Raw genomic sequence first — 72089 nt, 5'->3', positions numbered from 1 at the left:
TTAGACTAACAAAGATAGGATAAATGATAGAGTATTTTTCTTAATTTGCCAAATGTAAATGGAGTAAATATTGTAACTATAATTCTTGTTTGATAACTGTTTTGTTGTATATCATCTTGATGTATTAAAGTTAAATTCTTCCTTTTTATTTAGACAAAAAAGGGGAGGTGATGTGAAATTTCCCTCTATATGCTAGAATGTCATTGGTTAATAAAGAAGCTGCTTTGGGCCTATTGGAGCACAGAATAGGGCAAGGCAGGAATTCCAAGCAGATAGAGAAAAAAGATGGTAGAATCAGGGAGAAACCATGTAGCTGCCACAGGAAATAGATGCCAGATACCAGATGGAATCTTACCCCTAGGCCACAACCACATGGTGATACACAAATTCATAGAAATGGGTTAATTTAAGGTATAAGAACTAGCTAGAAATATGCATAAGCTAATAGGCCAAACAGTGTTGCAATTAATATAGTTTCAGTGTGGTTCTTTCAGGTCTGGGTGGCCAGGAAGTGAACAAGCAACCTCTGACAACAATCATGCCTGAACCCTCCCACTTTGGGAAATTCTTTTCTTGCCCTTCCTTAATAAATCTATGTTTGCTTTGTTTGAAACAGACAATAAAACAAATAATAATGTTAGAAACAGTCCAAGAAGATGAGTGAACAAGGTTGATTACCTGTAACTTCAGTACTTAGAATTAGGAGGACAGTGAGCTCAAGGCCAAACAGGGCTATGTGGTAAGATCTTGTCTCAATAAAAGGGGGAGGGGTGATTCTGCAGCCCTCTTGCCTGCTGGCTTGCAGTGAATATGGGGCTGGGCAGCATGGTTGTACTAATGAGACCACATTATGAACTAGGAAGAACACAAGGGCAGAATGAGAGCTGGATTGTAGCCCCACATCCATTCCTCTTTCACCTGGTATCAGTTTTATGTTGCTGTAACAGAATACCACTGAGTGAGTAGTTTATAAAGAAAAAATGTATTTTGTTCAAGTTTTGGAGTTTGGGAAGACCTAAGAACACTATGCCAGTTCTGGCGAGGATGCTTGCCCTATGTGATTCCATGGTGGAAGAGTATGAAGGCAGGAGGAAACAAGACAAGACAAAACTAGGTTTTCAAAATGAGACTAGATTGTTTGTACAAAATGATGGGTTGGCTTTATTGTGACATTTTCATACTCGTGTGAAGGGTCTTTGATAATTCCCACCCCCTTTTGTCTCTTCTCCAACCCTGGTATCTTAGAGTCCTACTGCCTCTACCTTTATGCCATTTTTAAAAACTACATTTGCATAATAAAAATTCAGTCTTTGTCTGTATGAGTCTGGTTTATTTTGTTTACTATGATGGTCTCCATCCATTTTCCTGGAAATACTAAAATTAGTTCTGTGTGTGTGTGTGTGTGTGTGTGTGTGTGTGTGTGTGTGTGTGAGAGAGAGAGAGAGAGAGAGAGAGAGAGAGAGAGAGATTCTGGTTTGCCACATCACTGACTGCCATGTTCATGGTTTTCCAAGCTTCACTTAGACCTGTCACATCCCACAGTCCTCCTACAGAAACATCAAAGCTCTGTCTCTGGAAGGCTTCAGTATCTTAGAAGAGGTAGGTAGACCCTGATTTTCTCTCACTATGTATACACGCTCAACGGGATTCTCTTATTGAGCCTTAAAAGCAAAAACAAAAACAAAACAAAGCAAAAAATGTATCTCTGATTAAATCCTAAATCCATACCTTATGTCTTATCAATGTATCAATGTTAGCTTATTTGTGCCTCTCGGAAGTGCCAAGAGATAATACTTTTGTGGGCATGCCGAGGATTGAACATAGGGCCTCACATGTGCCAAGTAAGTACCCAACCACTAAGGTATTCTAAACTATATCTGGGAGATAAAGTTTATTATTTATTATTTTTATTTTTTTGAGATAAGGCCTTGCTATGTAGCTTTGGCTGGTCTGGAACTCACTTTGTAAACCAGTCTGCTTCAGACTTTCAGCAGTCCCTCTCCCATCTCAGCCTACTGAGCCTTGTGATTATAGCCAGGTCCAGTCACACCTAGCTTGAAATCTACAATTAATTTTTAGCAGATGCTAGGGAGAGTATGTAGCTTGTTGAACCTTGGTTTATTTATCATTTTTGCCTCTATCAAATACCACATCACTTGGTCTGGAGAGATGATCTGGAGTAAACATGCTTGCTGCTCTTTCAGAGGATTGAGGATCATTCCCCATCATCTGTATCAGGTATCACAGAAGCCTGTAACTCCCCCTTCCCGGGATCTGATGCCCTCTTCTGGTCCCAGAAGGAGTGGTAATGTCTTTTTCTGAAAATTTTAATCATTTTAAGAACGCTAATTTCACATTTTTTGCTTTTCTGATTAAAACATGTAGCTAAATAAATTCACTTCAAGCAGCACTTTTCTTGTGACTACAACCTTACTGTGCTGCACTTGCACTACTGTAGTCTGAGATCCTTGCTTCTGTGATCTGTGAGATCCTTGCTTCCGTGATCTGTGAGATCCTTGCTTCTGTGATCTGTGAGATCCTTGCTTCTGTGATCTGTGAGATCCTTGCTTCTGTGATCTGGGAGATCATTGCTTCTGTGATCTGTGAGATCCTTGCTTCTGTGATCTGTGAGATCCTTGCTTCTGTGATCTGTGAGATCCTTGCTTCTGTGATCTGTGAGATCCTTGCTTCTGTGATCTGTGAGATCCTTGCTTCTGTGATCTGTGAGATCCTTGCTTCTGTGATCTGTGAGATCCTTGCTTCTTCTGTGATCTGTGAGATCCTTGCTTCTGTGATCTGTGAGATCCTTGCTTCTGTGATCTGTGAGATCCTTGCTTCTTCTGTGATCTGTGAGATCCTTGCTTCTTCTGTGGTCTGTGAGATCCTTGCTTCTTCTGTGATCTGTGAGATCCTTGCTTCTTCTGTGATCTGTGAGATCCTTGCTTCTGTGATCTGTGAGATCCTTGCTTCTTCTGTGATCTGTGAGATCCTTGCTTCTTCTGTGGTCTGTGAGATCCTTGCTTCTTCTGTGATCTGTGAGATCCTTGCTTCTGTGATCTGTGAGATCCTTGCTTCTTCTGTGATCTGTGAGATCCTTGCTTCTTCTGTGGTCTGTGAGATCCTTGCTTCTTCTGTGATCTGTGAGATCCTTGCTTCTGTGATCTGTGAGATCCTTGCTTCTGTGATCTGTGAGATCCTTGCTTCTGTGATCTGTGAGATCCTTGCTTCTGTGATCTGTGAGATCCTTGCTTCTGTGATCTGTGAGATCCTTGCTTCTTCTGTGATCTGTGAGATCCTTGCTTCTGTGATCTGTGAGATCCTTGCTTCTGTGATCTGTGAGATCCTTGCTTCTTCTGTGATCTGTGAGATCCTTGCTTCTTCTGTGGTCTGTGAGATCCTTGCTTCTTCTGTGATCTGTGAGATCCTTGCTTCTTCTGTGATCTGTGAGATCCTTGCTTCTGTGATCTGTGAGATCCTTGCTTCTTCTGTGATCTGTGAGATCCTTGCTTCTTCTGTGGTCTGTGAGATCCTTGCTTCTTCTGTGATCTGTGAGATCCTTGCTTCTGTGATCTGTGAGATCCTTGCTTCTTCTGTGATCTGTGAGATCCTTGCTTCTTCTGTGGTCTGTGAGATCCTTGCTTCTTCTGTGATCTGTGAGATCCTTGCTTCTGTGATCTGTGAGATCCTTGCTTCTGTGATCTGTGAGATCCTTGCTTCTGTGATCTGTGAGATCCTTGCTTCTTCTGTGATCTGTGAGATCCTTGCTTCTTCTGTGATCTGTGAGATCCTTGCTTCTGTGATCTGGGAGATCCTTGCTTCTTCTGTGATCTGTGAGATCCTTGCTTCTGTGATCTATGAGATCCTTGCTTCTTCGTGGGGAAGGTCGAGGATGAGTAGGGGAGGGCAAATAATTTGATCAAAATAAATTGTGTGAGAAAAAATTTAAAGCCAATAAATAAACAGATACTAAAAAGGAAATTGTGTTCCACTTGTGATGATTCGGATTTTTTAAAATTTTATTTGAAAATGTGTGTTTGCGTGCATGTATGGATGTCTACCACATGGCTTATGCCCACGGTGACTGGAAGGGGCATCAGGACTCCTGGACCTGGAGCTACATATGATTGTGAGCTGCCTTGTGCACACCATCTCTCTAGCCCTACTTTGATTTTTGAGGCAGGGTCTCATTCTATAGACCGCCCTGTCTCAGTATCCAAAGAGTTGGGATTCTAAGTGTGATTATAAATCCACTGATTCAGGTGACTTTGTTTTCCATTCCTGGGAATGAACCCAGAACCCGTATACATGCCCCATCACTCAGTACAAGTTTTTAGTATTGAGAGTTTGGAGCTGAATTATGAATACACATGCAGAAAACTAGTGTGGGAAGTCCTACTGTATATGTGTTGCTTCTATTAGTTTATGAATAATGCTGATTTGGTCAGTGGCTGAGCAGAACAGGGCAAGGCGGAAGTTCCAAGCAGGTAAAGTAGGAGAGAGTAGACAGAGTTAGAGAGACCCCTGTAGCCCTGCCAGAGACAGACGCCAGATGGAACTTTACCTGGTAAGCCACAGCCACATGGCTATACACAGATTAATAGCAATGGTTTTACTTAAGCTATAAGAGTTAGTCAGAAATATGACTAAGCCATTGGCCAAAGAATATTGCAAATAACACAGATTTCTGTGTGATTATTTTGTGTCAGAGTGACAGGAAACAAATGAGTGGCCTTCACCAACAGAAAACTAACACACACACACACACACACAAACAGAGAGAGAGAGAGAGAGAGAGAGAGAGAGAGAGAGAGAGAGAGAGAGAGAGACTTGTAACCTGCGGGAAGAGAATTGCACTAAAAAGAAATATAACCCTACTACCCTAAATAGCTTGGCTGTAAAGAAAATTTGTGTAGTCTAAGAACGTAAACACTAAGTATTCATTTAACCAAATGCCCCTTTGGGGAGAAGGGAAGAAGAGAAGTTTGTGGTAGAGAAGGAAGGAAAGTTAACTCTTGTCTTTCCAGGAGGGAAAGCAGGGAGCGAGGAGTCACCGTCCTGAGGGTCTCGGCTGGAAGGTGAGCATGGCTTCAGCATGTTGTTCTGGAATGACAGTGAGGATGGCTGTGATGGGAGCACCTGAGGGATTCATTTCCCTGCAGCCATAGCAAACGAGTGGGAACTGAATGGCAACCACTGTGGAGGGGACACAGGCCGAGCACATGGACCAGACTGGGCTGACTCAGAGGAGATGGGCTCAAGTTCCATGCCAGCAGGGGTCAGTCCAACTCCATGCCAGCTGGAGCAGAGTGCAGCCCCAAGTCAAAGCAGCTGACACCATCCTGAGGTGGCAGTGGCCTGGTTCCGTGAAACCTGTGACATAGCAGTGCTGACAGACATGAAGTGACTTGGGAAGCAGGTTTCAGGTTCCCAGAAGCTCGGGAGATGCTGGGTTGACGGACATAAACCAGATTTCTCCAGTGCAGGACATATCAGAGCTTCCCATATGAGGGTGGTCATGGTCACTGTAAGATAGTTAGGGGAGATGATGCGGTGTTGATCATGACCATGAGACTCCATGGGAACAGAACACTGGACCAGAGAATTGACAGCACTTTCTAGATGAGGGATGCAGCACAAGTGGCTGGCGTTGGCAGGAGAAGGATCTGGGTTTTGTTTTGCTTTGCATTGTTGCTAAGCAAGCGCTTTGCCAACCATTGAGCTGCAGCCCCGGACCTGGCTCTTGTATTTTGATGCCTTCACCACCAATCACAATGCTCTATCCAGCTGGTTGGGTCTAATTCAGGCTTCGAGGCCGAGAGATAAATGATTTGGAGTTTGAGACAAGATGAGGAAAAGAATATAGAATGACAAACAGTGAAATCTATAGACATTCAGCAAGGAGGTAGGATCCAGGGACCTCAGAGAACGCTCACAGGCCGACACAAAGATCACAACTACACTAGCCTTTGGCCAGCCTGGGAATGGTGGGGACAGCTGTAGAAGGAACTGTGTGAGATGCAGGGTGACTGCCTGTCTTGGTCTCGCTCTCCTCAGGGGCTCACACTTCAGTTTCCAGGTTCTAGGGCCTCTGGTGGGGTTCCTGGACTGGACACTTCTCCATCCAGCTGAGGAAGTCCCACTTGCCTGAATCAAGGACAGACTCCTTGAGACGTTAACACGAAGGCTGGCAAGATGGCTCAGTGTGGGTAAAGTCTGTCCCAGAAGAAGGAGGATCCTAAGCATGGATCCCCAGCACACATAGGGGAAAGCAGCCATGCTTAACTGAAGCTGTACATGTTCTTAACAGCCGAGCATCTCAGCAGCCCGACACAGGGACCTTCCCATTCTTTTCTTCTGCTGTCTAATGTTCCCTTCTCTGAGGTGCTACCTTTCCAACCATAGTTCTAGCAACTTCCGTCCTTGCCCTGCAAACCCAACATGCTTTCATTCCATTTTACTGAAATGCAATATCTATTGACCCACGTGGGTAAGTCAGCGGAGACCCTAGTGGGGGAGTGAGAATGGAAAGAGACAAGAGACACAACCAAGGGAGAAAACAAATGGAGATTCGGATCAAGTCTCATTTAGACAAGGGAATAAGCAAGGTACACATAGGGTAAGGGAAATGAGGAAGCTCTTCTTGTGTACATGGGTAACTAGGCAACTTACTAGGCAACCTAACCATGGTTTAACTGTCAGGCAGAAACTCCCTAACTGCAACATGCAGAAAAGTCAGAAGGTTCAGAACACAGGAACAATGGAGCAATAACTCCTTGCAGGGTTAGTATTTGACAGATCAGAACAGCAGGAGGAGCCAAGCGCAATAGGGTGGCCGAAACTGATCCAGGGAGCAGTAAGTCTCCCGCTCTGACCTTAATCCATGGTAAAAATCTTATCCTCATCTGCTATATTTTCCCCCAATCTCAGGTTCCTAGTCCTGCACAAGAGCACAAGATCCTTGCCCATTGGTTGTTTGGGGGGTATATTCACTGAATAGAAATAGAGAAGCCACCCAGGTACTGTCTGAGAAACACAAAGTAGGCAAGGGAGTCACTTGATCATGGGCAGACTCTGTTACTTGAATAAGAAGATGGACCTCTTCCAGCATAAGGTCCCGTGTTTTGGAAGCACTACCTACACCGTGTGACATTTTGCCAACAGGAGGCAGTCTGCCAGGATAAGCTGACTGTCACCCAGATTTCCCTTGAGAGCTGCCTTCACCTTCACCTCATCGCTGGCCTCATCCACTTCTTCTGAGAGGGAGGGTGTCGAGTCAGTGTCGGAAACCTTCAAGGTCCGCAGGAGCCTCTCCAGATTATCTTCGAGTGTTGGGTTTCAGTTCTTGAAGTAGGCACTTAGTTTGACAAATAACTCTCACCTGCCTGTGTTGCACACTGCGCTTCTGAGCCAACTGTGAGTACCTGGTAGGGCACCAGGAACTCCTCAGTCTTGCTGGTGTCTGTACTTCAGGGCTGCACAACAGGAATGGGAGCCTCCTGCCTGGGCATGACTCTTGGTGCCCACAGAAGTGATGGTGAAGGTGGCTCCCTTGGGCCAGAGCACCATAAAATCTCTGGGAGATGGGTGGCCCTCTTGGTCTCATCATTGCCAGCTTTCATGATCAGTGTGGCCTGTGGATCTTCAGATACGGTTATTTTGGGAGCCCCCCAGCTGGGGGCACTTAGAGGAGCCAGGGCCAGGGAAGAACACTCTCTCAGTTAGGGATTCTCTCCTCCAGACTTAGGGCTCTTCCTGGTCCTCTGGTGGCTGGATCAGGGAATCACGGACCCTCTCCCCGTACAGCTGTTCTACGTTTCCCCCTCAGAGGAAGACAGTGATGCTGGATACAGGTCCTGTTCTGTGGGCTGAGTGAAGGCCAAATAACCGCATGAGCTGCAATGGGAAAGCCCAGCGCAGTGAGGGGTTTGCTGTGCCCATCCTCCCAGGAGCACATGCCAAGCACTGGATCAACCATTCTGAGAAAGCTGAGAGCCAGGGATGCACAAGTCTTGGAGGGTCTCATGGGCAGAGCAATTCCAGCCTCGTCCGACTAGGCTCTAGTTCTGTGTCTGTGGTGCCTCAGATCCACCTCCTATACCCATGGCTTCAGGGGGGTCTCGCTTTCATTGCCTAGTTCTTTGGAAGATAGAATAAGACCATCATCCTCGGGGTTCATGGGATAGTGAGGGCTGGGCAGTACCGTGAACAGAAGCTCTGCAGGGGAACAGGTCTGTGCCTGGGCACTGACTATGGTCAGTCTTTCCTTGGATGTCTGTCAGTCTGGCATCCCAAAGTGGCATCCCACCTTCCCTCCCCCACTTACTAACTGCCTAAGACATGGAAACAGCCAATGACTGGAAGAGCGTGTGGCTTTCACAGTGGGCAACCTGTACCCAGAACCCAAGAGCCCACAGGGTGTTGGGAAAAGGCTCAGACTCTAGAGATTTTTGAACTCAGGTCTTGGAAGAACCAGTATCCTTGGATCTCACTGTTCTTCTGTCCCCCACTCCCACCTTGCCTTAAAGACTTCAGATGCTAAAAATACCCTGGCCACCTGCTGCCCAGGGAGACACTGGCTTTTAACTCCAGAATCCCAACCAGATCTGGTTCAATGTGACTGAGGGTACAAACACAGTGGTTTAAATTCACTTCTTCCCAGCCAGGCTTTCCCTACCACCTAGCAGTAGGCTGGGGGCAGGGAGGGCAATGCCCACAGCCAGCAGGACCAGCTTGAACTTTCTGGAGCCCAGGTGCCAGCTGGGTGTGGGCAATCTGGGAGAGGACTACTGGGGAAGAAGGCTCCAAAGAAAGTAGTGGATGAGGCCACAAGAGGCAACTGTTGTACTGTATTAGAATAAAGTCAGCACAACCAAAAGTTACCACCGTACTGTCTTGTTAACCTGTGGCCAGCAGATGTCACTATTAACAAGAAACACAAGGATCTGTGGTGAGATCCCTGGGCAGAAAGTGGATTAATGGAGACAGCTCTGGCTTGCCCTAGGCACTCAGGGGCACATGGGAGAAAACTGCTAAGTGCTTCCAGTTCTAATAAAATCCCACTCAACAAAAACACAACCAAGAGATGTCAAAGGTCAATTCACTTGCAGTCTTAACACAGGGCCACAGACAAGAAATGAGGAGCAAACGAAGAAATTTTAATGGAAAAGGCTTAAGCAAAAGGCTTCATCAACAAAGACACTTGTGGGAGCTTGACACAGGATGTGCAGATTATATTTGAAAATGTGAGGATCCCTGAGAATGTTCTAGGAAAGCAAAGTATTATAACTAACTGCTGTCAGGCCAGCTGTTATGGCGCTCGCCTTTGATCCCAGCACACCAGAAGCAGAGACAGCCAGATCCTTCCTTTAGTTTGAGTCTAGCCTGGTCTACAGAGAGAGAGTTCCAGGACAGTCGGCTACACAGAGAAACCCTTGTCTCAAACAACAACAAAAGTACAAGGAACTGCTGTCACTCAACTGCATGGTCCAATCAGTAAAATATAAAAGACAGAACAGTATATAAGCAACAAGCCAAGTGATGAAATTAAGGGCTGTTCATGTATAATGAGGACCCATGTGGTTTGAATGAGAATGCCCCCCCCCACCCCCCGGCCCCGGCTTGTACATTTGAATGCTTGGTCTCCGAAGGTAGAACTGTTTGGGAGGAGGAGGTGGATGCCGTTTGTGAGGATACTTGAGGTTGTCCTCTAATCTACACGGGCATGCACACACACCCACCTTACAGTGTGATGGCAGTGTGCTGTGGATTATTTTATCTGGGCAAAGACGTGTTACATTTGTTTCTGCAGCAGAGTGTGACTTTAACTGTGTAAAGGTGTGTTACACTGGTTTCTGATGCCTTTGTTACGGATATAAAGATGTGTTCCGTTTGGTTATCCTGCATTTGCTTAATTATGTCAAGACGTGTTGCATTTGTTTCACCTTGCCTGCCTAAGGCACCTGATTGGTCTAATAAAAAGCCGAGTGGCCAATAGCTGGGCAAAAGAAGGATAAGCAAGGCTGGTGGGCAGATGGAATAAAGAGGAGGAGGAATCTAGGCTCCAGAGGAGAGAAGAAAAAAGAGAACGAGGAGAAATAGGGGAATATGCCTAGGCCAGAAGCTAGGCAGCTGCCAGCCAGCTAGACAGAGATAGCAGGAAAGTAAGGTATCCAGAAATACAGAAGGGAATCCCACATCACAGAAGGAAAGGTAAAAAGCCCCAAAGGCAAAAACGTAGATAAAGAAAAACTTTATCTTTATTTGCCACCTCCTGGGCCTGGAGCTGTCGGCTCTTAAATCTCATGCTCAGTTCTGTGTCACAAGAAGCTACTCAGACTCCACACTGGGCAGGACGTGCCCTTTGCCTGTGAAGGGCGGGCGTCCTCCATCTTTGCAACCTCCAGCAGGACCTTGGACTCTCCTTGGACTCAGAGTGTGTCCTTGGACAGTAGGCGTCCATTTTGCATTTGTTTTTCCTATTGATTTGAATGGGAACTCAGTGTGCAAATAATTTCACATCGTGGGCCCTTGCTTGAAATCTTCCCGCCCATGCTTTGTCACAGGGATATTCGAGGTCACTGGGGTGTTTGTTTGTTACAGTTACCTTTTGTGTTCTTTTCTGAATCCTTCTTATTGGAGGGATTTCCTTTGTTTTTGGTTTTTTTTATCCCCCCACAGAGTTAAAAGCCTGAGGCTGGGTAATCTATCAACAACATTTCTTGTGGTCCTGGTGGCTGAGAAAGAGCTCCCAATAAGTCTTTCTTTTATGTGGTTCTCATCTATACACCTAGCCCTGAACTAATTCATACATGTAATGTACTCTGGGGTCTCAGAATCCTCTAAGGTTGTGTCCTCAACAGCCTAACTTCCTCCCACTAGAACCACCTCCTAATGGTTCCCACCACCCATTCCTCTATGATCAAACCCTGAACACTCGGGTCTTTGAGGAACAGTCAAGGTCCAAACTGTAGCCCAGGGTTGATGTTTATAGACACGATATTATCCCTGTGTCTGAGGGAGCAACAATGGAAGGAACAGCAGCATTTTTCACCCAGAGCAGGGAAGATGTAGAATAAATGATGGCAGAGTCCATTGTGGACACACAGGGTGTAGATTGGGCTGAACTGTTGGGTGGAGATGGGAGTGGGCAGCTTGGTGTTACGGCCAGAAGTCTTAAGAACACAGATATGCAATTCATAAAATGATAGTGAAATGGGGGGTTCTGTTTGTTTGATAGATGCTGGGATTAGCAAATGTGAGTTGTATCTCAGAAACACAGCAGAAATTGTGTCAAATAATTATAGCAAGAGAATTGTTTTTATTGTGCTCAGCCTTTACAGTTTAATGTTACTTCTTTAACTCAAGGTTGGTGAAACACCTTGTCTATCAAACTTTAGATTCTCACCAGACACTGAGTCTGCCTCTTCATAATACACACAGTAAACATTTCCTACCTCCATCCAGTAAGCAACAGGACGTCACCTCCACCTTGGGCTCACTTTCTACATCTAATAAAAACGTTTAGATGGTCCATACCTGTACTTGGGAGGCAGAGGCAGGAAGACTGCTAGGAATTTGAGAGCCAGCCTGGACTTCATGATGACACCCTATCTAAAATGCAAAAGCAAAGACAAAAGTAGTTAACTACTGGAAACAGTCTTAATGATTGTGTGTGTAGAGGTTCTCCTTCGTCTGGGATGCTTATTCTACTTAAAGGGGAGCAGGGCTACAAATAACCAGAGTCCAGAGTTTGAAAAATACAGACTATTCAATGGGTAGAAAAATATAACATTACTCCTTAAATATGCAGTTAAGGGTTTTAAATTTAGGCAGCAGAGGAAAGCGTTCAACTCCTCTTAGTTTGAAACCAAGGAAATTTAGTTTAGAGAAATTGAAAAATCTTTCTCCAATCATGAGAAGCACAATTTATGAACTATTTTCATATTTTTCACCTTACTTCTAGCTCATATACATACATTCTGTATATTCTTCTTAAGGACCTCTCTGCCCACTTCATTTAACTAGTGAAGCAGTAATAAAATGATAAAAATAATATCTGTGCAAATGACTATGATTACTGATAGAACAATACGAACGACACATTTGAAATACAGATTATGCATATCTATAGCTTCCTTCTTTTTGAGTTATTATGTAGTTCTGATGATAAGCTTGAAGGATGATCTAATACAGCATAGTGCATAAAACCTCACACAGATGATTCTTTGAAAATATTCTATTTCCAAAAAAGAATAGGATCTGTCTCTTTGTGTTAATTTTAATTTTTATAAATTACATGTACTTTATTAAAAATTTGTGTGTGTGGCATACGCATTTTATGTAACCTGTCTGCATCCTTGTATATGGGTGTGTATGCACATGTGCACATGTGTGTCTGGAAACCAGAGGCCAACCTCAGGTATTTACCCCAATCACTCTCAACCTGATTTTTGAGGCAGGGTCTCTCACTAAACCCAAGGCTCACTGATTTGGACAGACGAGCTGGCCAATGCACTCCAAATCGTCCTTTCTCCACCTCCCCAGTGCTAGGACCAGAACTGTGCCATCATGCTCAGATTTGCTCAGAGGGATCTTAGGTTACTGGTTTCCATTCATTATGCTTGACATGCTAACATTTCTTGACATTATATTTATTATTTATTCAGTGAGTGTGTATGTGTGTGTTTACAAGCACATTCTTGTCATGGCAGGTGTGGGGGGTCAGAGGACAACTCGCAGGAGTAAGTTCCTTCCCTCTATGTGGATCCCAGGGATCAAACCCTGGCCATGGAATTGTCTGCGAGCCCTTTCTGGACAGCGCCCCCCCCCTCCCCCCCCCCCCCCCCCCCCCCGTCCACTTAGCTGCGCACCTGAACGTGAGGCCTTCCTTCCTCTGGATTCAGACGGGTTAGTAGCACTCATGTGTGGCAGTCTGCACTCACAGGAAGAATGGCAGTTGTCTAGGATGCTGTACCCTATCAGGAACCTATCAGGAAGGATGTTGAGTACCAGCTCTGAAACTTACCAGAGGCTCTGGTACAGCTTCCTTTGTATGATGCTGGGGTCCAAAGCTAAGTTTTGGAGCTAAGCTCCTAATATGGTATGTAAATGGGTTCTTTATTAAAAACAGAACTCACAGATCACAACGAGGAAACAGGAATGGAAAGAAATATCCGGGCCGGTGTGGCGAGGGGGGAGCGAGAGGGCGGGCCTTTTGGTTCCCAAAGCCACGCCCAACCTCTCAAAGACCATTGGCTGAAGGAGGTTCTCCATCAGGGGCAGGCGCAGGTGGATGAAATGAAATAGCCAGGGTACATGGCTTTACGGAGAAGCTGGGGCAACGTGATCTACACAGCATCTCCTTTTAGGGAGTGTGGGGCACATAGACGAAAAGGCACGAAGCCCCCTTCGCCCCCCCCCCCCCCCCCACACACGTGAGAAGTCATCTGGAAACGGATTGAATATTTAGATTGGATCGTTTTAACCGAGGGTGGTTTGTAAAGAAAGAGAAAGAGTAAAGGAGCCTGTGGGATAGCTCTGTAGATAGTGCTTGCTGTACAAGCCTGACTACCTGAAGTTAATCCCAAACCGGAAGCAAAGGTGAACTCGAGAACTGCCTGCTGAAAGTTGTCTCTAGCTTCCCCACGGGCATCTGGCCGGGCACATTCCCCTTCACCACATGCCTGTCACACGTGCATCATAATAAATACTATAATAAAATACTATAATAAAAACGGAGTCAGGAAGTCTCACAGGCACCCCCGAGGAAGGAACTAAAATGCCTGCCGCTGGGCAGGAGAGTCTGGCCCAGCAGGAGGAGGGGAAGCGCGCTGCGCTGCTTTCAGCCGGTTTCAATTAGGCTAAAGTTTAATTTAGGTCCAGTTCCCGGCAGGGCTGTTCAGGACTGAGACACACCAATTTAAACCCCAGCGTGGGGACGGGCGTGGTTTCATATTTGTTGCATTCTCTTTTCTCGGGACACCGATTACTGTAAATGAACAATTAAATTAGAAAAAGGGATTAGCCAGTGTTTCCAAATTAAGTATTAGGGCCACGCTATTTAATGGGGGAAGATAGAAGAACTATCTGTTCCCTTAAGTAGCCTTAAGTAATGAAGAAGCATTGAGTTTATATTTCTGTCCCCCCCTCATCTCCTACTTCAGTGGGCTATTTCCCTTACGTACAACAAAAAGACATGAAAAAACAGAAGCTGGAATGCAGTAATTTCATTTCCTAATTTAACTGTCAGGTCCAGGAAGGTAACGTTTGGGAATTCATCAAACTGATCCTGGAAGAGAGATCAAGCTTTGTACCATTGCCAACACATGTCTGTTGGGTTCACATCCCATCAATTCAGCTACAGGGAGATGGGCTTTCTGGGACACAGCTTTTGTTCCCACCTTCAGATTGCAGACTGTTGAGATCTCTGGGCCAACATTACCCTGTCTATACACGTCACATTCTGTCAATACAATTCCAGAAAAGGCAACAGAATTGGGTTTATCTTTTTCATTTCATTGAAACTATATCTGTTTCACTTAACTGCAGGGCAGGACAGCAACCCGTGTGGGACAGCCTGACATGGTTGCTATCTAAATGGTGCTCCGGTAAATTAGAGAAATTCCCAAGGTAACAAAACGCTGCTGATTCGAATTGTGTTTGTGTGTATAGTCTGCAAACATGTGAGAACTAAGGGGTTTTAAATGTTCTTATAACCATAATGATCTAGGTGTTTCTTTAAAAAGAATGGATTTACTACCCTCTTGCTCTCTGAGTGGTATTTTGATAGTTTCATGGAGGCCAACCTTTTGGTAAACACAAGAGTTTGCTTCTCTCTCCCAGAGTCAGCTGTGGAGTTCTGAGCCTTTGCTCGGTGGATCACCATGGTGAGCTTTTTTTCTTAAGGAGAGAGTTTATCTCATAGATGACAATGGTGAGTCAGAACCCTCTCTGTGTGCCACACAAGTTAGAATCTGTGTGTGGCATCTGCTAACCATTGAGTCTGATGTTTTATCCTGCAGCACAGTCATTAAAAGTAACAGGAATGCAGGTTCAGGGAGTTCAAAATGCCTGCAGTCAGCTGTGGGATTTTCAAAGTTCCCAAGTGATCTCACACCTGTGGAGGGCGTGTCTCTCAGTCAGTCACACCATTTAGAGCAGAGGTTCTCAGTTTTCCTAATGATGCCACCTCTTATGTTGTGATGAGCCCCAACCTAAATTATCTTTGCTACTTCATAAGTTTAAACTTGTTACTGTCATGAATCGTAATATAAATAATCTGTGTTTTCCAATGGTCTTAGGTGACCCCTGTGAAAGGGTCATCCAACCTCCCAAAGAAGTCTAAACCCTCAGGTTGAGAACCACTAATTTAGAGGTATATTGTAAAAAGGAAACTCCCAAGCCTGGCTGCGCATCTTGGTAAACTCTCCCATCTCACGGCTTCAGCATGAGTGTGCCTTTTTGGAGTAACAGTGTGCAGTATTGCTGACAGTTCATTACAGCATGGATCATCCTCACAGCCTGCCACAAACACACAGGCTTATCTCCTTTTAGAAACATCAAGACAGGACACTGAGCCCGGGTGCACTATGGAATCCGCCTAGCAATATCACTTGAGGAGTGGTTGTTTCTCTGATAAACTGAGATCACACTAATGTTTGTAACCATCAGGATGTCTTTCCAATAGGATTTTAAAATCAGCATCTTCCTATTGGAGCCTGCGAATCCATAAACATCAAACTTCAGAAGTAACGGAACATGACTGGGAGACGATGTTGAGCCTGAGATGACAGTGGCCACCAGGGCTCTGGGGACCTTGGTTTCTTTCCAAGACCCCAAAGCAAACAAACCTCTTGGACCTTTGCACTTAGCACAGACTCTCTGCTTCCCCCAAATCACCTGCTGGCTCCTGTGTAAAATCCACGCACAGAGAACAGATTCACCCCTATTCTCTCACGGGACACAGCACTCTGAGTCTTGTCTCAGAGCGCATGAAAGACAGCAGTCTTACAGGCAAAGCAATTCCAGTCTAAGCCTCTCTGCTGGACTGTGCCCAGTCCTCTGAGGTCTCAGCAGAGTAGGCTGCGCAGCATGGGAGCGGGGTTAGGGGGGGACTCGAAGTGGTGGGAGGTCTTGGGGAAGACTAAAGCCAGGCTGGGACCCTTACCTTAGTGGATGGTTAGGAGGCTGGAGAAGAGGGCTGTCTGTACTGGGTGGTGGATGGTGGCAGTTCTTTTTTGATGCTGTTGTGCTTCGGGGGTCTGGGGTTCAAACAACCCCAGATTCCGCTGTATTCCAGACACAGACTTTTTCTTGCTCCAGACCAACCTGAATCTTGACTGGATCCTCCTTACCCAATAACTCTGCTCCAGGTGGGGCTGTCCCCGACACAGGGTTGCACATCCAGCAGGTTCTAGGAGCAGCTGCCCCAGGATGGGGGAGTCAGGGGTCACTGGGAACCCAGCCCGCAGCACAAGGCGGTCACGTGACCCATCATTCCTTTCCTAACCTCTACTCTCCTCTAAGTCCCTGCACTGCACAAGACCCTGCCTGTGTCCCCGACAATTCCTCTACCTGTCCACTCCTAGGCACCAACGCTGCACTTGGCACTTGCAGAGGTCCCCAGCGCTCCCCCGAAGCGAACAGCCCAAGTGCCTCCTCCAGGTCCACCACCGCCCTTCTCTCCAGCAACTCTGAACTCCTACTTTGGCCAGGAACTCCAGCACCAGAGAACCTCTATGCCGGTCCTACCCGCCGCCCCCCCCCCCCCCCCCTTCCCGCGCCCCGCATGGGTTCCCAGGCTGTAGCTGACTCTCCTCCCTGAGTCGCGCTGCCTGGCTCCTCATCTGATAGTGTGGTAACTTCAGGGGGCATGACTCTTAGCTTAGGTCCCCTTGGCGGCTCAACTGACGACTTGCAGAGCCATCTCGGCCGCGTGCAATGATCCGCTGCACGAACCTCAGCTCTTCTGGGTCTCAAGGGGCCCAGGAGCCCGAGCATCTTCTTTTGCAGTCTTTCCCCAATCGGGTCTCTCCAGAACTCCACATCCCTCATCAGCACAGCATAGTTTAAGCTCCTTCAGAGAGGTCGATCTTCAGCAAGGTCAGGTGACCGGCCACCAGGGGACGCCCTCGGGCTTGAGAGGCGACGGTGGCGAAGGCTTGGCTGCTTATCCAGTAGTTGGAAGAAGTGGTTTTATTGTAATTTTTTTTCAAGGCAGGGTGGGATGCTGAGAGTTGTGATTGGTGCTGAGTGTGTTGTGTATTTACCCAAGGCATACACATTTTCGGGGCACTGCGGGAGAGCTTCCTGCTGTTAGCTGTTTCCTATGGCTAGCCCGGGTATGGGGAGATGTTCCCTGGATGTGCTGAAGACGCTGATCTTCCCAGTTCCCGAAAGGGGTGTGCTAGTGAGCTTTATGATTTCAAATAAGAAAAATGCTGTCTAGAGCAAACAGGTAATAAAGCTTCTGGAGGCATTTGAAATGTTTCTCTTGTAATAAAATGGAAACATCTACGGTTTGCAACCCAGATGTTTATAATTTTTAGATCACAGTTTAAGATACCCAGTCAGTTTGCTGGAAGACTGCTCCACTATTACAACTGCACCGAACACGTCATCATTTGCCACAAAGGACATCACCATCAATGGTGAGGGATCTGAATTCCACAAGGGTTTGCTTGCTGAGTCACCTCCCTGTGGGTGGCTCTGAGGCAGGGTGAGCTGTGTGAAAATTCACCTTTTACCCCAGTGTCATGTCCATGATAATGAACTCATCCCACAAAACATCTTAAATCCACTCATATGTACCCATCACCTATTGGAGGTTCTTACTTCTCAACACATAAATTTTGGGGATACAGTTAAACCGCATCAGGCCCTATCCTTTGTGACTTTGTTTATCTTCATAATCTTTTCAAAGGATCCAACTCCAAAGTCAAATGGGTACTCAAGACTCCTTCAACACAAACTGATCAAGTCATTCAAGGGCTTTGCCTTACTCAGCCCAAACCACTATGCCCATGCTTCATCCTGTCTTTGGGGGTGAGCAAACTGGCTCTCTTCCTGGATTTAGAACCCCAGGGGTCCTCCTATAACCTATTAATAGTTTCCCCCTCACTTTTACACAGCCCTTGGATGCTTAGTCACACACCCCTTCTCCATGGCACCTCGCTCCCTGCTTGACCATCACAACCCCAGCCCCAACCTGTTCAACACCTCTACTTCCCATTGTCACCATCATTTCCAATGCCGGACCACACATCTTACCTACGCACCATCTGTCCCTGGGCTCCGTGCTGCCTGAGGTTATTTGTTCCATTCAGGGTTGGTCTTCGTCATCTCAATGCGTGCTTTTCCAGTGAGATGACAGGAACTCAAGACTGTCTTCAAAGGTGAGCTGCCGATGGGACATTAACTGCTTCACCCTGCACCTGGTCTGAGCCAACAAGTGACTTCTACTTTCTCCACTAGGAAACTAACTCACTGTCCTCACACGTCTTTCTGGCTGCTGACTTTGCATTGTTCCTCAGAATCCATTATTATTTCTTGTCTCTTTCTTGTGTGCTTAGAACACGCTGAAGTCAGCGCATTCAAATTCATAAATTTAGACCTCAAGGGCCTTTTCTGTGAAAGACCAAGGTTTATTGAAATAGCAGAATAATAACAATATTGCACATGGTTCGAAACTTCGCTTTCAAGAGAAACTGGCAGAGTGTCTGCCATGGGGACACCAGGACTGCAGAGTTTCAACGCTTACCACAATCGCACATGACATTGGCGTCTAAGTAAGTCTTAAGTCTTCTGATGGTGTCCTTCCTCTCAGAAGCCCACACTTCAACAAAAATCTACACATTTTCCTTCCAAATAGACCGCTAATGTACAACTGTTCAGAATTTTACATGACCACATGCTTGTCCTCTCCAGGGTGCTAACATTCCCTGTCTGGACACTCCTCTTACCTCTCACACTTGTCCACTCGAACACAGGGACCAGGAAGGGACAGACCTGTATGTGATATGATCTAGCAGCCTCTGCAGTAAATCTGTAGATGACATTCCTCAAGAGGACGACTCAAAGGTCCTCAGTAATTCTCCAAAATGAGTGGAATAGTGTTACTGAGCATATGGACTCCCGTGTTCAAACCCCAGCACCCTCCTTTAGTGGCTACAAATAAATGACACCGTGTTTCTCTGCAAAACACAGTGACAATTGTGTTGATTAGTTTTTGTCAACTCGACACACCAGAGAGACATCTAAGAGCAGGGAACCTCTGTTGAGAAAATGCCTTTTAGGATCAGTTTGTAGGCAGGTCTGTGGGGCCTTTTCTTGATTGATGATTTGTAGCCTGCATGTAATAGACATTCCTACTCTGTCCTGCTGTGTGAACCGTGTTCTGGCGTCTGTCTCTGGCAGTGTCTACATGGTGTCTCCTTCACCCGCCTTCTTTCTCCCAGCATTCAGTTTAGTTTTCACCACCTCGCTCTGTTCCTCTATAGCTCCTATAGCTCTGCTATAGGCCCCAAACATTTTTTTTATTAATCAATGGTATTCACAGACTATAGAAGGGAATCCCATATCACAGCTCCATGTCTGCCTGCACGCTGTCATGCTTCCCGTTATGATGGTAATGGATGGAACCTCTGAAACTGTAAGCCACTCCCTCAGTTAAATGTTTTCTTTGTAAGAGTTGCTGTGGTCATGGTGTCTTAAAACTTTATTTTTAATTCTGCATGTGTGTCTGTGTGGGTTTGTCCTCAGAGGCCAGAAGAGGGCACCAGCTCCTTTGGAGCTGGAGTCAGGCAGTTGTGAGTGCCCAGTGTGGATGCTGGTAACTGAACTCAGGTCTTCTGGAAAGGCATAACTGCTGAGCCACCTCTCCAGCCCTCAGTCTGCCCTTGATTGTATGTCTATACCTGCCTTCTAAATAATTCTCCAAATCCCTCCTACCCTATAGAGCTATCAAGTAGTTTTGCCATCTTCTTTACACTCAGTATAAATTGACCAGCACTTTGTCAACTGATATTGGCTTCCCAGTGTGTTCTATACCAGTGTAGTTAAGTCAGAGAGTCAGGCGCCAGCATCTCTTAGTGCTTTCAGGTTTGGCATCTGTAATTCTGCATTATCCACTGTGTCTTTTTTCCCCTTTTTTCTTTATTTTATTATTTTACTCTGCCTTTATTTTATCTTCATTTATTTATTAAGCATCTGTGTGTATGGTATATGCAATTCTATGTGTGTTTCAAGTTCTCATTCTTTTATGATTTTTGTTTTTAATTAATTTATTTAATGTGTGTGTATGTGGAGGGCAGAGGAAAGTTTTCAGGAAGTAGTCTGCCCCTTCCACCTTGTGGTTTCCTAGTAATCAAATTCCGGTTGTCAGAGGTTGGAAGGATGGCTCAGTGGTTAAGAGCACTTGCTGTTCTTACAGAGGACCTGAGTTCAATTCCCAGCACTCATACTGGGCAGTTCACAATTGCCTGTAACTCCAGTTTCAGGGTACACAGCACCCTCTTTTGGGTCTAAATACATGTGTATACACACACACATATGCACACACACACACATTCTCTTTCTTTTTTAAAAAATACTAGTAACAATTAAAGAGGGAATAACAATGGTCTCTAAAGTAGAAGACCCTCTTCTCAAACTGGGGAAAGACGTCCTGACCATGGGTCTGGAAGATTCTTGAATATAACTGCTGTCCAGTTACTACTGGCAGGGTGGGGTGATGGACACTGTCCATTTGGGGTTCACCCTGGAGTTCAGCCTGCGTCATCTGAGGCCTTCAGCACTCAGTCTTCAGCTGGCAGGTGTGCGGGTGTCTTCAGGAGGCAGAGGTGGGCTATCGCAAGCTCAAGGCTAGCCTGGGTGGAATGGCAGAAACTTCTCTCTAGTAAGACTAAGTAAACATTCAAAAATCACAAAATGGGATTTTGAAGACAGGGTCTCATGGAGGTCTACCCACTTCTGCCTCCTAAGTGCTGGGATTAAAGGCATGGGCCACTATGTCCAGGCACGAATATGCTTTGTTATATAAGATCTATTTGTTTTTATGTGCACGAATGTTTCTCCTGAATGTATATGTATATATGTGCACCACATGCATGCCTGCTACCCACAGAAGCCAGAAGCAGGAGGGCTTCAGATCACCTAGAACTGCAGTTACGGGGGTGGCAGCCTCCAGATGGGTGCTGGAACGGAACCTGGGCCCTCTACAGTAGTAGTAGGTGCCCTCAGTCACTGTGCTCTCTCCAGCCTCTCAGAATGTGTTCTAAGAAATATTTCCTTATAACTTCCCACATCTAAATTACACTTGAAACTTTATATTCGGAGTAACTGCAATGCTTTCATAAGATTGTTAATTTTTAAAATTAAATTTGTGTGTGTGTGTGTGTGTGTGTGTGTGTGTGAACATCCCATGGGAGGTCAGTGTTCTTCTCTACCCTGTGGGTCCTTGGGGTGGAACACAGCTTGTGAGACTTGGCAGCAGGAGCCTTTACCCACTGAGCCATCCTGCCTGCCTTTTTTCATGCACGTGTATCTTACTTTTGTTCCTGTTGCTGTGATAAAATGACAGAAGCCACCTGAAGGAGAAGGGTTTGCCCAGCTCACAGCTCAGGAGCAGTCCCTCATAACCCAGAAGTCACTGTGGTGGGAGTTTGCGGGAGCTGGACCCTTGACAACCACAGTCGGGAACAGAGAGCCATGGACACACACATACGATGCTCAGCTTGCTCCCTCAGCCCTCACACAGTCCAGGATTCCCCGCCCAGGGAGTGATGCCACCAACAGTGGGCAGGATTCCCGCCTCCATTAGTGATAGCAAAGCAGCCCCAACCCAAGATGCCCATCTCCCATGTGATCCTAGGTTGTGATAAGTAACAGTCAACACTACTGTGCCAGGCTCTCTTTTGGGCCACCCATGGAGACTTCTTATTAGTTATGAATATTCGGCCTTATTTTAGATCTTATTTTAATCTGTTTTTCTTTATCTACGTTTTTGCCTTTGGGGCTTTTTACCTTTCCTTCTGTGATGTGGGATTCCCTTCTGTATTTCTGGATACCTTACTTTCCTGCTATCTCTGTCTAGCTGGCTGGCAGCTGCCTAGCTTCTGGCCTAGGCATATTCCCCTATTTCTCCTCGTTCTCTTTTTTCTTCTCTCCTCTGGAGCCTAGATTCCTCCTCCTCTTTATTCCATCTGCCCACCAGCCTTGCTTATCCTTCTATTGCCCAGCTATTGGCCACTCGGCTTTTTATTAGACCAATCAGGTGCCTTAGGCAGGCAAGGTGAAACAAATGCAACACGTCTTGACATAATTAAGCAAATGCAGGATAACCAAACGGAACACATCTTTATATCCGTAACAAAGGCATCAGAAACCAGTGTAACACACCTTTACACAGTTAAAGTCACACTCTGCTGCAGAAACAAATGTAACACGTCTTTGCCCAGATAAAATAATCCACAGCACACTGCCATCACACTGTAAGGTGGGTGTGTGTGCATGCCCGTGTAGATTAGAGGACAACCTCAAGTATCCTCACAAACGGCATCCACCTCCTCCTCCCAAACAGTTCTACCTTCGGAGACCAAGCATTCAAATGTACAAGCCGGGGCCGGGGGGTGGGGGGGGGCATTCTCATTCAAACCACATGGGTCCTCATTATACATGAACAGCCCTTAATTTCATCACTTGGCTTGTTGCTTATATACTGTTCTGTCTTTTATATTTTACTGATTGGACCATGCAGTTGAGTGACAGCAGTTCCTTGTACTTTTGTTGTTGTTTGAGACAAGGGTTTCTCTGTGTAGCCGACTGTCCTGGAACTCTCTCTCTGTAGACCAGGCTAGACTCAAACTAAAGGAAGGATCTGGCTGTCTCTGCTTCTGGTGTGCTGGGATCAAAGGCGAGCGCCATAACAGCTGGCCTGACAGCAGTTAGTTATAATACTTTGCTTTCCTAGAACATTCTCAGGGATCCTCACATTTTCAAATATAATCTGCACATCCTGTGTCAAGCCCCCACAAGTGTCTTTGTTGATGAAGCCTTTTGCTTAAGCCTTTTCCATTAAAATTTCTTCGTTTGCTCCTCATTTCTTGTCTGTGGCCCTGTGTTAAGACTGAAAGTGAATTGACCTTTGACATCTCTTGGTTGTGTTTTTGTTGAGTGGGATTTCATTAGAACTGGAAGCACTTAGCAGTTTTCTCCCATGTGCCCCTGAGTGCCTAGGGCAAGCCAGAGCTGTCTCCATTAATCCACTTCCTGCCCAGGGATCTCACCACAGATCCTTGTGTTTCTTGTTAATAGTGACATCTGCTGGCCACAGGTTAACAAGACAGTACGGTGGTAACTTGTGGTTGTGCTGACTTTATTCTAATACAGTACAACAGTTGCCTCTTGTGGCCTCATCCACTACTTTCTTTGGAGCCTTTTTCCCCAGTAGTCCTCTCCCAGATTGCCCACACCCAGCTGGCACCTGGGCTCCAGAAAGTTCAAGCTGGTCCTGCTGGCTGTGGGCATTGCCCTCCCTGCCCCCAGCCTACTGCTAGGTGGTAGGGAAAGCCTGGCTGGGAAGAAGTGAATTTAAACCACTGTGTTTGTACCCTCAGTCACATTGAACCAGATCTGGTTGGGATTCTGGAGTTAAAAGCCAGTGTCTCCCTGGGCAGCAGGTGGCCAGGGTATTTTTAGCATCTGAAGTCTTTAAGGCAAGGTGGGAGTGGGGGACAGAAGAACAGTGAGATCCAAGGATACTGGTTCTTCCAAGACCTGAGTTCAAAAATCTCTAGAGTCTGAGCCTTTTCCCAACACCCTGTGGGCTCTTGGGTTCTGGGTACAGGTTGCCCACTGTGAAAGCCACACGCTCTTCCAGTCATTGGCTGTTTCCATGTCTTAGGCAGTTAGTAAGTGGGGGAGGGAAGGTGGGATGCCACTTTGGGATGCCAGACTGACAGACATCCAAGGAAAGACTGACCATAGTCAGTGCCCAGGCACAGACCTGTTCCCCTGCAGAGCTTCTGTTCACGGTACTGCCCAGCCCTCACTATCCCATGAACCCCGAGGATGATGGTCTTATTCTATCTTCCAAAGAACTAGGCAATGAAAGCGAGACCCCCCTGAAGCCATGGGTATAGGAGGTGGATCTGAGGCACCACAGACACAGAACTAGAGCCTAGTCGGACGAGGCTGGAATTGCTCTGCCCATGAGACCCTCCAAGACTTGTGCATCCCTGGCTCTCAGCTTTCTCAGAATGGTTGATCCAGTGCTTGGCATGTGCTCCTGGGAGGATGGGCACAGCAAACCCCTCACTGCGCTGGGCTTTCCCATTGCAGCTCATGCGGTTATTTGGCCTTCACTCAGCCCACAGAATAGGACCTGTATCCAGCATCACTGTCTTCCTCTGAGGGGGAAACGTAGAACAGCTGTACGGGGAGAGGGTCCGTGATTCCCTGATCCAGCCACCAGAGGACCAGGAAGAGCCCTAAGTCTGGAGGAGAGAATCCCTAACTGAGAGAGTGTTCTTCCCTGGCCCTGGCTCCTCTAAGTGCCCCCAGCTGGGGGGCTCCCAAAATAACCATATCTGAAGATCCACAGGCCACACTGATCATGAAAGCTGGCAATGATGAGACCAAGAGGGCCACCCATCTCCCAGAGATTTTATGGTGCTCTGGCCCAAGGGAGCCACCTTCACCATCACTTCTGTGGGCACCAAGAGTCATGCCCAGGCAGGAGGCTCCCATTCCTGTTGTGCAGCCCTGAAGTACAGACACCAGCAAGACTGAGGAGTTCCTGGTGCCCTACCAGGTACTCACAGTTGGCTCAGAAGCGCAGTGTGCAACACAGGCAGGTGAGAGTTATTTGTCAAACTAAGTGCCTACTTCAAGAACTGAAACCCAACACTCGAAGATAATCTGGAGAGGCTCCTGCGGACCTTGAAGGTTTCCGACACTGACTCGACACCCTCCCTCTCAGAAGAAGTGGATGAGGCCAGCGATGAGGTGAAGGTGAAAGCAGCTCTCAAGGGAAATCTGGGTGACAGTCAGCTTATCCTGGCAGACTGCCTCCTGTTGGCAAAATGTCACATGGTGTAGGTAGTGCTTCCAAAACACGGGACCTTATGCTGGAAGAGGTCCATCTTCTTATTCAAGTAACAGAGTCCGCCCATGATCAAGTGACTCCCTTGCCTACTTTGTGTTTCTCAGACAGTACCTGGGTGGCTTCTCTATTTCTACTCAGTGAATATACCCCCCAAACAACCAATGGGCAAGGATCTTGTGCTCTTGTGCAGGACTAGGAATCTGAGATTGGGGGAAAATATAGCAGATGAGGATAAGATTTTTACCATGGATTAAGGTCAGAGTGGGAGACTTACTGCTCCCTGGATCAGTTTCGGCCACCCTGTTGCGCTTGGCTCCTCCTGTTGTTCTGATCTGTCCAATATTAACCCTGCAAGGAGTTATTGCTCCATTGTTCCTGTGTTCTGAACCTTCTGACTTTTCTGCATGTTGCAGTTAGGGAGTTTCTGCCTGACAGTTAAACCATGGTTAGGTTGTCTATTAAGTTGCCTAGTTACCCATGTACACAAGAAGAGCTTCCTCATTTCCCTTACCCTATGTGTACCTTGCTTATTCCCTTGTCTAAATGAGACTTGATCCGAATCTCCATTTGTTTTCTCCCTTGGTTGTGTCTCTTGTCTCTTTCCATTCTCACTCCCCCACTAGGGTCTCCGCTGACTTACCCACGTGGGTCAATAGATATTGCATTTCAGTAAAATGGAATGAAAGCATGTTGGGTTTGCAGGGCAAGGACGGAAGTTGCTAGAACTATGGTTGGAAAGGTAGCACCTCAGAGAAGGGAACATTAGACAGCAGAAGAAAAGAATGGGAAGGTCCCTGTGTCGGGCTGCTGAGATGCTCGGCTGTTAAGAACATGTACAGCTTCAGTTAAGCATGGCTGCTTTCCCCTATGTGTGCTGGGGATCCATGCTTAGGATCCTCCTTCTTCTGGGACAGACTTTACCCACTGAGCCATCCTGCCAGCTTTCGTGTTAACGTCTCAAGGAGTCTGTCCTTGATTCAGGCGAGTGGCACTTCCTCAGCTGAATGGAGAAGTGTCCAGTGCAGGAACCCCACCAGAGGCCCTAGAACCTGGAAACTGAAGTGTGAGCCCCCGAGGAGAGCGAGAGCAAGACAGGCAGTCACCCTGCATCTCACACAGTTCCTTCTACAGCTGTCCCCATCATCCCCAGACTGGCCAAGGGCTAGTGTAGTTGTGATCTTTGTGTCGGCCTGTGAGCGTTCACTGAGGTCCCTGGATCCTACCTCCTTGCTGAATGTCCATAGATTTCACTGTTTGTCATTCTATATTCTTTCCCTCATCTTGTCTCAAACCCCAAATCATTTATCTCTCGGCCTCGAAGCCTGAATTAGACCCAACCAGCTGGATAGAGCATTGTGATTGGTGGTGAAGACATCAAAATACAAGAGCCAGATCCGGGGCTGCAGCTCAATGGTTGACAAAGCACTTGCTTAGCAACAATGCAAAGCAAAACAAAACCCAGATACTTCTCCTGCCAACGCCAGCCACTTGTGCTGCATCCCTCATCTAGAAAGTGCTGTCAATTCTCTGGTCCAGTGTTCTGTTCCCATGGAGTCTCATGGTCATGATCAACACCGCATCATCTCCCCTAACTATCTTACCGGGACCGGGACCATCCTCATATGGAACGCTCTGATATGTCCTGCACTGGAGAAGTCTGGTTTATGTCCGTCAACCCAGCATCTCCCGAGCTTCTGGGAACCTGAAACCTGCTTCCCAAGTCACTTCATGTCTGTCAGCACTGCTATGTCATGGGTTTCACGGAACCAGGCCACTGCCACCTCAGGATGGTGTCAGCTGCTTTGACTTGGGGCTGCACTCTGCTCCAGCTGGCATGGAGTTGGACTGACCCCTGCTGGCATGGAACTTGAGCCCATCTCCTCCTGAGCCAGCCCAGTCTGGTCCATGTGCTCGGCCTGTGTCCCCTCCACAGTGGCTGCCATTCAGTTCCCACTCGTTTGCTATGGCTGCAGGGAAATGAATCCCTCAGGTGCTCCCATCACAGCCATCCTCACTGTCATTCCAGAACGACATGCTGAAGCCATGCTCATCTTCCAGCCGAGACCCTCAGGACGGTGACTCCTTGCTCCCTGCTTTCCCTCCTGGAAAGACAAGAGTTAACTTTCCTTCCTTCTCTACCACAAACTTCCCTCCTTCCCTTCTCCCCAAAGGGGCATTTGGTTAAATGAATACTTAGTGTTTACGTTCTTAGACTACATAAATTTTGTTTACAGCCAAGCTATTTAGGGTAGTAGGGTTATATTTCTTTTTAGTGCAATTCTCTTCCCGCAGGTTACAAGTCTCTCTCTCTCTCTCTCTCTCTCTCTCTCTCTCTCTTTCTCTCTCTCTCTCTCTCTCTCTCTGTGTGTGTGTGTGTGTGTTAGTTTTCTGTTGGTGAAGGCCACTCATTTGTTTCCTGTCACTCTGACACAAAATAATCACACAGAAATCTGTGTTATTTGCAATATTCTTTGGCCAATGGCTTAGTCATATTTCTGACTAACTCTTATAGCTTAAGTAAAACCATTGCTATTAATCTGTGTATAGCCATGTGGCTGTGGCTTACCAGGTAAAGTTCCATCTGGCGTCTGTCTCTGGCAGGGCTACAGGGGTCTCTCTAACTCTGTCTACTCTCTCCTACTTTACCTGCTTGGAACTTCCGCCTTGCCCTATTCTGCTCAGCCACTGACCAAATCAGCATTGTTCATAAACTAATAGAAGCAACACATATACAGAAGGACTTCCCACACTAGTTTTCTGCATGTGTATTCATAATTCAGCTCCAAACTCTCAATACTAAAAACTTGTACTGAGTGATGGGGCATGTATACGGGTTCTGGGTTCATTCCCAGGAATGGAAAACAAAGTCACCTGAATCAGTGGATTTATAATCACACTTAGAATCCCAACTCTTTGGATACTGAGACAGGGCGGTCTATAGAATGAGACCCTGCCTCAAAAATCAAAGTAGGGCTAGAGAGATGGTGTGCACAAGGCAGCTCACAATCATATGTAGCTCCAGGTCCAGGAGTCCTGATGCCCCTTCCAGTCACCGTGGGCATAAGCCATGTGGTAGACATCCATACATGCACGCAAACACACATTTTCAAATAAAATTTTAAAAAATCCGAATCATCACAAGTGGAACACAATTTCCTTTTTAGTATCTGTTTATTTATTGGCTTTAAATTTTTTCTCACACAATTTATTTTGATCAAATTATTTGTCCTCCCCTACTCATCCTCGACCTTCCCCACGAAGAAGCAAGGATCTCATAGATCACAGAAGCAAGGATCTCACAGATCACAGAAGCAAGGATCTCACAGACGACAGAAGCAAGTATCTCACAGATCACAGAAGCAAGGATCTCACAGATCACAGAAGCAAGGATCTCACAGATCACAGAAGCAAGGATCTCACAGATCACAGAAGCAAGGATCTCACAGATCACAGAAGCAAGGATCTCACAGATCACAGAAGCAAGGATCTCACAGATCACAGAAGCAAGGATCTCACAGATCACAGAAGAAGCAAGGATCTCACAGATCACAGAAGCAAGGATCTCACAGATCACAGAAGAAGCAAGGATCTCACAGATCACAGAAGCAAGGATCTCACAGATCACAGAAGAAGCAAGGATCTCACAGATCACAGAAGCAAGGATCTCACAGATCACAGAAGCAAGGATCTCACAGATCACGGAAGCAAGGATCTCACAGATCACAGAAGCAAGGATCTCAGACTACAGTAGTGCAAGTGCAGCACAGTAAGGTTGTAGTCACAAGAAAAGTGCTGCTTGAAGTGAATTTATTTAGCTACATGTTTTAATCAGAAAAGCAAAAAATGTGAAATTAGCGTTCTTAAAATGATTAAAATTTTCAGAAAAAGACATTACCACTCCTTCTGGGACCAGAAGAGGGCATCAGATCCCGGGAAGGGGGAGTTACAGGCTTCTGTGATACCTGATACAGATGATGGGGAATGATCCTCAATCCTCTGAAAGAGCAGCAAGCATGTTTACTCCAGATCATCTCTCCAGACCAAGTGATGTGGTATTTGATAGAGGCAAAAATGATAAATAAACCAAGGTTCAACAAGCTACATACTCTCCCTAGCATCTGCTAAAAATTAATTGTAGATTTCAAGCTAGGTGTGACTGGACCTGGCTATAATCACAAGGCTCAGTAGGCTGAGATGGGAGAGGGACTGCTGAAAGTCTGAAGCAGACTGGTTTACAAAGTCTACCAGCCAAAGCTACATAGCAAGGCCTTATCTCAAAAAAATAAAAATAATAAATAATAAACTTTATCTCCCAGACATAGTTTAGAATAGCTTAGTGGTTGGGTACTTACTTGGCACATGTGAGGCCCTATGTTCAATCCTCGGCATGCCCACAAAAGTATTATCTCTTGGCACTTCCGAGAGGCACAAATAAGCTAACATTGATACATTGATAAGACATAAGGTATGGATTCAGGATTTAATCAGAGATACATTTTTTGCTTTGTTTTGTTTTTGTTTTTGCTTTTAAGGCTCAATAAGAGAATCCCATTGAGCATGTATACATAGTGAGAGAAAATCAGGGTCTACCTACCTCTTCTAAGATACTGAAGCCTTCCAGAGACAGAGCTTTGGTGTTTCTGTAGGAGGACTGTGGGATGTGACAGGTCTAAGTGAAGCTTGGAAAACCATGAACATGGCAGTCAGTGATGTGACAAACCAGAATATCTCTCTCTCTCTCTCTCTCTCTCTCTCTCTCTTTGTCTCTCTCTCTCTCTCTCTCTCTCACACACACACACACACACACACACAGAACTAATTTTAGTATTTCCAGGAAAATGGATGGAGACCATCATAGTAAACAAAATAAACCAGACTCATACAGACAAAGACTGAATTTTTATTATGCAAATGTAGTTTTTAAAAATGGCATAAAGGTAGAGGCAGTAGGACTCTAAGATACCAGGGTTGGAGAAGAGACAAAAGGGGGTGGGAATTATCAAAGACCCTTCACACGAGTATGAAAATGTCACAATAAAGCCAACCCATCATTTTGTACAAACAATCTAGTCTCATTTTGAAAACCTAGTTTTGTCTTGTCTTGTTTCCTCCTGCCTTCATACTCTTCCACCATGGAATCACATAGGGCAAGCATCCTCGCCAGAACTGGCATAGTGTTCTTAGGTCTTCCCAAACTCCAAAACTTGAACAAAATACATTTTTTCTCTATAAACTACTCACTCAGTGGTATTCTGTTACAGCAACATAAAACTGATACCAGGTGAAAGAGGAATGGATGTGGGGCTACAATCCAGCTCTCATTCTGCCCTTGTGTTCTTCCTAGTTCATAATGTGGTCTCATTAGTACAACCATGCTGCCCAGCCCCATATTCACTGCAAGCCAGCAGGCAAGAGGGCTGCAGAATCACCCCTCCCCCTTTTATTGAGACAAGATCTTACCACATAGCCCTGTTTGGCCTTGAGCTCACTGTCCTCCTAATTCTAAGTACTGAAGTTACAGGTAATCAACCTTGTTCACTCATCTTCTTGGACTGTTTCTAACATTATTATTTGTTTTATTGTCTGTTTCAAACAAAGCAAACATAGATTTATTAAGGAAGGGCAAGAAAAGAATTTCCCAAAGTGGGAGGGTTCAGGCATGATTGTTGTCAGAGGTTGCTTGTTCACTTCCTGGCCACCCAGACCTGAAAGAACCACACTGAAACTATATTAATTGCAACACTGTTTGGCCTATTAGCTTATGCATATTTCTAGCTAGTTCTTATACCTTAAATTAACCCATTTCTATGAATTTGTGTATCACCATGTGGTTGTGGCCTAGGGGTAAGATTCCATCTGGTATCTGGCATCTATTTCCTGTGGCAGCTACATGGTTTCTCCCTGATTCTACCATCTTTTTTCTCTATCTGCTTGGAATTCCTGCCTTGCCCTATTCTGTGCTCCAATAGGCCCAAAGCAGCTTCTTTATTAACCAATGACATTCTAGCATATAGAGGGAAATTTCACATCACCTCCCCTTTTTTGTCTAAATAAAAAGGAAGAATTTAACTTTAATACATCAAGATGATATACAACAAAACAGTTATCAAACAAGAATTATAGTTACAATATTTACTCCATTTACATTTGGCAAATTAAGAAAAATACTCTATCATTTATCCTATCTTTGTTAGTCTAAAGTTTTATATCTAATCTATCTTATACCATAACTAAGGAAAACTGTGTAACAATTCTTCTATTCCATCAAAGACTCCAGAAGGATATAATATTACCTAAGCTAACAGGAAATACATTGTAAACAAATTCCAAAACTCTAGAATTAACAGAGACATCTCACTGCCTGGAAAGTCACCCAAAGTTCTTCTGTAACATTCTCCTAGGCATCCACCTTCAGTCTACAGGCCAATAGTATCTGGCAGACTTTTCCATGAAGCAGGAAATTTCAAAGATAGTTCTCCCTATATTGGCAGTTTGTCAGTCACTTTCTTCTGTACCCTGCAGAATGTCTGGCAGACTCTTTCATGAAGCAAAAACCTTCTTTAGGCAATGTTAGCAGTCATTTCTCTGTGGGTCCTGAATGTCCAGTTCATATGTCATAACATCAATCTGTCCAGGCAAAAGCGTTTTTTTTTTTTTGTCCAAATGTCTAACACGCGGAATAAGGAGTCTCTGATGCCCATCATCCTCTTGAAGTAGATTGGTGCTGCCAGGAGCAGGTATGTCTTATTGTCATGAAAAGTCCTAAGTTCTTAAAACATTTTAAATGTCATATTCTGTTAGTCTTTGAAAGGTTTGAAGAATACCTTTCTGAAATATGTCTCTGTACATCTAGAAAATCTAACTAGCATGACCACAAGCTTGACTGTTATAGATAATTATCTATTAACCTGTATTTCTTAATTATACATTACATTTTTAAATGAGCTGCACAAATGCAATACCTTAATCAAGAGCAGAAGTATACATATAACAAAATTGATGTTAAATTTGTATCAATAGATCAAGATTCATGCCAATGCAAAGTATTCATCTCTATATCATTTCCCCCTTTAAATGTAAACAAACATTTATAAACAATCATTTAGGAAATTTGGGCATAGTTCTCTCCAAACTGCTTCTTGCTTTTTGTTGGGTGAAATAATTTTAGGAATTCAGAGACCTTTCAGGGGGTCTTGTTCCATCAAACCACATTAGTCTGGAAGCAATCCACAGGTTCTCATCCTCTGTGGAAACAAAAGCAGAACCTCTTTTCCAAACAACATATCCTTAGACCCAAATTTTGAAGTCAAGATACGTTTAAAGTATATATGTTGGTTTAGCTTAGCAACCTGTTCAATTAAATGTCTCTATGTACTTAGCTCATTCACAGCTGAAAAATTCAAAGAAAACACAATATACATAATTCAGACTCTCTGTGTATTTTCCATCTTTAAGTGGCTTTTTTTTACTTTATTACTTTTTTACAAGTTTAATATTCATTTTATTATCTTTACTTCTTTAATCTTTGACTGTACTCTGTCTCTTTAAAGACTATACTTTTTTTAAACCATTTACTTCTTTTTATAACTATTTCTTCTCTTTCCCAAGCCTACATGCATTTATCCAACACCATGATCCATTTAGAGGTCTTTTTCACCTGGATTTGTCTTTATTCCATGTGTATCTATAATTATTTTTTGACCAGGAATGTTTTTCTTTTAATGCTAAGTGGGCATGGCTAGAACTAACTTCAGGGTCCTGCCTGTTGACCTCACTCAGCCCAACATGGCAGAGGCATGTTTGCTGCCTCTGAGAGTCATGCATGCTTCCCAAGCTCCAGGGTCACAGCAGGTTTATGTCACCATTAAGCAACTAGCAGCACAAACCAGGAAGCTGCCAGGTTTTTTTTTATGCTGAGTCAGTAAGCCTACTCTTAAAGGAGCCATAACACTCCTGCTCACCACCAGCAAACAGAGCCTATCTGGAAAAAAAATGCAGCTGAACTTTTTTTTTTTTTTTTTTTGCATTAAGAATTCCTTTCCAAGCTCTCTCGGCTTGTATGTGGATTTAGCTGGCACGTTGGTTTACCAATCTGTTGTCAGAGGCTTCTTGTTCATTTCCTGGCTTCCAGACCTGAAATAACCACACTGAAACTATATTAATTGCAACATTGTTTGGCCTATTAGCTTATGCATATTTCTAGCTAGTTTTTATATCTTAATTTAAATGTTTCTATTAATCTGTGTATCACCACGAGGTTGTAGCCTATGGGTAAGGTTCCATCTGGTGTCCAGCATCTGTCTCCTGTGGCAGCTACATGGCTTCTCCCTGACTCTGCCTTCTTTTTTCCTCTATTTGGAATTCCCACCTTACCATATTCTGTGCTGCAGTAGGCCCAAAGCAAATTCTTTAGTAACAAATGTCATTCACAGCATACAGAGGGGAATCCCACATCACATGATCATGATGCGATACCAGGAACATCCCTCTAAGACACAGCTTCATGTACACATGTGCACATACATATGCATACACACACACACACACACACACACACACACACACACACACACACATAGCTATACACACTGTTAGCACAGGCCAAAGGCCAAGGCTTTGGAAGACAGCATTGCCTTGTGCAACGAAAAGCTAACATGGAACACGGTGGAGGGTAAATGTAGCAATAGTGTTTTGATCTCACGCCACTCCTGCTTTCTTCTCGCCAAGAGTAGCACTATTTTATTCAGATACTGAGAGACAGGAGCAATGCCCTGGCCAGTGAGATAAACAGGTGACAATGGCTGTAAGACACTGGGGAGGAAATGTGTGAACACAAACACAGATGGGAGAAGACAGCCGTCATTCTTTCTTTGGGCTTTTAGTTCTACTTGGAGGTGGATAATTGTTTTGTGTAAGGACCCACCATCCATATAATCATAAATAGAAATGTGGAAAGATGCATTCCTTTGGGAGCCTGGGCTGAAGGCCAACCTGTAGTGTACCACGACATTGCAATGAGCCCCACACATACCACAAGGTGTGCTGTGACTTCAAGTGTCAGTCCTGAAGGAGAAAGGAGGGAGTGAAACACTTAACTCCGAGGAGTCAAGGAACAGCAGCTGATAGAGGGGTAACCATGACAACCATGATAGACCGCATTCTCCTCTCTCTCTCTCTCTCTCTCTCTCTCTCTCTCTCTGTCTCTCTCTCTCTCTCTTTCTCTCTCTGCCTGCCACCGTCCCACAGTGGTCTGGGACAGTACTTTCAGCCACTGCCTCCTGTCATCGCTAAAGAACTCAGCCATGGGTGTCACTAAGAAGTCTAACCTATAACAAAGAGAGGGAGGAAGAGATAAGCATCCTGTAAATCTAAAGCAGAATTGGTACTTCAGCATCCTATATGTCAAGGCTCTTAGGCAACAGGGAGTGTTCATTTCTTCTGTCCCAGAAGCCACAACCCTGTAATCTATCTGATGAAATAACTTGCTAATTTAACACTTTCCTTTGGAGGGCAGGGGGATATTTTGGGTTGGTTTGGTTTTTGCTCTTTGTAGATTTCAGTAATAAACCACATTGTTGCATGGACTTTTCTTATGGAAATTCACAAATGTCTATCCATCTCAGGGTATCAACAAAGACCAAGTAATAATTCCATCCAAGTATGGGTCAGTGAACCAAGGAGTTTGTGGGTTTTATTTTCTTTCTTACAGTCATATTCATAAGGAATTACCACAGGAGGGTGAGCAACCCCAAAAGAACATCATCACCAAATCTTACCTCAGCTGGTGTGAATACTTCCCCATGGTGGCATTGAGAGAGTGCCCCCTTTAACCAGCCCTCTATACTCAGTATACTCTGTCTTTGCTCCGGTCCCAGAAAGGGGCAGTAGAAATCGGGAGACTCTAGAAACAGTGGCTAGAATCGCATATCAATGTCTAACGGTTCTCCCCACCACCTAGCACCTGTCAACAGATCCCATTTTGAGAAAGGCCTGTAGGTGACCACAACTGTTTGGAATTAGAATGTAACCCCTACTGTGCCCAGAGGACAGTAGCTCATAGTATCCTCGACAGTATAATTATGAAGACATTACACTATTTCTGCTGGAGATTGGAGTAAGATCATGTAATTTTCAATACAATCTTAAATGAAAACAATCAGAACCCACGAGTGTATATACACTCTGATTACATAGCTATAATTAGCCTGGGCTGTCATTGGCAAACATTGTTAATATGCACCCAGCTGAACACAGGGAAGGAAAGTGTTGTGGATTCATGAAGCTGCTTAGACAGGAAGTGAGAGAAATAAAAGACCGTGAAAGCTATAAAGGGCATCACTCCCGTTCACCAAGATCATCAAAATGGCCCAGGCAGCCAAGAGCAGAGCTGAATGTGGCCAGAGCCGCGGAGGTGTAAGCGACCATCCTATCCACGCAGCACCCTGGAGCAGTGGTGTGAGATCCCGTACCAGGACAGGTCCAGCAATTTGAGGAGCACTGGAGAACTGGCCCTGACGGAACGCAGCACAGCGTCCAGGTGCCGCTGCCAGGATAAATATTCCTTCTAGTATGTTCGCTACAGATACGCAGCTTCAGGGAAAGCCGTGCTTGTGGCCAGTACTAGAAAGCAAGGACAGCCAGATCTCTGCCTTCCTAGGGAGAGGGAGGCTGTGGAGAACAATAACGCAGCCACTTCCGGTGAGAACAGCCGGCTAGGAAACCTGCAAGAGGGTGCTCACAAATACACTTACAAGCGTGTGAAGAAGGGGCCTTTGAGAGGGTGCAACAGAACCCGTATGCCCCCTATACATAGATGATTACTTTTTTAAAAAAGCATGTGAAAATAAATACATAGGTATTATTACATTCTCTAAACAGAAGAAAAATTTCTTTCCCTTTTCTGTCTACTGTGCCCTGTGACTGGCATAGACCTTTCTACATTCATACATCAATGTTCTTTACTTTTGAAACAAAGTCTCCAGCTCAGTAACCCAGCACATACTCATTATGGAGCCAAGGAAAACTCTGGACTTTTTTCTAATTTTCCTGCCTCCACCTCCTAAATAGTGAGTAACGATTTGTTACCCATCAGGTTATAAATGACATTTTTTTCATGAAGTTTGCATTATCTGGCTTCTCTGTCACCACACTCACACAGACACCCACGTCCCCTCCTGGCCTACAGGTTATGGGCAGAAATAAGCATGCTCCACACAGGAATAAGCCCACGTTCTGAGCCCACTCGCTCAGTACAGGTCATCTCAGAGGACTTCTGGTTCAGGGCCTCCTCTTGCCCCCCACCTCTTCAGACCACTTACTCATGGGTGTCTTCCTCCAGCTGTGTTCCTCGCTACAGCTGAACCCCAAAACATAGGAAGGCCCCTCATTTTTCTGTAGCATTGTAGCGGCATAAATGAACGGCAGACAGAAATTATAATAAAATATTCAGCTTTAATTAGGAAAAGACTTACAGAACCGAAGTTCCCGAGGAGAACAGGAAAGCAGAAGGGAAGTGGGGGGGAGCACACCAGCAATATTTATTAGTAAAAAATATCCTCAGGGGACGCGGCCTTACAAGCAAGATGATTGGCTGGGGCTTCCCCTACAGAGCACATTTCCAATGGCCATTTTGAAGATGTAGGAATGAAACTGTAAATAGCAGTGTGTTGCCCAAACCCCTTCCTTGGGAGAGACAAAAATTGTCCCCTCCCCCTCAGGTCCCAGGGATAAACCACAGAGCCATTCCTGCAGAGATCACTGGGAACCAGTTGGTGTATCAGGCCAATGGGGGTGGCTTACAGGCAGGATCATAGGTAACCTTAACCAGACACTTTAGAAGGTCTGCACCCAAGAGGGATGGCAGCTTCTGCATGGCTGTGTAGTTGGAGTCTCCTTCCTTTATCCCCACCTACCTCCTCTAGTCCCTCCCCCAAGACCCCAAGACAACATGCAATTAGGGAAGAATTGCACAGCCTTAGCTAGGGTAGCTTTACCCTCTCTGCCCCCTCCTCCCACGAGGAAAGATATACAGCCAACAGGCCCAATTGCAAAGAGCTTTTGAGTCAGGCTCCGCCCAACTCCTGTTCTACACAGGACTACTCACCCATAGGATCTTGAGATAAAGTCAACATAAGGACTAAATAAAAGGAAGGTAGCATGACAAAATGGAAGAGAAGTCCACATATAAAGTGCTCAGGCACATAGGCAATGGCACCTGACAATGACCACAGAGAGGTGGAGCCCAGGGAGAGGCAAAGCATCCTCCGCAGCATCACCCTCACCAATGGCTAACGTTGCTTTTCTGTAGGTCTGGTCCTCGGGACACTAGATCAAGAGCAGCTAGCTATAAAGTGAGACCACCACAGTCCTTCCTCCCATAGTGTCACTGCATAAACAGTTATTTAGATTTTCCTTGACATATGTGTGTGTGTGTGTGTGTGTGTGTATGTGTGTGAGTATACACCACACACATACACACACACACTTTTGGAGAGTTTTTTGTTTAGAATCACACTGCACATTTTAATACACATATGGTTCTGTCTGACTAAACAGAGGGATTCTCTGACATCTAATGTTCTTTATTTGGTACTAACAAAGCACTGCAATGTGGGTTCATGCACCCAAGTCAGTGAGCTCCTAAGGAAAGGCTGAGATTCAAGTATACAGAAATACAAGGACCTTGGGGGTTCAGTGAGAGACCTTGTCTTAGGAAATAAGGCAGTGAGTAACTGAAGAGGATGCCTGACATTGACCTATGACCTCCACATGCCTGCACATGTTTGTGCGTGTGGATATACCCACACATACATACTTGTATTCCACACACACACATGCACACATGCACACACCCAATATAAGAGGACTACAAAACTATTTTGAAACCACTTAGGCTACAAAGAAAAATCAAAAGAGTTGTACTATTCCAAGATAAAACAGTTGCTGGGCAGACATCTTTGTATAACCATTGTGTGCATGTGAGTGTGCGTGTATGTGTGTGTGCACATGTGTGTGTGTGTGCGTGCGCGTGTTTGTGTGTGTAAGGTTGTGGTTCTAATCTTTTATGAATATTCTTATCAGTTATGTATGCATGAGATCCCCTTCTTTATTTACTTATTTATTATTCATTAATTCATTTTTCCTCCTTTTTTTGTTAGGGCTTGACAAGTGACTCCATTTTGATTGCTACAAGCTTCACCGTTTTGCAAATCTAAGACTCTCCAGTCACCAGAAAAGTACCGATGCACGTGCCCCTGTGTTCAGAATTCCCACGGAGGTCCGTCACAGGAGTCAAGGCAAAGAGCCACAGAAAGCAGCAACGCTTGCGCTTGCGCAATCCCCCACAGACCTTGGGACTCAGCTGCCAAAAATGAGAACTGGTGCTGGTCTGGGCTCCACCAACCACTGGAGAACTACCATGTCTCTGAGGCACATCCCCACTATGGGAGGATGTCCGCCCTAACCACTTGAGAGAGGAAGCAGAAGAGGGACAAATTGCAACAGTTACCACACTTCCTTCAGGCCTCACTCTTGGGACTGGCGACCAGCAGAGAGCAGCTTGATGGCGGAGGAGTGCCTTGGCGGAGGGACACCTGCCACAGACCAGGCTCACCACAGAGGTAACTCCGGTGCCTGCTCTCCTGCCCGTGGCAGGAGTGAAAAAGGGCCCTTGATGCAGACTCCTAGGAGTGCTGTCTTCTCCCTCTTCCCTCCCCCAAGTTCTTCCTAAACTGTAGACAGTCCGTAGGCTTTAAAGACTAGGGTTTCTAGAGACCTTCTAGATGGTGTAGAAAACGTCCTGGCTCAGACTCAAATCCGCCTGCATCAGCAGAGGTTGTCAATAGAAATTAGAGAGGCCAGTGTGCTGGGCCTGGGAGGAGTTCCAAAAAGTCAGCACTCGGTGACCCGGCTTCTCTACTCTGTCTGGAATGCAGTGTGCTGCCTCTTCTGGGTCTAGGGAGGAACCCAGAAGGGCCAGAGGCCTCAGACGGTGCAAACTGAAAACAGTTTCTGCCTCCTCCACTGACCAGGGTCTGGCGGCAGCTTCCTCTCTAACTACCTAGGAAGGACACCTGATTTCTGTATCTTCAGACAGTCCTTCACCCGCGCCAGAGATCAGAGACTCATACTTCCTCACTTCCTGGACCTTTCAAAGGCCCGGCCTGGGTCTGAACGCCTTCCCTGAAACGACTTCTTTCGTTCTAGGGTAGACGCTCAGCGTGTCTGCATGGGTTCGCCTTTCTTCAGGAAGACAGAATAGCCTATGCGCGCCCCAGGCTTTCTGCAGTTGGATTTATTAGAGGCCACCATGGGCTCTGTGAATTCCAGAGGTCACAAGGCAGAAGCCCAGGTGGTAATGATGGGCCTCGACTCTGCTGGCAAGACCATGATCCTGTACAAACTGAAAGGCAATCCTCTGGTGGAGACCTCACCCACTGTGGGCTTCAATGTGGAGCCCCTTGAATCTCCTGGACGTGTGTCACTGATTCTCTGGGACATCGGGGGACAGCCGCAGCTCAAGGCTACCTGGAAGGACTACCTGGAAGGCATTGACATCCTTGTGTATGTGCTAGACAGCACCAATGAAGCCCGCTTGCCTGAGGCAGTGGCTGAGCTCCAGGAAGTCCTGGAAGACCCCAACATGGCCGGCGTCCCTTTCTTGGTACTGGCCAACAAGCAGGAGGCGCCTGATGCTCTTCCATTGCTTGAAATCAGAAACAGGCTAGGCCTGGAAAGGTTTCAAGACCATTGCTGGGAGCTCCGGGCCTGCAGTGCTCTCACGGGCCAGGGGCTACAGGAAGCCCTGCAGAGCCTGCGGCACTTGCTGAGATCCTGCTGAAATGCCTTAGCCTGGGACTGCTGGAGCAGGACAGGGGTCAGGGCCAGCCAGACCCCCTGAGCAGGGGGAACAGTTTATCCTTGCTTCTATGAGCAGGAAAGGCCAAGTGATCCTTGAGAAACTACAGCTCAGTTTACTACACGCGAAATCCTTCTACTCCTGGGCGGGATGTTTTCTTCTCAGGACTTACTCCTATCAGCACTATACTGAAAATCAACCGGTGCTTTTTTTTGAATAATCATAGCCAGTGGGAACATAAAAAACCTCAAAATGCCTCAGGTAACAGCTCAGTACCAAGTGCGAAGGTGACAGTTGGTGACAATACCTGAGAACCAAGCTCACAAATGAAAAGAGGTTTCAAAAGTGCATCTGAGTGTCACCTGGACCTAGGTGTCACTGTCACCAGGAGGGGCTTCAGCTCCCACAGTGCTGCAGGTGTCCCCAGGGCCCTGGGGCCTTCCAGGATTCACCCTTCTCTCCAACTCTGATGAGCCCTTCTCTGCCCTACATCCTATGTTGTGAAAAAATAAAATGACCCCACTTGTACTCCCTTTTTCTTCTCTGTAGCGTATGTCTTTCCTTAAAGCTGAGACGATGGGGGCTGGAAGATGGCTTAGCAGGTAATGGCGCCTGCTGCTGAGCCCAATGGCCTGGGTTTGGTCACCAAAATCCACAGGGTGGAAAGAGAAAACTGATTCCTACACATTGTCCTTTGTCCTCCACACATGTGCTGTGGCATGTAGCTATATATAGATATACACATATGTGTGTATGTATGTATATATACACACATGTGTATATGTATGTATTTATATATGTTATATATAGGCAAGCATGTGTCTCCCACCCTCCAAATAAGTGAATATTTTTTTAAAGATTTATTTATTTGCTATGTATTCAGTGTTCATGTATCCCTGCAGGCCAGAAGGGGGCACCAAATCTCATTACAGATGGTTGTGAGCACATGTGGTTGCTGGGAATTGAACTCAGGACCTTTAGAAGAGCAGGCAAAGCTCTTAACCACTGAGCCATCTCTCCAGCCCAAGCAAATATTTTTTAATTATTTTTTTAACTATCTTTTCTCATTTTACATACCAATCCCAATTCCCACTCCCTCCCCTCATCCTCCTCCCTCCACCTTGCCCCCCACCCCACCCCCATCCACCCAGAGAAGATAAGGTTTTCCATGAGAAGCCACCAAAGTCTAGCACATTGATGAGCAAATATTCCTAACAATGTTTTCAATCATATCAAGCTTGGGATGCAGCTCAGTGCCTCGAATGCATGTACAGGGTTTCAGACTCAATCTGTAGCACTGGATGGGGGTGCAGCAGGTGTAGAGATCAGGGGTGGATCAGGGGTGCAGGAAGACTGTGGGGTCTCTCTGTAACCCCAGTGTTTGGGAGTCAGGCATATGAGGAGAACTGTGAGCTGCAGGGCAGCAGGGCTGCCATGTGAATCAAGAATAACAACAGAAAAGATCAGATCTCAGTTCTCATGAAAGGCACATAGCAAGAGTGCTTTGTTTGTGGCAAAAACAAAAACAAATACTCCCCTTGCCTGGTGGCCACACAACACTGGGAAGAGGGGCAGTCTACAGAGAAAGACCCTGAGAAAAGAGGGTCAGGGTACATAAATCAAGAAAGAGAGAAGGAAGGATCAAAGGAATGTAGGAAGGAAGGGAAAGAGAGAAAGTGGGGGAAGAAGGCAGAGGAAGGAGGGAAAGGAGCCAAGAAACAAAACTCAGCCAGGGAACCACTGCTACCTGTGGACCAGGAGTTCTGGGTGATCAATCTGAAGATCCTGGCAACAGCAGCCATTCTCTCCAACTCTCTCTCTACAGCCCAGGGATGGGGGGGACAGATGTGCTGTGGTATGTATTACAGACACGTTTGTAGTCCACGTTGTGAGACGGAACCTTTGTGTGTGTGTTATTAACAGCTAAGCATCCACACATTAGAAATGGGTTTCTTGTTCTGAGTTAACCCCTCCCTGCGCTGGAGGAGTATGAGCTATAAACAAGCAAAAAACAACAAGACTCAGCATCCTGGGAGTGCCTGGGTCAAGGCATCTACAGAATGAGGGGTGAGCACAAGGGATGGTGAGGGATATGGAAAGTCTCAGGCTGTCCTCCAGATCATGTTCCTTGAGTCCCAGTCTCCTGATTTCTGGGATTACAGACCTGGGACCCCATGTTTGGAAAGACATTTCTATTTTAATGTCTATGACTTCTTGAGATTTGTGGGGAGGGACCGCTGATAGGCCAAGCTGGAAGTTGACAAAAGACCGAGGAAGTGTGGATGCAAGGTACCAGGGGGAGGAAGGGAACTGCACCAAGTGATAATGAATCTGGGTTATCTTGCCTCTAACAAGCACCCGTGGAGCATGGAGCTGCCACTTCCCTGGGTGTGTAGACAGCAAAGACCCAACCGATGGAGACACACATAACTGACAGGCTGGCCCTGAGCATCCCTTCAGCCTGGCCCCTCTCCAGCTCACAGTTTTGATGAGTCTCTCCACTGGTCACTGGCCTCCTGGGATACAAAGCAGGAAAAATAAAGCTTTAGAGAAAAATCAGGCTGGGGTGGGATAAGTCAGTACAACTGTAAAGTTAATCGGGGCGTGCTGGTGCGTGCCCGAGCAGCCAGAGGAGCAGCTGTGATCTTCAAGGGGGAAGCCTTGTGTCCCTGACTGTGTCCTACATTCCAGAGTAGCTCCTCTCAGGGACAACAGAGACAGCTCAACACTGCCACCCCCAGCCCAAGGTCTTCTCCCCCCCCCACTTGGACCCACCACACAGTAAAGCTGGACTATACCACAGACAAGAATTTTAGGATGAGGCAAGGAAAGCTTTTAAGATTGAAGAGAGATTTCAGTATGTAGAAGGAATGGGAGGGGTGGGGAAGGGAGGAAGGAAGGGAGAGGGAAGGTAGAGAGATTATAGTACCCATCAAAGCTATAGGTGTGGGTTTCTTGAGAAAGATACTCACACGTTACAATAACTGTATATGTGACCCTCTGGCTAAGTTATGTTCTTCAAATGATATAATGCACATGTTTTAAAAATTAAGCAAGCCTTAGGATGTAAACAGGCATGAGCACACTATGCCAGCAACATAGAGATGTTTAGGTCTTTCTTCAGGGTCAGACTTTGAATGAAAATGAGGACATGGCCAAGGCCAGGTATGGTTGAAGGGAAGGTTTTATTGTGGACACGAGGGAGAGAACAGCTGATGGAATCTGGAAGAGTCCAGACTGAACAGGGCCAGCAGAATATACCAAGTCATGGGGGAGGGAGGAGTGGGAGAGAAGAGAGAGAGAAGAGTAGAGATAGCAAGCAGGCCCTGAGGATCAAGGAGTGGAGCCAAGACAGCCTGGGGCCAAAATGGCTGTTAGGTTGGAAAGAGAAGCTGGGGAAAGGAAACAAAGTTTGCTCAAGTGCTGGAGAAGTTTAGGGTAGGGCACCAGGTGGTGGTGGTGATGGGGGTGGAGTTGAGGAGTGCTGAGAGCAGCCAGGACTCTGTAAGGGGTACTTGAGATGCTGAGAGCACCTGGGGCCAGAGACTGCTTTGATATGTTAAATGGGCATCTCAGTCTTTCTTCCTGAGTTTCTTTGAGACCTAACTGGGTTCACAAACTGCATTGATTTCCTTGGTTACAATCTACCCCTTCCTTACTCCAGACTTCACAACCTACCCCTTCCTTACTCCAGGCTTCCCTTCTGAGCTATTAGAAAACACAGATTTTTCTTTTCCAATTTTATGGTGTTTGTTTGGTTGGTTTCTGTTTGTTTGGAATTGAGGAGGGTGCTCAGGGCCTTGTACTTGCTAAACTCTACCCTTGAGCTGAACCTCAACTCACACACCACATGTGAATTATGCTCTGTATGTTTATAGGTTTCAGAGTGATTGCAGAGGGAGTGAGGGTTTCAAGGATGCCTAACTGGAGACAGAGGCAGCTACAGCCACCCAGCTGGAGAGTTCCTGAAAGGGCAGAGTGGGGCTGCAGGGTCACAGGGTCACAGGGTCACAGAGTAGAGCTATAGAAGCAGGGGGCAGGACTTCAGCTCTGCAGAGGGAGGTGAGGTCTGGGTGAGTGGGCAGATGGACAGACAATGAGCAGTGGAGACAAGCTGAGCTAGAGCCCCAGAGACAGTGGGGGGGGGGGTTCTCTACCGTTCTGTCCCTTGATGCACACAGCAAGTGGTCATTTGACAGGTTCAAGGGACCATCACCATCAGACCATAGCACACCCTCATGGTGGGATGTGCACCCTTGCTCGGTCAGGTGTGTTCCGGAAATCCTTTGTTCTGGTATTTCTGGTATGCCATATGTGCCTGTGCTCCTAAATGACTTTGGTAAATTTACAGAGATTCTTTTTTAGCTCCTAGACTAAGTTATTTCTCAGCCTGTGCCTCACAAGTGGTACCTATGCGCATGGTACCACACAGAGTCTTCCTTCATCCACATTATCGCTCTACATGGAGCCAGGCACCGTGGCAAAATGGAGTCACTCGGGGCAAAGCTGAACATAAAAATCACGGTTACATGCAATATGCAGTCACTTCGTGTAGGATGCAACCCGGTCTTTCTATAAGGTTTAAACATTCAGGAAAAAGCCACTTTACCCTTTTTTTCTGGTTAATGAATGGCAGTGTGAAAAATACTGATCTCACTCAAAAGGGATACAAGATGATTTTTTCTGAAGCCAAAAATGAGTGACCATGGCCTAGGAACACAGATTGAGGACACCACAAAGTCCATGTTCCAGTGTGGTAGCAGTTTGAAGTTTTTATAAGAACAGTTGCAAGTCAAGGCACTTTTCTTTTTTATTTATTTATTAAAGATTTCTGCCTCCTCCCCGCCACCGCCTCCCATTTCCCTCCCCTTCCCCCAATCAAGTCCCCCTCCCTCATCAGCCCAAAGAGCAATCAGGGTTCCCTGCCCTGTGGGAACTCCAAGGACCACCCACCTCCTTCCAGGTCTAGTAAGGTGAGCATCCAAACTGCCTAGGCTCCCACAAAGCCAGTACGTGCAGCAGGATCAGAAACCCCATTGCCATTGTTCTTGAGTTCTCAGTAGTCCTCATTGTCCTTTCAAATATATTGGTGGACCCATCAGGAAGTTGGGTCAGAGCACAGCCATGGGCTTTAGGTGTTGACAGTATTTCTATCCTTTTGACTTGTGGAAAGAAGCAGTCTCTCCCGGTTAGTTTTCTGTTCAACTTGACACAAGCTAGAGTCAACTGGGAAGAGGAACCTCAAGTGAGAAGATGTCTCCACCAGATTGTCTGTGGGCATTTTCTTCATCAGTGACTGGTGTGGGGGGAGCCAGCCCACTGAGGGCAGTTCCACCAGGGCAGGTTAACCTGAGCTGTGTAAGAAAGATGGCTGAGCAAGCTACAGGAAGTGTTGTGAGGAGTGGCAGGCCACTTCCGCCACCCGGCTAGCTTTACCGGAAATAATTACACGGAAACTGTATTCTTTTAAACACTGCCTGGCCCATTAGTTACAGCCTCTTATTGGCTAGCTCTTACATATTGATCTAACCCATTTCTAATAATCTGTGTAACACCACAAGGTGGCTTACAGGAAAGATCTTAACCTGCGTCTGTCTGGAGTGGGAGAATCATGGCGACTGACTGACTAGGCTTCTTTCTCCCAGCATTCTGTTCTGTCTACTCTGCCTACCTAATTTTCTGTCCTATTAAAGGGCCAAGGCAGTTTCTTTATTTAACCAATGAAATTAACACAAAACAAAAGACTCTTCCCCCATCAAGGAAGTGAGGCAGTAAGTGGCCTCCTTCATGGTCTCTGCTTCAGCCCCTACCTCAAATTATTGCCTTGGCTCAACAGACTTGTAACCCATAAACTCTTTCCTCCCGAAGTTGCTTTTGGTCATGGTTTTTATCACAGTAACAGCAAACTGTGATAAAGGCAAGGTTTGCTTGTACATTCTAAAGGATTTATGACAGCAGATATTGGCTCAGATACAGAGGAGGGCAATGAATGTCTCTTTAGGAGGGTAAAATACCCCAAGATCATCAGGCCCTGGAACTGCAACATTCCAAGGTCTCCACATGACAACAGTTCTATTCAGCCAATTAGTCTTTGTAGACACAGCTTCTTTTTGGTTTTTTCAAGACAAGGATTCTCTGTAGCTTTGGAGCCTGTCCTGGAAATAGCTCTTGTAGACCAGGCTGGCCTCGAACTCACAGAGATCGGCCCCCCCACACCTCTCCCCCACCCCCGCCCACCTCCGCCTCTGCTGGGATTAAAGGAATACACCACCACCACCCAGCAACACAGCTTCTTTCAGTGAGTCTTGGTCATAGCGCCCCTGCTGGCTTGGCATTGTGACATTATGAGGCACATCAAAAAATCTGGGGATGAGAGTTGTATGTTAATCGCATAAAACTCGAGGTTACAAACATTTTAGCCCTGTGGAAGCAGAGGGTTTGTTTTGTTTTGTTTTAAACAGAGTCTCATGTAGCATCAAACTTGATGCACAGCCGACATTCGTCATTGTTAGCATCTTTGTCTGGGGTATCGTTAGGGAACGGCACATTGTCTCTGAAGGAAATTTTTGGTTTATCAGTTGAGTCGAAGTTTCTAGACTCTCAGTCAGCCTGAAAGGCAAACCAGATCTTTGCATTCTCAGACCCTCTTAATTCCCTTATTCTTTCTGTCTTCCTTCCATGACCCAGGCACAAGAACGAGCACACCACAACCCCCTCCTGTTAGACAGGGTGGGGTCAAATCCTCCAGAGCAGTCAGATGGTATTTGTTGGAGAGAGTCTGCTGGCTGTTTGCTCAGTCACAGCTGGGTCACAAGGTTCTTACACAAGTGTGTGGCCTCAACCTGGGCCTGGTTTCCTTTGAGGCAGGGATGACTAAACAGCTTTGGGAAGACCTCAGGGTCACTCCCCTGCAGGTCCACCTCTGGCCCTTTGTGATGGACATGTAGATAACCAAATCCAATTCTGAGGCTGCAGGACAAACACACGGTTATTAATGCTAAAACTAATGTGGGGTAGTGTGGGGTGTCTTCAGGGAAGCCAAAGAGAGGAGGCTATTGAGTTATTAGCCTAAGTAGTGACGTGTATACACACATTTGATTGTATGGGCTCCCCAAACCTCAACAGGCAGGCAACAGGGGAATTAAAAGAAGGGAAAGAAAAGAAGAATGGAAGAAAAAAATGAAACAAAATTTCATAAAAGCCAAAAAGCAGAAGAGAGACTCACAGGTTTGAGATGAACATTGAAACCATGGCATGTGGAAACAGTTCACAGGACAGAGTCAACACTGTGTTGGTCTGTGCAGCTTGGCAGGTTTCCTCTCCAGCACTCACCAGTCTGAGGGAGGCAGCATCAACCCCTCTAATGTGCCCAGACTTAAGAAGTTTCTACTCTGGTTTAGAGGCAGGGCACAGGACACAGAGTGGGTCACACACATCATTTGCGCTTCAGAGCATGTCTCCAGAGTCCACACTTTCACGTGACACAGGACTTAGGCTCTAAAATCAGGAGGTCTCAGGACATGCCACAGGAAGGACCAAAGTGCGATCAAAACCAGAGGCAGTGGAGAGTGTAGGGGGAGAATGACCTCAGCCCGACCTCTCACCTCACTCCAGCAGCAGCTGCCCCAGTTCTGAGCAGAATGTTATTATTTCTTCTCTGGTGGCCATGCCCGATGAGCACAGGGGAGACACATAAGAAACTGGAGATTGAGAGGAAGTTCGTGAACTGAGCAGAGGCTGCGGGGACCTCTCTGACTTAGCTCTCATGTGTGACAGAAAGCACATGTGCCCCACACCAGGACTGAGATGCTGACCAGCAGAAGGTCAGCACTGTCCTCAGATGACAAGCCCTGGCCACATCCACAGAGTTCACACCATGCTTTCTTTCCGCTTTTCCACTTTCATTTTTTCATACAGAGAGATATGTAAATATCAAAATGACAGCAAGGTTCTCTATAGCAATGACACTGAGCTCCAGAGGATGGTATAGAAGGCCTGAAAAATTCTAGGGACAGTGTAAGCAGTAAGCCTATATTGTAATCGATTCTGAGTCAACGCTCGTCAATAATTGAGTGACTAAGTCCATAAAGGGAAGGGACAGCTCCACCGTACAAGAGAATTTCAGTTCATAAGTGTAAAAGTACGGAGAGGAACAGAAAAATCACCCTAGAATATTCTAGCAATCACGGCTGCAGGTTAGCTTCATCATTGGATGCTTAAATTATGTGGTGAGAATTTGAGACTAGCCTGGGCTACATTAGGCCTATGTGAAAAATAAACAAACAAGTAAAATCAAATGTTTAAGGGGAGCCCACATGACATGACCACTCAGACACAGTTTATAGCCAGTTGGAAATCTTTATTCCAACTGTCTGGAACTATACCCAGGTATTCAGGACCCAAGTATAATGTCAAGTGTTCAGGGTAAAAGATTTTAAAAGGCAAGACCATACCCTGGTATCTCGCCCTGTAGCTGCAATAGTTTAACAGATACTAAGATAAACAGTTACTTGAAGGGGCAGTCTGGACAAGCAAGCAGGTTAACAGAAGCTAAGTTAGCTGGGCCATCTTGACCTCAGGTTCCTAGAATAGAGGTGGGTAGTTTTCCATGGGTTTCTCCATCAAGGAGATAAAATTTTGGAACCTAAGTGGTCTCAGCAAGAACACAAGATGGGGAAACCTGTGCACTATTTTGCCCTGTAACAAAATTATGGTGGGAAAATGCAGAAATCACTTAACCATGTGGACAGGTCAGCATCACTAGCATCAACTTAAAAAAAAAGCAGGAAAAAAAGAATGAAAGATAAAAGATGAAGAAACAGCTCTCATCTCAAAGGAATAAAAGACATGGTTTATTTTGGAGCTAAATATGAATGACCAGGGGGCAAAACCATAGATTTCAATCTCCCAAAATACTATGCTCCAGGAAGGTAGCAATTTCATGAACCTTTTATGATAAAAGAACACAGTCATAAATCAGGACAGTTTTCAAGCATATTGATGGGTACATCAAGTTGGTGGGTTATAGCCAGCTACGGAAACTGCTAAAGGCCTTGGATTGTGTCTGTCAACACTCTAAGCCCTTCCGTTGGTGGGATACAAAGGTTTTGCTAGTATGTGCTAAAGGTATCTGTCAGGTATTAGGTCTGGCTATGTCTGTTAGTCATGGGATACTAAATCTGATACAGCGCCATGTAAGGAATGGCTATTTAGTCAGTTACAGGTGCCCCAAGAGAAACTACAGCTAGGTTGTGGACCTACAACATGCCAGGCTCTCCCCATCACTGAAGTTTTCGTCAGTCACTTGGCTTTGCAGACACAGCTTCTATACAGGAATTCTCATTCTCTCCAGTAACAAGTCCGACAAGCTTCATGCTCCCTGACTTGATGCTCAGAGAAAGGCATGCTCCTTGGAGCGTCCCTGCCCCAAGCCTAAAACTCACTGTAACCATGAGGAAAGCTTCAGAGAAATCCAAACTTCACAACATTCTAAGGGATGTCAAGGTTGTGAGAAACAGAAAGACTGAAGACTTAGCCCAGAGTAGAGGACTCAACAGTTACATGCAACATAGAATCCTAGAAGAACAGGATGACATCTGTGGAGACCCTGGTGGAACGTAGCTGGTGGAGTAGGAAACCACGGGGCATGAAGTTAATTTCCTACTGCAAGACATACTGTGTCTGTGTGAGACGCCAGCGTGAAGGAGAGCTGGGTAAAGCCATAGGGCAGAACTCTACACAACTCGATACTTCTCTGTGAGTATAAAACTACTTTAAGATAAGAACACACACAAAACAGTGAGCTTATGTAGAATTACTTTTGCCCTACAATTTTATACCCAATCAAACTATGCATCCACTGTGACGACAGAGCAATGACAGTTCTCAGACATGGGAGTCACACGTGATGACAGAATGGTGGTTCTCAGACATGGAGGTCACATGTGTGTGATGACAGGACAATGGCAGTTCTCAGACATGGAAGTCACATGCTCCTTCACCTCCTCAAAGAATAAACCAAGCTGAAGACGGAGATTCAAGTAACACTGTGGTCAGCACTAGAGAAAGTCAATGTGTTTCCAGAACAATGCTATGGAGAGGCCCCAAGGCAACCAGTATGGATGGGAACCTAGGAACTAATGTTTCCTCAGAGGCTTCTAACTTACCAAACACCTACTCATTTAATTATACCAGTAAATTTTCAGTTTGATTTTTAATATTTATTTTAAAATGTGTGTTTGCTCACATGTATGGATGTCCAAAATGTGTGTTTGCTCGCATGTATAGATGTCTACCACATGGCACATGACCACAGAGACTAGAAGAGGGCACTGGGACCCCTGGAACTGAAGTTATATATGGTTGTGAGCGGCCGTGTGTGCTGGGAACCGAACCTGGATCCTGAGCATCATGATTAGCCAGGGCTCTTAACCATTGAGCCATCTCTAACCTTACTTTGATTTTTGAGACAGGGTCTCATTCTATAGACCACCCTGTCTCAGTATCCAAAGAGCTGGGATTATAACTGTGATTATAAAGCCACCAACTTAGATGTTTTCTTTTTTTCCAATCCTGGGAATGAACCTTATACATGCCTCCTTGCTGAACACAAGTGTTCAGTACTGAGAGTTTGGAGCTGTATTATAGAGACACACGTAGAAAACAGGGAGGGAGGGAGGGAGGGAGAAATGGAGGGCAAGGGGGAGAGGGAGAAGGAGAGAGAATTGTAACCTGTAACCTGCAGGGAGAGAATTTCACTAAAAAGAATTACAGCCACAGTACCCTAAATAGCTTGTTGTAAACAACATTTGCACAGTCTAAGAACATAAACACTAAGTATTCATTTAACCAAATGCCCCTTTGGAGAGAAGGGAAGGAGGGAAGTTTGTGGTAGAGAAGGAAGGAAAGTTAACTCTTGTCTTTCCAGGAGGGAAAGCAGGGAGCGAGGAGTCACCGTCCTGAGGGTCTCGGCTGGAAGATGAGCATGGCTTCAGCATGTCGTTCTGGAATGACAGTGAGGATGGCTGTGACGGGAGCACCTGAGGGATTCATTTCCCTGCAGCCATAGCAAACGAGTGGGAACTGAATGGCAGCCACTGTGGAGGGGACACAGGCCGAGCACATGGACCAGACTGGGCCGACTTGGGAGGAGATGGGCTCAAGTTCCATGCCAGCAGGGGTCAGTCCAACTCCATGCCAGCTGGAGCAGAGTGCAGCCCCAAGTCAAAGCAGCTGACACCATCCTGAGGTGGCAGTGGCCTGGTACCGTGAAACCTGTGACATAGCAGTGCTGACAGACATGAAGTGACTTGGGAAGCAGGTTTCAGGTTCCCAGAAGCTCGGGAGATGCTGGGTTGATGGACATAAACCAGATTTCTCCAGTGCAGGACATATCAGAGCTTCCCATATGAGGGTGGTCATGGTCACTGTAAGAGAGTTAGGGGAGATGATGCGGTGTTGATCATGACCATGAGACTCCATGGGAACAGAACACTGAACCAGAGAACTGACAGCACTTTCTAGATGAGGGATGCAGCACAAGGGGCTGGCGTTGGCAGGAGAAGGATCTGGGTTTTGTTTTGCTTTGCTTGGTTGCTAAGCAAGCGCTTTGCCAACCATTGAGCTGCAGCCCCGGACCTGGCTCTTGTATTTTGATGCCTTCACCACCAATCACAATGCTCTATCCAGCTGGTTGGGGGTGACTGCCTGTCTTGTACTCGCTCTCCTCAGGGGCTCACACTTCAGTTTCCAGGTTCTAGGGCCTCTAGTGGGGTTCCTGGACTGGGCACTTCTCCATTCAGCTGAGGAAGTCCCACTCGCCTGAATCAAGGACAGACTCCTTAAGATGCTAACACGGAAGGCTGGCAAGGTGGCTCAGTGGGTAAAGTCTGTCCCAGAAGAATAAGGTCCTAAGCATGGATCCCCAGCACACATAGAGGAAAGCAGCCATGCTTAACTGAAGCTGCACGTGTTCTAACAGCCGAGCATCTCAGCAGCTCGACACAGGGACTTTCCCTTTCTTATCTTCTGCTCTCTAACGTGCCCTTCTCTGAGGTGCTACCTTTCCACCCATAGTTCTAGCAACTTCTGTCCTTGCCCTGCAAACCCAGCATGCTTTCATTCCATGGTAGTGAAATGCATTGTCTACTGATCTTATCCCATGGTAAAAATCTTCTCATCCCTATATTTTACCCCAATATCAGCTTCCTAGCTGGGCATAAGAACCCAAGGTCCTTACCCATTGGCCATGTCGGAGTTATCCCTTGGTTAGAAATGGAGAAGCCACCAGGTACTTTGTGGAGAACTCAAAGTAAGCAAGGTAGTCACTGAGACCCTTCAGGGTGGGGGCCTTCACCCCTTGATCATGGGCCACCTCTATCTCCCTGTTATCTGAACAGGAAGAGGAAAGTCTTCCAGCATAAGGTCCCGTGTTTTGGAAGCACTACCTACACCATGTGGCATTTTGCCAACAGGTGGCAGTCTGCCAGGATAAGCTGACTGTCACCCAGAATTCCCTTGAGAGCTGCCTTCACCTTCACCTCATCGCTGGCCTCATCCACTTCTTCTGAGAGGGAGGGTGTCGAGTCAGTGTCGGAAACCTTCAAGGTCCGCAGGAGCCTCTCCAGATTATCTTCGAGTGTTGGGTTTCAATTCTTGAAGTAGGCACTAAATTTGACAAATAACTCTCACCTGCCTGTGTTGCACACTGCGCTTCTGAGCCAACTGTGAGTACCTGGTAGGGCACCAGGAACTCCTCAGTCTTGCTGGTGTCTGTACTTCAGGGCTGCACAACAGGAATGGGAGCCTCCTGCCTGGGCATGACTCTTGGTGCCCACAGAAGTGATGGTGAAGGTGGCTCCCTTGGGCCAGAGCACCATAAAATCTCTAGGAGATGGGTGGCCCTCTTGGTCCCATCATTGCCAGCTTTCATGATCAGTGTGGCCTGTGGATCTTCAGATACGGTTATTTTGGGGGCCCCCAGCTGGGGGCACTCAGAGGAACCAGGACCAGGGAAGAAGGCTCTCCCAGATAGGGATTCTCTCCTCCAAACTTAGGGCTGTCCCTGGTCCTCCACTGGCTGGATCAGGGAGCCACAGACCCCTCCCCTTACAGCTGTTCTGAGTTTCCCCCTCAGAGGAAGACAGTTATGATGGAGTTCAGGGCCTATTCGGTAGGCTGAGTGAAGGCCAAATGACCGCATGAGCTGCAATGGGAAAGCCCAGCGCAGTGAGGGGTTTGCTGTGCCCATCCTCCCAGGAGCACATGCCAAGCACTGAACCAACCATTCTGGAGAAGGCTTAGAACCAGTGAACCAGGCCTCTTGCAGGGTCTCACTGGCAGACAGTTCCAAACTGGTCCCACTGAGCACTCAGCCAGGCCCTAGCCCTGTGGCTGTGGTGCCTCAGATCGACCTCCCACACCCATGTCATCAGTCAGGCCTCTCAGCTTTCATTTTCTCGTTCTTTGATAGCTAGAATAAGATCGTCGTTCTTGGGGTTCATGGGATTACTGAGGGCTGGGCAGTACCGTGAACAGAAGCTCTGAAGAGGAACAGGTCAGTCTTTCTTTGGGTGCCTGCCAGGTTGGCATCCCAAAGCCGCCACTTTCCCTCCCCCATTTACTAACTGCCTAAGACATGGAAACGGCCAATGACTGGATGAGCGTGTGGCTTTCACAGTGGACAACCTGTACCCAGAACCCAAGAGCCTGTGAGATGCTGGGGAAAGGCCCAGTCTCTGGAGATTTTTGAACTCAGGTCTTGGAGGAACCAGTGTCCTTGGATCTCACTGCCCTTCTACCCTCACCCTGGCCTTTCCCTAAAGACTCCAAAGGCTAAAAATACCCTGCCACCTGCTGCCCAGGGAGACAGTCAATCACCCGCCTTCTAACCCCAGAATCCCAGCCAGATCAGGCTCACAGTGGCCGAGGGCACAACCCCGGCGGGGGGGGGGGGGGTGTCAAATTCACTTCTTCCCACCAGGTTTTCCCTACTGCCTAGGAAGAGGCTAGGGGCGGGAGGGCAATGCCCACAGCCAGCAGGACCAGCTTGAACTTTCTGGAGCCCAGGTGCCAGCTGGGTGTGGGGCAATCTGAGAGAGGACCACTGGGGAAGAAGGCTCCAAAGAAAGTAGTGGATGAGGCCACAAGAGGCAACTGTTGTACTGTATTAGAATAAAGTCAGCACAACCACAAGTTACCACCGTACTGTCTTGTTAACCTGCGGCCAGCAGATGTCACTATTAACAAGGAACACAAGGATCTGTGGTGAGATCCCTGGGCAGGAAGTGGATTAATGGAGACAGCTCTGGCTTGCCCTGGGCACTCAGGGGCACATGGGAGAAAACTGCTAAGTGCTTCCAGTTCTAATGAAATTCCACTCAACAAAAACACAACCAAGAGATGTCAAAGGTCAATTCACTTGCAGTCTTAACACAGGGCCACAGACAAGAAATGAGGAGCAAAGGAAGAAATTTTTTTTTCTTTTTTTTTTATTGAGAAAAAGAAGAAAAAAAAAAAAAACAAGTTTCCACCTCCTCCCAGCCTCCCATTTCCCTCCCCCTCCTCCCACCCTTCTCCCCCTCCTCCCATCCTTCTCCCCCTCCTCCCACTCCTCTCCCCCTCCCTCTCCAGTCTAAAGAGCAGTCAGGGTTCCCTGCCCTGTGGTAAGTCCTAGGACCTCCCCCCTCTGTCCATATCTAGGAAGGTGAACATCCAAACTGGCTAGGCTCCCACAAAGCCAGCACATTGCATAGGATCAAAACCCCCGTGCCATTGTCCTTGGCTTCTCATCAGCCCTCATTGTTCGCCATGTTCAGAGAGTCCAGTTTTAACCCATGCTTTTTCAGTCACAGTCCAGCTGGCCTTGGTGAGCTCCCAGTAGATCAGCTCCACTAAGTAAGAAGTTGAACCAAAGGAAAAACATATAGTTATCCTCTTGGCTATGGGAAGTAGACAAAATTGCCGGGGAGAAAATTGGGATCTTGGGGGTGGGGTGGGATGGGGATAAGGGGAGATGGGGAAAGAAAAGGGAGAAGGGGAGGATGGGGGGAACTTGGGGAAAAAGGAAGATTGGGAAAAAGGAAGGTAGGATAGGGGAGCACGGAAGGAAGAAAGTTTAATGGACTTCTCAGCAAAAGGCTTCATCAACAAAGACACTTGTGGGAGCTTGACACAGAATGTGCAGATTATATTTGAAAATGTGAGGATCCCTGAGAATGTTCTAGAAAAGCAAAATATTATAACTAACTGCTGTCAGGCCAGCTTTTATGGCGCTCGCCTTTGATCCCAGCACACCAGAAGCAGAGACAACCAGATCCCTTAGTTTGAGTCTAGCCTGGTCTACAGATAGAGTTACAGGACAATAAGTACACAGAGAAACCCTTGTCTCAAACAACAACAAAAGTACAAGTAACTGCTGTCACTCAACTGCATGGTCCAATCAGTAAAATATTAAAGACAGAACAGTATATAAGCAACAAGCCAAGAGATAAAATTAAAGGCTATTCATGTATAATGAGAGGACCCACGTGGTCAGAAATTACTCAGAGTGGTGGTTTGAAGGAGAATGGCCCCCTGGGCTTGCAAATTTGAATGCCTGGTCCCCGATGCTAGAACTGTTTGGGAAGAACTAGGAGGTATGACCTTGTTGGAGATGTGTCACTGGGAGCTGGCTTTAAGGTTTCAGAAGTCAAGGCCATTCCCAAAGTGTTGTCTTCTCTCTGTCTTGTGTTGATGTGGGAGTGTCATATATCAATCTGTTGATTTCATTGGTTAAGCAATAAAGAAACTGATTAGCCCTCATAGGTTAAAACATAGGTGGGAGTAGAAAACAGAACAGAATGCTAGAAGGAAGAGGAAGTGAGCTCAGACTCAACAGCTCTGCTTTCTGGAACAGAGATGCCATGCTCCCCTCTCCTGGGACGACGCGGGGATAGCTCTGCTCTCTGAGGCACATGTGATGAAGCTCCGACCCAGGATGGATGTAGGCTAGAATCTCCCTGGTAAGCCACCTCGTGGGCTACACAGATAATTAGAAATGGGCTAGTCCAGGTGTGAGAATTAGCCTAGAAGAGGCTAGATAGAAATGGGCCAAGCAGTGTTTAAAAGAATACAGTGTCCATGTAATTATTTCAGGGCATAAGCTAGCCAGGCAGCCGGGGTGCTGGGGACGCAGTCCCGCCACCCATATTACTGCATTGTGTGGATTATACAAGCTCTTAGCTACTGCTCCAGCACCTATCAGAATAGCTAAAATAAAAAACACCAATGATAGCCTTTGCTGGAGAGGTTGTGGAGAAAGGGGTACACTCATCCATTGCTGGTGGGAATGCAAACTTGTGCAACCACTTTGGAAAGCAGTGTGGCGGTTTCTCAGGAAATTCGGTATCAACCTACCCCTGGACCCAGCAATACCACTCTTGGGAATATACCCAAGAGAGGCTCTATCATACAACAAAAGTATATGCTCAACTATGTTCATAGCAGCATTGTTTGTAATAGCCAGAACCTGGAAACAACCTGGATGCCCTTCAATGGAAGAATGGATGAAGAAAGTGTGGAATATATACATATTAGAGTATTACTCAGCAGTAAAAAACAAGGACTTCTTGAATTTTGCATACAAATGGATGGAAATAGAAAACACTATCCTGAGTGAGGTAAGCCAGACCCAAAAAGAGGAACATGGGATGTACTCACTTATATTTGGTTTCTAGCCATAAATAAAGGACATTGAGCTTATAATTCACATTCCTAGAGAAGCTAAATAAGAAGGTGAATCCATAGACAAACATATAGGCATCCTCCGGAATATTAACCTTCATCAGGTGATGAAAGGAGACAGAGACAGAGACCCACATTGGAGCACCGGACAGAAATCTCAAGGTCCAAATCAGGAGCAGAAGGAGAGGGAGCACGAGCAAGAAACTCAGGACCACGAGGGGTGCACCCACACACTGAGACAATGGGGATGTTCTATCGGGAACTCACCAAGGCCAGCTGGCCTTGGTCTGAAAAAGAATGGGATAAAACCGGACTAGCTGAACATAGTGGACAATGAGGACTACTGAGAACTCAAGAACAACAGCAATGGGTTTTTGATCCTACTGCACGTACTGGCTTTGGGGGAGCCTAGGCGGTTTGGATGCTCACCTTACTAGACCTGGATAGAGGTGGGCAGCCCTTGGGCTTCCCTCAGGTCAGGGAACCCTGATTGCTCTTCGAGCTGATGAGGGAGGGGGACTAGATCAGGGGAGGAGGAGGGAAATGGGAGGCGGTGGCGGGGAGGAGGCAGAAATCCTTAATAAATAAATAAGTTAAAAAAAAGAATACAGTTTCCATGTAATTATTTCGGGGCATATGCTGGCCCAAATAGGCACAAAAAATCCCAAGAAATTAAAACAAAACAACAGAAAAAACTCTTGGCTTCTCTTCCTTCCCCTTCTCTCCAATACCTCCTCATTTGTCCTGGTGGCATCAGGAGCAGTATGCCACATGCTACACCTTTTGTCCAATCAGCTTTAGAAGCAAATGTTCATAGCAACGAGTGGTTGGTCTGGATCAAGGGCTCTGGTTTCTGGTACACCTTCTTCACTGGATCCTCACCAGAACTCCTCTGGGCTACCCAAGGACTGCCCAATCATGCAGAGACATTGAGTTTTGTTTACACCTACACATCATAGTCCATTACTGAAGGAAGTCAGGGCAGGAGCTCAAACAAGGCAGGAGCCTGGAGGCAGGCGCTGAAGCAGAGGCCATGGAGGAGTGCTGCTTCCTGGCTTGCTCATCATGGCTTGCTCAGCCTGCTTTCTTACAGAACCCAGGACCACCAGCCCAGGGGTGGCACCACACAGAGTGGGCTGGGCTCTTCCACATGAATCACTAATTAAGAAAACGCCCTACAGGCCTGCCTATTGCCCCATCTTATTTTCTCAATTGGGGTTCTCCCTTCTCAGATAGCTTTAGCTTGTGCCAAGTTAGCATAAAGTTAGGCAGCATGCTAAGCAAGCCCTTACCAACTGAGCTACATCTCCAGCCCAGGATTTATGTTTTAATAAAAAAAAAAACAAGCAATGGGTTTTATTTTGACATCTTGAAACATACTTTGCCCTTATTTGTCTTCTTCCCCACGGTTCCTCTTTTCTCCTTCAGCCTTCATGTCCCACGTGTTCTAATTACCCCCTCCCTTTCCCACAACCGCAAAACTGCTTCTTCCACTCCCATGGTTCCTAGGTTCTTTATCCTCCACACAACAGATATGATGAGAAGTCAAGCACAGGGCAATTGATTCCTAAGCAAAACATAAAATGTCCATGTTTTATTTATTCATTGTATGTGTCTGGATGATTAAAGCATGCATGCATGTCTATGCAACTTGTGTGCCCGGCATCTGAAGAAGGCACTGGGCATTCCTGGGAATGGAGTTACAGACAGTTGTGAGACAGTGTGTGGATGCTGGAAATCAAACTCAAATTTATAGGTAAACATTAGCCCGAGGCGAACACACCCCCTAAGGGGCGGGACTTATCCCTACATCTCCCCTTTTTGTCTAAATAAGACAGAACTAAACCAAATACAACTATATACAATAATAACAAATAATAAATATAACAAACAATATTGAGAACAAAAGTTTTGCTAAACATTCTACCTCAAGGAGTCTAAATATGTAGAGAGTAACTACAATTATATAATCTTCAACTCCGTCAAAGATCTGAGAAGGGAATAAATATTACTTAACAAATGAGATATATCCAAAATGTGCAACAATTGACAGAGACAACTGACTACCTGGGCAATCACCCAAAGTTTCGTTTGCAATGTTGAGTCAACCAACTTTGGCAGCAATCTGTACAGATGGTCCTCATTCCCATAAGAAAACAGGCTGAGAAAGCCATAGGGAATAGGCCAATAAGAAGTAATGCTCCTTGGCCTCTCTCTCTCTCTCTCTCTCTCTCTCTCTCTCTCTCTCTCTCTGTGTGTGTGTGTGTGTGTGTGTGTGTGTGTGTGTATTTGTGAAAGACAAGAAAGATATGTAGAGGTCAGAGACACCATCTGGGAGTTGGTTTAAATCTCCTATCATGGATTCCAGAAATGGAATTCAGGTTATCAGACTTGTATGGAATATGGTCCTAGGTGCAGAGCCATTTCAATGGCCCTTTCCCCATGTTTTCTTTCCATTAAAAAATAAAAACAGAAGTGTTTTTTTTATATTTCTCTCCCTCCATAAATAAGCAAATGCTTGTAAAATGCTAGCTAGTAAGGAAAACATAGGGCTGTACATGAGCTTGGGGGTAGTGTGAGCTTGCCTCATACATGGGTCCAGAAGAAATCATTATATATTCCCTGCTCTTTGATTTATTCTCATGTGTTGTATATAACCATATATAGGCCTATAGGGAATTTTCTTCAGAATTTAAGATTTCTTATAACTTAACACTAGAATGACAGCCCAGTGAAACAGAGGGCAATAAATGGATCTGAAGAGAAATTTTGTTAGTATTCAGGCACACCCTCACACAGCACCTCACACCATCTGCCTGGCTGTATAGCAAATGGTATCCTGTCCCTTTAAGAGACCCTCCGTTCACTCTCAGTCTCTCTAGTGCTCTCCCTCCCTTCCTCCCTCCCTCCCTTCCCTCTCTCTCTTCTTCTCTTTTTCCCCCACTGAGGAAAGCAGGTCTCAGCCTCTTTTCCGTCTCCCTCCTCCCTCTCTCTCGGTTTCTCTTTCTCTCTGTCTTTTCCTCCCATCCCTTCCACACCACTACACCGCCCCTTTTAATAAAACTTTGCACCCATTCTTCATCTACATGGCATATTTGTCTGTCCCTTACCAGCCGTGGGTTGAACCTCACCCACATGCCATGGGACCTGGAAAGATTTCCAAATGTCCCACTGGCACACTGGAAGATGTTCAACACCATCAGCCGTCAAGTGTTGCAAATCAAATTTCAATGAGATGATACTTGATATCATTAAAATGGTGAAAATACAAAAGATAAGTCAGTCCTGGTTTCACAGCTCTGCAATCCCAGCACTTGGTAGAGGAGTGTGTGTGTGTGTGTGTGTGTGTGTGTGTGTGTGTGTGGTGTCTATCATATATGAGTTTGAAGCTGGACAGCAAAATATGGTCTAAGAATTGAAAAGTATATGTTGCATGCTGAGGATATAAGTCACAGGGAAGGCACTTGTCTAGCATGCACAGGTGCTGGGACATATGTGAGAGTGTAAACATACCAGAGAACAGGAACCTGCTACATTACTGCTGGTGCAACTACTAGCAACTGAGCGTTTATATATAGAAAAAAAGGAGATACCCCAATTACCTACTGCTTGATGAGTAGGTAAACAAAGGGTGGTGTGTTAATACAGTGGTCTAGTTTCTAGTCATGGAAAGGGGTAGAGAAAGGATACATCCTATAACATGAATAAATATCACAAATATTAAGTTCATTTGAAAGTAGCCAAAGGACTGAAGAATGGGACACTTCTTTATTAGATGATTTGATTTCTCTTTAATACCCAGAATGAGACACTTGAAACAGAAAGTTAGATTGGTAACTAACAGGTGGTGGGGGTCTGGAGAAATGAAGAGTAACTGCTAATGAATAAAGTGATTTTTCTCAAATGACAAATTATTTTAAAAGTAAATAGAATAATGGTTGCGTTATTGTAAGAACATAGTAAAAAAATACCTACTGGGTTATATACTTTAAAAGAGTAAACTTACTACATAAATGTATTACTTCTCAATATCTACAGATCACATTTCATGTCTATGTTTTGTCTGCATATATGTATGTTCACTGTGTGCATGTCTGGTGCCTGCAAAGAGACAAGAGGGTGTTGGATCCCCTAGATATAAATATCTGTGAGCTTCCTTCCATTTGGGTGTGGTTGTAGGTTGAAGGGTTTGTGCTGAGAGGTAATGAGGACTACTTTTCTCCTCCAGGGGCATGTAGAGTACCTTCCAGTACAGTGAACTGTGGTTAGTAGGTGAATAATGTAGTTAGACACCAGCTCAACGTCTCCATATTCAGTGATAGAAGTGTTCCCTCCAGAAACAAGACCTTAACATCAGCTTGTGTGAGCAACCAAGAGCCTTGGCAATAGCCTGTGCTATTTGGTGGTTTCCATGGGTCCCTTTGGTGAATGACTCAACAGGCTGTAACCTGTTCCTGGCACTGGAGGTTTAATTTGGTGGCACAAGATATCTAGTTGAAGTCTTCTCTCCCCTGTTGTTTTTTGTCTCCCTGTGGGTTCCTTTCACATATGTAAAGGAAGATTCTAGGATAGTCAGTGTCCATATAGTTTTTCAAAGGACCTTTAGTATTGGTTGTCCCTCTCCATTTTCCTTTCTTTACCTTTCTGCCCCATCCCCCTTTCATTAAACCATCCAATTCTAGTTTTCCTTAATAGCTAAATAACACTATAGACTTTTTTCTTTCCTTTCCTCTCCTTCCTCCTGGTCCCTTACTAGGTTCCATACCTCTGTGGGTATTCAGATTGAAGTTCCCATATCAGAACCATAACATCCTTAAAAGAGAAAACATACAATATTTGTCTACATGTACTGAGCACTGTATGCTTTTGTCGCTGAAGTCTGACATGGGCACACACAGAACACAACCTCGGTGCACAGCTGCTGAGTACCATTGTGAGCTCATAGCGCATCACTATGCCCCTAGAACTGTGTTGCTAAGGGTGAATCAGAATTCAGCTCACACTGAACTAAGGATCTGCCCAAGCAGGACGCTTATTTGGTTCAGTGGGGAATTTTAACCAGATTTTGAACGTTTACTACTGGGTTTGGGAGGGTGGGGGTGGTTAAAGGGGAAGGAAGGGAGGGGCAGTAGGCCCGGGAGGGCCAGGAGGGCCAGGAGGGCCGGGAGGGCAAGGAGGGCTGGGAGGGGGGGCGGGGTTGTCGGGAGGGCCAGGAGGGCCTGTAGAGCCTTAACATGCAGGAAGATATGGAGTATGATGCCCTAACCATTCGGGCCCCTCAGCGGTCTCCCTGGTATACCCACCTGTGGCCCACATGCCTGGGTCGTGGGTGCTTGGGTAGAAGACAGCAGCGATTCCCTTTGTACCTAATTGGGTACGATCCCGTGGGCCGATTACAAAGGGCGGCCAGTGTGGGTGATGTCAAATTAGTCGAGAGATTGATCAATGCCAGGGAACACCGTGTTAACGAGTGCGACAGAAGGAGCAGGTAATGGGGCCTGAGGAGGGGCGAGGGGCAGGAGGGGCAGAAACTGTTGGGGACAGTCAGGGTCTACTAGGGAGAAACATACCTTCCAGATCTGCAGCCTGTGGGAGGGCAGATGTCATGCTTAAGGCTCTTCTTTCATGGAGACCTCTGGGTTTGTACCTGCTTTAAGCTCCTAGGCACCTGAAACCTGCACACCTTGGAAGGGCAGCTCCGAGGCTTTCTTTAAGAGAAGCAAAACAAAGAACTTCAGTTAGTTTACAAATCCCTTTACATTGTCTCTTTTAGAGCACTTTACTGAGGGCTTTAAAGGAATTTAGCTAAGGAAACCACATACATCTTTTTATGTGTACACTTATAATGTTTTAGGTTTGAGTGTTTTGGCTGCATGTATTTTCAGTGTACCACACAAGCATAGGAAGAGGGTGTTGGATCTCCTGGAACTGGGGTCATGGACAGTTGTGATCTGCTGTGTGGGTACTAGGAATCAAACCCAGGTCCTCTGCAGGAAAAACTAGAGCTTGTAAATGCCAAGCCATCTCTCCAGCCCTTTAATGTATATGTTTTAATGCTATGTTATATGCAACACAGAAAATTGTATCATAAGATAAATTTTCACATAAAAAGCCAACTCATAGCCAAAAAAACCCCAAAGAATTAACAAGAAATCTTATGTCTGTTTTATGCTTGCTGAGGGATTTCATAAGGAAATTTTCAACTTGAACTATAACTCTGTCCCCCGGCCCCTTATATACATGTTGTGTGTGTTTTGGTAAATACTAGAAGGCTAACGGTTGACATTCTCTTTGAAAATTTCTTTTCATCTCATTAAAAAAAATCATATGTGTGTATGCACCTGTGCCTCACACATGCCAAGCAAGTGTCTGAAGGTCAGAAGAGAACTATCGACAGCTGTGTTCTGCCACGTTGTGGATTCTGGGGATTGAACATAGGCCATTGGCTCTGCCAGTAGGTGCCCTCACCTAATGAACCACCCTGTGGTTTCTCCACCTCAGCTTTTTAGACAGATTCTCTCACCCAAATCCCTGCTGTGTTTGACTGATTGTCTTGGAGTATACTGATTAGACTTGCTGGCAAAATAGATTTGGGGATCCTCCTGTATCCACCAGTATCTCCAGCACCAGTTTCTCAAGGTGCTGGGGATTCTGAAGTTGGGGTCTCAGGCTTGCAGGGTGAGTGATTTTCCAACTGAGTTGTAACAATCACTGCAGCCCTCTTTCCTAGTCCTTGTTTCCTGTTTCTCACTAGATTATAGGCAGGAAACAATGACCCTCAACAGTAGATTCTCCATAGCTCACATGCTTCTTGATCATGTCTGTAGTTGTGAGGTTATTTAGTCTATAGTTATTCAGTCTTCCAAATTAGAGCTTCATACAAATAATAGAACAGTAAATTATTGTTTCAAAGTATTTTTGCTTAATATGTGTATTCTTTAGAAACACTGAATTTTCCAGCTGTATTTATCCATTCTGCCAATCCACTTATTCCCTGCACATAACTTAGATATCTACTGTACAGCATACAAATCTACTAGCTCTCAAGACCCTCTCATTCATAAGATATTACATTTCTCTGTTCAGTCAGCTTTCCTGACATTCTATAAATTTAAATATTGAAAACAATGAATGATGCTCAATTGAATCCCTAGTAATTTTTGTCTTTAAACTTTTTGAAAATCAAAGCAAGGGAGCTATGATACCATGGGTTATCTCCTTCTGGATAGATTTGCTCAGTTTTGGTGCTAATTCATGGGGGTATAAGGCAAAGCCATTTGCTACCACCTGGTGTCTATATTAACATGGACATTTTGTCTATTGACTGAGGACTATGCTGTGTCCCTGTTGGCAGCAAATATAGAAACATTAATTCTGGGCAAAGAGAAATGAAAAAAAAGTTTAAGTATTGATGACTGAAATTTTAGATTTTTGTTTGTTGTTATTGCTATTCTAAATAGTTTACATTTCATAGTCTTAAGAGCAGAAATTTACATAGATACATGTGACCTTTAGAAGTGTCATGGGCCTGTGGATTGTGTCATATTTCATTGGATGTCAGGCACAATGGACTGCATGGTGACCTTTTATTTTGTATGGTAGCAAAGTAAAAAACATTGCCAATTATAGTCATAAAATATCATGAATTATAAGTGGCAGACATCAGCGATTCTAAAGTGTGAAATAAAGAGTAAGGTGGGTGCAGTGGAACTGCCTGCATTCCTACCTACTGGGAGGATTACCAAATCAAGGCCAGCTTAGGGAATATAGTTTTAAAATATTGTAAAGATACTTGAGTAAAATCTTTCACATCTGCAGTAGGTATAATTCTGCTATTTCTCTTCATTGAAATATTGTGTTTGTTACCATTAGGAACAAATTGTAATTGTATCCAGCAACACTGAGCTGTCAGGTGCTGGAAGCATTTGTACGTGCTCTTGAAGATGTGAGTTGAAGCCTCACAGCAGCACTGTGTAAGAGAGCTGCAGTGTTGAATCCCCATTCTACAGATGGAGAGATTGATTTGTGGAGCTCATAGGAGGTCTATGTTCTAACTAGTAACACTCAGTGATTAGAGTAGGATTCAAATCCAATCTGAGTTCAATCTACTGGGCATTCTCCTGTTATCCAGAGAGGCTGCTCTGAGGAAGGGTGAAGCTTGTGATAGAGCACTCGCCTTGAATGGGACAGCCATGCGCTATATGCCTAGCACAGAAAATGAACACCTGAGTAGAGAAATAAGTAAATAAGAAAATTTTAGTTTCTTCTTTTACATCAGAAGGAAATGCACATTGGTGTCTACTTGAGTGTGCCTTTACATAATAATCTGTAATTTCCTAAAATGTCCTCTCAATTTGTAGGAGTTCACTGCACTACGCCTCTGCCCATAATCATCCTAATGTAGTAACATTGCTATTATCCAACGACTGTACCGATATTAATATGAAGGATGATGAAGGCTGCACTCCCCTAATAAAGGTAACTATCGCGAAACACTTTTGGTACAAAATGGATTAGAAATTATCCTTGTTTGGTTTTTGTTGCTGTGATGAAACACTGGCCAAAACCATCTCAGGAAAGGAAAGGTTTATTGGCTTACAGTTCCACATCACAGTCAGTCATGAAGGGAAACCAGGTCAGGAGTTCAATCAGGACCTGAGGCAGGAAATGAAGCAGAGGTCATGGGGGAATGATGCTTTCCCGTGGCTTTTTCCAAGGCTTGCTCAGATATCTTATACTACTCAGAATAACCTTCCCAGTCATGCCACCACCCCTAGGAAGCTGTGCCCTCCCAGATCAACCTCAATCAAGAAAATGCTATACATGCTTCTCAGAGTCCAGTCTGGTGGAGCCAGTTCTTCAAGTGAGATTCTTTTTTTCCAGGTGTCTTCAACCTGTGTCAAGTTATCAAAACAAGCAAATGAACAAGCAACCTCCCCCACTACAAAAATAGCTAAACGGTGCTAGTGAAATGCTTTAATATCTAGGTGTGGTGGCACACCTCTGAAACTCTACCACTTGGAAAACTTTGGTGGGGAGGTTATGAATTTAGGAAAGTCTGGTTACTTGAGAGGGATAATATGCATGACCTAAACAATTGGTCTGATCCAAGGGTAACTAGTCAATGGAATTGTTGGAATGCTTATTAAAGTTCTTGATTTCAGTGTCTCTTTCTTTATCCAATACTCACAGGCCGCCCAGCGGGACAATGTAGAATGCATCTCTATTCTCCTCATGCACGGGGCTGATCCCCACATTGTAGATGCCAATGGCGATGCTGCCCTCCACCACGCCATTTGCAGAGGGAACATACCAGTTGTCAGCAAACTGCTGGAGTATAATGTAGATATTAAAGCCAAAACAGAGGTAAGAATCATTCAACTTCATTCACAATGTACTTCTAGCAATGACACTCAGATCTCTTTCCATATTCTGAAGCTCAAGCAGTCTCACTGAATCTGTTCAGAGTAAAGCATTTTTTCCAAATCTGTTTTTCATAGTTTTGTAGGTAACTTAAAGGAACTCAGCACAGCACATTTTGTTTCAGATTTGGGCTTTCCTTTAAAATTCAACAAGTAAAGGACTTGGGCCCACACATACTTCACATACACACAAACAATAGAAAAAAATAATTTTAAGATAAATGTCTGTAGAAAAAAACAGAAATCTGTTGCAATTAAGAAGTTACTGATGTGACTTGTCCCTCAGAGATGAGGCTAGAGTGGGAAGGTCACAGGCACACAGGTAAATGTGGAAATTTGATCATTGAAGAAAACATGCTGAGAAGACATTTTCACTTAACGTTTTCAGATGTTACATGTAAATAACAAAGGGGCCAAAATGGGACTCTATCTTAGACAAGGAGCAACTCCATTGTAATTAATGACCTAAGCCTGAATCCAGGACGTTCCCCAGTCAAGTTTAGCCAATTGGCTAAACAGTTCCAAACCTGTCCTTATAAGGCTGGAAGACCAGAGTTGCAGGGTCTGGCTGCTACTGACTATATGTGGTGTTCACGGGCATTGTTGGACAGGGAAAGATGTTTCATAGGAAAGGGAAGCCCTGTGTGTGTGAATCTGCAGCAAGGGCTGAAGGAAAATCTATCCTTTTGTGACTCATTTTGTTTTCAAAATCTGTGATACATTTTTCATTTGAAAAGCATGTCAATTTATAAAATGAAATTTTTCCTTTACAGTATGGTTTGACACCCTATAAACTCGCTTTGTTTGAAAATCAACTTAAAATGGCAGAGTTTTTAATTGAAAACGGTGCAGATGCACCTTCGGAGCTTACACCAAATAGGTACCATTTCTTTTTTACAATCTTAGTGCTGTTCTTGAGGGTCTCATTGCTTAAGTAATGAACACTAAAATGGTAGAGGGAAGATGGCTTCAACTCATAAGCATATATTGAGAAAGACTAGCTCACAGGGAGTGTGAGCTGGAAAAGAGACTGTTCCAACATAAAAAAAAAAGGAACAGTGTGTACCAGGGCTCAGCTTCCCATTCAAAAACACGTGATCATTTCTAATCTGATTTGATTGGCAATTTTCTACTTGTTAAGGCAATTTCACATTAATGTTGTTTACTTTGAAAAGTGTCAAGTTTATTATCAACACTGAAATGTATAATTTTATTATTTTTAGCCTGTTCCTTATATATTTGCTTCTTATATATGTTCAATTTAAATATTTTTTTCAAATCATGTTGTCTCTTTGATCACTCACTTTGCTTTAAGTGAATTTGAGTAAGCAAATAGTTTAGGGTATCCATCAATTAGATGATATTACCAGATGCTACTATTTTCCCCTGTCCTGTCTGAACTATCTTGACACTGTGTTAGTCAGATGTGAATCTGTACACCCAAACTCCTGAAACAGCTAATCTGGATAGGGACACTTGTCCAAAATGAGTACAAAGAACTAAGACTCCATTGAGAAAATGCCTCCATAGATCTGGTTGTAAGGCATTTTCTTAATTAGTGATTGATGGATAAGGGCCCAACACATCATGGGAGGTGCTGTTCCAGGGCTCATGGCCCTGAGTTCTATAAGAAAGCAGAATGAGCAAGCCAGTAAGCAGCTCTCTTCCATGGCCTCTGTAAGCTCCTGCCTCCAGCTTCCTTCCCTGTTTGAGTTCCTGCCCTATCTTCCTTTAATGATGGACTATGGTGCAGACATATAAGCCAAATGAATCCTTTGGTCCCCAAGTTCATATTGGTCATGGTGTTTTATCACAGAAATAGCAGCTCTAAAATGGAACTTGGTATTTAAGATGATTTCAGCATTAAAAATTAAATGATTACCTTTTTTGTTCATACATGCAAGTTTAAAGTCAGATGAATTAAAAAGTAAAGCCTGTGTGTTGTGTATGTTTTTATTGAAAATACACTTTGGACATACCATATATTCTAAACATGGTTTAGCATCCCTCATCTTCATGTACTTGTTTTTGTGTCAGAGGACATGCATGCACTGATATTCCCAACCAAGACACAGTACAACACTGTGTGATGGCTTTGTCTTCCATCTTATTTGAGGCATTTTTTTTCTATTTTTATTTGGCACTTGGCCACTTACTCCAGGTAAGCAGGTTGGGAAGCCTCTTTGGTATCTTACTACCTCCACTTCCTTTGTACTATAAAAGTGCTGGGATTATAGATATATTACACAGTGTCTGACTTTTTGTTGAATTCTTGGCTACTGTGACAATATGTATACCCACTGAGCCATCTATCTGGCTCTAAAACACTCAATTTTTAAAAGAAGACTTTGTGTCTAAATTAAAGAGGTGGCTATAAGTGTATTGTTATTAATTATGGAACTAAGGCTTCTGAGTGCAGAGCACTTTCAATTAAACCTCTAATCCAGTTAGAGGGTCTGTGTTTCCCTCTAAGAAGAACCATTTGAGGTCATTTATTCTTCCTTCAATACAAGATAGACAGAAATTTGTAAAGCTGGTACTTTTGAAGCAAATAAAGTATGCTTGTTACTTTGACATGGAATAGCACAGTTTTAGGAATTCACGACTAGGATCATGTCTCAGGAATAAAGTACTTATCACACAAACCCAAGATTTCAGAGTTCAGCTCCTCAGAACACAGAAAGGGCCTCATGTGCTGTGTGCATCTTAATCTCAGGGAACCTTGAGGGACATGGGAGATGGAGAGAGGAGACTGTCTGGAAAGTTATACTTTAGATAGTCTTGCTTTGTACAGCTGTTAACAACAAGAAACTCTGCCTCAAAACTAAGTTAGGAGGCAAGGACTGCCAGTCAAGGATGTCCTCTGACCTAAAAAACATGCACTAGGATCAACAGACACAAATGCATACACAGATGTGAACAGGAATGCATATCAAATATGAAGATGAAAAAGTAAGTTTAGGTTGTTGATCTAGTAAGACTGGGGATCATTATCTGCTAAAAAGACATTGGAAATAGTGGTCAAGGTTGAAGGTTTTCTTAGTTTTCTGCAGATCACTTCAGCAGCGGTGCTATTTTGGACTAGCTTCACACCACAGGTGAAAAGTCCCCATGACAAGTTCCAAGACTGTGATGACAGCCAAAGCAGAAACTAGGAAAATAAAGCTGCTGGTCCAGAATATCCTGGAAATAGGCCCTGAAGTACAGCAGTCTTAGCTGTGACCTGGGAAGAATATAGCTGACAAAAGAGTGTTGCTTTTCTTGAGTTTGGAAGCTGGTCGTGAGTTACAAAGACTCAGGATTACACAAAAAGGCTTATGAACAAAGAAACAGCCAGGCGGTGGTTTCAGCATTCACACATGAAAGAACTGTTAAAACAATTTGAAGGCTTAGGCTCAATGTCATGGCTTCTAAGAATGCAGGCAGAAGGATGCTTAGAAGCAAAAAAAAAAAAATACTTTTTCATATACTGACCATTGAGAGCATAGTACTCAACAAAATACCTCCAAAGAGTTCTGACAGATAGGACTGTGGGGCCTTAGGGACAAGCAGGCAGATGAGTGGAACAGGAACACTGACACCACGAGCATATAAATACAAGGTTACTGGAGCATTCAAGCAAATCTATGGAAAAAGCACTGCTATCATTCGTGTGTGTGTGCAAGAGAGAGAGAGAGAGAGAGAGAGAGAGAGAGAGAGAGAGAGAGAAGAGAGTGTGTGTTTTTATCAAGAGCTAAATTTCCTCTGTTTCTTCTCTATGAGGGAAGGTGGGAAGGACAGCAGTCATTAATCATCACCAACTGTTGAAGAATTAGTTTAGAGTTATTAGGCTGGGCCTTGTTGCCCATGCCTTTAATCCCAGAACTTGGAAAACAGGAGGCACACAGATCGCTTTGATTTCAAGACCAACATGATGCATATAGTGGGTTTAAAGTAATCTGGACTGCATAATGAGACCTGTTTCAAAAAATTATTTGTAAATATCTAATGAGAGATATATTAGGAACTCAAAAATAAAGAATTTAGAAAACATGCTAAGTATTTTTATATGACTAGTTAAATGCTGATCACTTTTAAACATATGTCACAGTGGAGGAGCAGCTGCAGTAGAATCAGAACAATCAATGAAAACCTGTGCCAACTCCAACGAAGGTAAGAATGACTCCAACTGCTCCTACCTTCCCTAAAGAAAATAAGGAAGAGTAAAGATTTTAGATCCCCAAAAAGGAGTTAAGGAAATCCAGTATAAATGCAGTTCTGTGGTTTTCAAATATTCTGAAAAGTCAGAATTAAGAATTTATTTCAAAGAACTTTCAACTGTAAAAATATATTGTCAAAACATTGTTTATTTTATATTAATGCTGATATCTGTACTGCCTTTGAATAAAGGAGAAATCAACTTTACACACGTGTCCTCCATAGTCACATTGCAGCAAATAGGATTATTAGAAATACATATTCTACTTGAGTTTTATGACAAAAGTCTTGTATTTTGTACTGCATAACAGTACACAGGTAGGTGTCACTAGAATGTAATTATGTCACAAACCAACCTCAGTAATCAATAACTTTCATTAAATAATTTCCTACCTTATGACATAATTAAAATCTTCTGACCTCTTTAATGTCTGTGCAATTTCTCAATTTGAACAGTTTTGTCCTACTGTATAATTGTTTTCTTTAGAAATCTCCCATTTAGGGGTGAAAGCTTCATTCTGTAATGAACGTATTGAGTTTATGAAGACTTATCAATCCTGACATGTTTTCCTTTTCTTTTTCTTTCTTCCTTCCTTTCTTCCTTCCTTCCTTTCTTCTCTTCTTTCCTTGTTTTTTGTTTTGATTTGGTTTTCTGAAGAGCTAGACATTGAGCACAAGGCTTTGGGAGCATTCTAGGCAAGCACCCTACCCATTATCCCTACCTTCAGTACTTTTCTCTTTAGTTTTTCTTATAGAACATGGTAAGGGTGAATATCATTTCCATGCTGCAAAGCATGATTCAGGAATAAATATTGGAAAAAAGCAGAGTGTAGAAAATGACATCATTCTGTATTTCAAAGAATTGTCTGTTACTCCATTGAGTCTGGAGAGACTTTGTGGCAGTGGCAGGAACACCACGTAGTATTTACTTTCAGTAACTGACATCACAGTGTCTTTTATACCTCAGTTGTCAGTGACAACCACACTAGGTAGTGAATCCAAAACCCTCTTCTCCCTTCATCTGGTGATGGATGGAGACAGAGACAGAGACCCACACTGGAGCACTGGACTGAGCTCCCAAGGTCCCAATGAGGAGCAGAAGGAGGGAGAAAATGAGCAAAGAAGTTGGGACCACGAGGGGTGCACCCACCCACTGAGACAGTGGAGCTGATCTATTGGGAGCTCACCAAGGCCAGCTGGACTGTGACTGAAAAAGCATGGGATAAAACTGGACTCTCTGAGCATGGCGAACAATGAGGGCTGATGAGAAGCCAAGGACAATGGCACGGGGTTTTGATCCTACGCAATGTGCTGGCTTTGTGGGAGCCTAGCCAGTTTGGATGTTCACCTTCCTAGAAATGGACGGAGGGGGAGGACCTAGGACTTACCACAGGGCAGGGAACCCTGACTGCTCTTTGGACTGGAGAGGGAGTTGGAGAGGAGTGGGGGGAGGGGGAGAAGGGTGGGATGAGGGGGAGAAGGGTGGGAGGATGGGGAGAGAAATGGGAGGCTAGGAGGAGGAGGAAACTTGTTTTTTTTTTCTCCTTTTCGCAATAAAAAAAAGGTTAAAAAAAACAAAACCCTCTTCTCTCAAGAGGTAAGATGAAGAGAGTCAATATTATTGTGATGGAGACAGCTTTGTGTCACTGTATTATGAAGTTTACTGTTCATGGCTTTTATGGTGGTGAGAACTGACTGAGGCCTCCTGCATAATAAGCATAGGCTTTCCTACTGAGCCGCAATCCCAGTCCACTAGTTGGTGGTTCAAATGACCTTCCTGAGTCATGAG

General features: G+C 45.2%; 2 protein-coding genes across 2 annotated transcripts; both read left to right on the top strand.

The window, feature by feature from the left end:
- The first annotated feature begins 38655 nt into the window (after positions 1-38655).
- LOC121464262 (ADP-ribosylation factor-like protein 11) lies at positions 38656-40450 on the top strand. The gene is made up of 2 exons (XM_041677094.1): positions 38656-38721; positions 39308-40450. Exon 2 carries the CDS (start codon positions 39366-39368, stop codon positions 39939-39941), a length of 576 nt encoding a protein of 191 aa, XP_041533028.1. The 5' UTR covers positions 38656-38721; positions 39308-39365; the 3' UTR covers positions 39942-40450.
- A 21465-nt stretch (positions 40451-61915) lies between these two features.
- On the top strand, positions 61916-71222 carry LOC121458252 (ankyrin repeat domain-containing protein 7-like). Its single transcript, XM_041667358.1, has 6 exons — positions 61916-62169; positions 65042-65159; positions 65874-66047; positions 66877-66983; positions 70194-70255; positions 71056-71222. The coding sequence occupies exons 1-6, from the start codon at positions 61916-61918 to the stop codon at positions 71220-71222; spliced, it is 882 nt and encodes a 293-aa protein (XP_041523292.1).
- The last annotated feature ends 867 nt before the right edge of the window (positions 71223-72089 follow it).

Source organism: Microtus oregoni, unplaced genomic scaffold (genome assembly GCF_018167655.1).
Source record: "Microtus oregoni isolate MIOR12 unplaced genomic scaffold, Mior012 000001F_ref0000356, whole genome shotgun sequence".
NCBI lineage: Eukaryota > Metazoa > Chordata > Mammalia > Rodentia > Cricetidae > Microtus > Microtus oregoni.
The sequence above is the reverse complement of the archived record's forward strand: the minus strand, read 5'-3'. Positions and strand labels throughout refer to the sequence as shown.

Excerpts from the sequence above, each read along its gene's own strand:
- LOC121458252 (XM_041667358.1), top strand. The coding sequence starts at position 61,916 with ATGCAGGAAGATATGGAGTATGATGCCCTAACCATTCGGGCCCCTCAG. Across the intron at positions 65,160-65,873 it reads GCTGCACTCCCCTAATAAAG|GCCGCCCAGCGGGACAATGT; the intron begins GTAACTATCGCG and ends CAATACTCACAG. Across the intron at positions 66,984-70,193 it reads TCGGAGCTTACACCAAATAG|TGGAGGAGCAGCTGCAGTAG; the intron begins GTACCATTTCTT and ends CATATGTCACAG.
- LOC121464262 (XM_041677094.1), top strand. The coding sequence starts at position 39,366 with ATGCGCGCCCCAGGCTTTCTGCAGTTGGATTTATTAGAGGCCACCATG.